At 44.2% G+C, this 72089-nt stretch overlaps 1 protein-coding gene across 2 annotated transcripts; it reads right to left on the bottom strand.

Moving 5' to 3' along the window:
- Positions 1-12742: 12742 nt before the first annotated feature.
- Positions 12743-68563, bottom strand: S1PR2 (sphingosine-1-phosphate receptor 2). Of its 2 annotated transcripts, none has more exons than XM_075272654.1 (2): positions 67946-68563; positions 12743-14265 (listed from the first exon to the last, which is right to left on the bottom strand). In XM_075272654.1, exon 2 carries the CDS (start codon positions 14141-14143, stop codon positions 13100-13102), a length of 1044 nt encoding a protein of 347 aa, XP_075128755.1. In that variant the 5' UTR covers positions 14144-14265; positions 67946-68563; the 3' UTR covers positions 12743-13099. The 2 variants fall into 2 exon arrangements, with proteins under 2 accessions (XP_075128755.1, XP_075128756.1); XM_075272655.1 differs by lacking the exon at positions 67946-68563 and adding an exon at positions 65724-66354.
- Positions 68564-72089: the final 3526 nt, after the last annotated feature.

Genomic DNA, 72089 nt, shown 5'->3' with positions numbered 1-72089 from the left:
TACCCTGAACTGCTAATTTTTTAGGCCCTCCACCCCCCACCCCAGATATTTTTATCCTAAGGATAAACCAGAAATAAAAAAAATCCTCGCCAAGTCCTTTAAGTGTATCCTGATATATTTCTGACTAAATCAATCTTTGCACATGACCACCGCGCCTGCGCACAGGGAAGAAGCACAGTGACAGTGCAGGAGGACATGGCTGTGTAGTATACAAGGCCGTGCCCCGTCCTGGTGACAAATCATTTCTGTAGAAAACAAAAAAATCTTACGTAGAAGATTCCAGGCCTGATGGGGTTGTGATTAAGCATTTCTGGGAATTGTCTATCAGAGCATCAGGTTAGGAAACGGCGTTACTTATTAACTCTGAGAACTGAGAGAATGTGCACTGGACATGGAAACTTGGTTTTTGTTCATGGGCCATGTCGTAGCCATCTTTAAGGCCAGATCACACAGGGTTGACTTGTAGTTTAATATTTGTATCTTGTTCAATTACTTTTATTAGAAAAGATTCCTGACAATGAGACCCCCAGCAAATAGCTGCACCCTGTCTACAAACCTGAAGTGAAGCGCTCAGTTTACTTGCAGCCAGGGAAGCATTACACTGTGCCCAACTCGGTAGGGTGTCTTTATGCCTCATGTGGTATAATGCCTCCTGTACTGATCCCTCCATGGTATTTTACCCCTTTGTTTGTCCCCATTACAGGCCCCCATTCAGTATGCTTTCTCTTTTACAGGTCCCCATACAATAAGTGCCCAATTTTCAGGCTCCCATACAGTAATTGCCCATGTTATAGGCCTCTGTACAGTAAGTGCCCCAATACAGTCCCCCAAACAGTAAGTGTCCATGCTATAGGCTTCCATTTAATCAGTGCCCCCCTTTACAGGCCCCCATACAGTAAGTGCCCCTGTTACAGGCCTCCATACAGTAAGTGCCCCTGTTACAGGCCTCCATACAGTAAGTGCCCCTGTTACAGGTCTCCATACAATAAGTGCCCCTGTTATAGGCTCCCATATAGTAAGTACCCTGTTACAGGTCTCCATACAGTAAGTGCCCCTGTTACAGGCCTCCATACAGTAAGTGCCCCTGTTACAGGCCTCCATACAGTAAGTGCCCGTTACAGGTCTTCATACAGTAAGTGACCCTGTTACAGGCCTCCATACAGTAAGTGCCCCTGTTACAGGCCTCCATACAGTAAGTGCCCCTGTTACAGGTCTTCATACAGTAAGTGACCCTGTTACAGGCCTCCATACAGTAAGTGCCCGTTACAGGTCTTCATACAGTAAGTGCCCCTGTTACAGGTCTCCATACAGTAAGTGCCCCTGTTACAGGTCTCCATACAGTAAGTGCCCCTGTTACAGGCCTCCATACAGTAAGTGCCCCTGTTACAGGCCTCCATACAGTAAGTGCCCGTTACAGGTCTTCATACAGTAAGTGCCCCTGTTACAGGTCTCCATACAGTAAGTGCCCCTGTTACAGGCCTCCATACAGTAAGTGCCCCTGTTACAGGTCTCCATACAATAAGTGCCCCTGTTATAGGCTCCCATATAGTAAGTACCCTGTTACAGGTACTCTAACAGTAAGTGCCCCTGTTACAGGTCTCCATACAGTAAGTGACCCTGTTACAGGCCTCCATACAGTAAGTGCCCCTGTTACAGGCCTCCATACAGTAAGTGCCCGTTACAGGTCTTCATACAGTAAGTGCCCCTGTTACAGGTCTCCATACAGTAAGTGACCCTGTTACAGGCCTCCATACAGTAAGTGCCCCTGTTACAGGTCTTCATACAGTAAGTGCCCCTGTTACAGGTCTCCATACAGTAAGTGCCCCTGTTATAGGCTCCCATATAGTAAGTGCCCTATTACAGGTACTCTAAGGGTACATTCACACTGAGTAAACGCTAGCTTATTCTGAACGTAAAACACGTTCAGAATAAGCGGCGTCTAAAGCAGCTCCATTCATTTCTATGGGAGCGGGGATACGAGCGCTCCCCATAGAAATGAATGGGCTGCTTCTTTCACTCCGTGCAGTCCCATTGAAGTGAATGGGGAGTGCCGGCGTATACGGCAAGCTCTGCTCATGCCGGAGCGTACACGCCGGCACTCCCCATTCACTTCTATGGGACTGCACGGAGTGAAAGAAGCAGCCCATTCATTTCTATGGGGAGCACTCGTATCCCCGCTCCCATAGAAATGAATGGAGCTGCTTTAGACGCCGCTTATTCTGAACGTGTTTTACGTTCAGAATAAGCTAGCGTTTACTCAGTGTGAATGTACCCTAACAGTAAGTGCCCCTGTTACAGGTCCCCATACAATAAGTGCCCAATTTTCAGGCTCCCATACAGTAAGTGCCCATGTTACAGGCCCCCCCAACAGTAAGTTCCCCTGTTACAGGCCTCCATACAGTAAATGCCCATGTTATTATGTAATAGGCTCCCATACAGTAAGTGCCCTATTACAGACCCCAAAACAGTGCCCATGTTACAGGCCTTCCTACAGTAAGGACCCCGTTACAGGCCCTCAAAACAGTAAGTGCACTACTGTGTGTACAGAGGCCTATGGCAGGGTTCCTTGGGCCTTCCAGATAATTTGATTCTTGGGGCCAATTCACCCCCAATCCCTGAGGAAATAGACCCTAGTACCCTTCATATCCATATCTCGGTATCTTCTTCTGTACCATGATTGTTTCAGAGCCTGGGCCCATCGGAGGATCTTTTAGTACTTTGGTGGTCCAGTCCTACATCTTGACAGGTCTTGAGCTGTGTTCCTTGGCAGGTCTTGGGCAGGTCCTTGGGCTGTGAGTGCGCCTTCACATGGAGCCTTGGTGAAAGATCATATTCTTCCTTAGAAGCAAAACTTCCATAGATCCCCACAGAGAAGAACCTACATGAGGTGGGCCTAGGTACAAACCCTATGTGACGTGTCCAGAATCATACTAGCCAACATTTGAATGGAGCGTTGGAGATGGTTGTGTTACCTTTTCTATGAGCCCATGTCCATTTTGGGATGTGACTGACACAGTGTTCATGTCCTACATACAAGAGGGGGAGAGTTGGCAAGTTTGATCCAGACTTGTTCCATGTGCATGAGGCCCAAACATCTAAATAATTCACGTATATATTTTTGGAGGCCCTTGAGAACAATTAGATATGTTTTTCCTTTCTTACCACAAATCTTTGGAACACAATTCCTATAAAAGCCATGATAAGTGAAAAAAAATGTTGTGGACTTTAACTGCTCCAAAACAAAATCTGTAACCTTGGAGATAAATGTGGAACGCAACGTCTCCTCGCTTACAGATATTACTAAGGACAGTCATACAGTCTAAATCCGCATGTCACATGTCATATTAGCTCAAGAACTCGTAACGAGACAAAAAGATTGGAAAAAGAAATACTCTCAAAACCCATTTCCAAATACCATATTAGGGAATGAGGAGTTAAAGGGATTCTACCATTAAAACCTCTTTTTTTGTGGATAAGACATCGGAATAGCCTTGAGAAAGGCTATTCATCTCTTACCTTTAGATGTGATCTCCGCCGCGCCATTCCTTAGAAATACCGTTTTTTACCGATATGCAAATTAGTTCTCTGGCAGCAATGGGGGCGGGCCCCAGCGCTGAAAATGCAATGGGGGCGTCCCCACTGCTGCTCGAGAACACGATCCTGTGACGCCTCCATCTTCGGCTGGCTCCTCCCCTTCTCTGTCGTCTTCCTCTTGCGTCACCTCTGACGCCTGCGCAGAGAGACACCAGCAGAGCCGAGTGCGAATGCCATCCGGTGGCCATTTTTGGGAAGCCGCTCCTGCATTGAACTACAAAAGCAAGAGCGGCCTCCCAAAAATGGCCGCCGGCCAGCATGCGCAGTCCGCTCTACTAGTGTCTCACTGGCAGAGCCAACTGCGCAGGCGTTGGAGGTGACGCAGGAGGAAGACGACAGAGAATGGGAGGATCCAGCCAAAGATAGAGGCGTCGCAGGATCGTGTTCTTGAGCAGCAGTGTGGACGCCCCCATCGCATTTTCAGCGCGCCCCCATCACTGCCAGAGAACTAATTTGCATACCAGTAAAAAACGGTATTTCTAAGGAACGGTGCGGCGGAGATCACATCTAAAGGTAAGAGACGAATAGCCTTTCTAAAGGCTATTCCGACGTCTTATCCACCAAAAAAGAGGTTTTAATGGTAGAATCCCTTTAAAGGGATTGTTCAGGAATTACCGATATCTGGCAGAAGAGTGGAGAAGGTGAAAAATAAAAACAACTCATACTCACCTGTCTACAATGCTCTGGTGTCACTCGCTGATGTTGATCCAGTGGCGCCTGGGGACTTGTTACGGTTGAAGCCCTCGCCACACAGCCAAAAAGACATGGGAGAACACTGGTGACGTATGCAACAGACAAGCCTCTGGGTGCCACTGAACCGGAGAGCAGAAGAGAACAGCGGAGCACCGGGACAGGTGAGTATGTTTTTTTTATTCCTCACCTTCCCTGGCCTCCTGGCAGAAATCTCTAATTCCTGGACAACCCCTTTAATAAATAGGGTCCACTACACAGAAAGAAGTTACTTCTACATTGTCTCTTCTTCTAGAGGACCAACATATCCATGCATTACTCAGACAGCTCAATGATTTAAACAGGAGCAGTGTAATGCCTCATTTCTCCTCTGGGGGCACTGTAGGGAGTTTGAACACAATGTGAAGTTTCCTCATAGACCAAATGTGCTATGCCACTTTTTCAGACATGACCAGCTCATAAAGTGCAGAAGTCACCTGGCAAGTGACTCCTACCCAGAGAGATTTACCAACTCTTCCATGAGGTGACACTTTTTATAGGAGACTCCCGTAGCTTCTAAGAGAGTTGGCAAGTATGGATTACCTTAGGTGTTACCTTGAACAAAAAAATAGAAGGAACATTGACTTTTTTCCACACAGCGTCCATTCAGGTCAATGAGGTTGTAGTACAGGTCGGACAAAGAGTAGGCCAGAGGTGTCACTAGGAGAAAAGCTAAAGAGGTTTCTCGAAACCTAGGCCATGGTGGGGTCCAACAATAAGACACCTGCAAAATAAAATATTTATAGTATATCCTGTTGATATGCCACCAATATAAGTTGTCGGAAAACCACTTGGCCATCCTAAGATAGGGAAAAGTTGAGCGGATACCGAGTAGATTATGGTCACTCATTAACTAAAGCTATGTAGAGGGAGCTCAGTCACTTATAGATAAGGAAAGAGCAGATATAGTGCTCATGAAGGACATGGTGGAGTTTACTCAAGTATGTCATTCCATTCATAGGCAGAATATATTCCAAGATCCTACCACTAAAGTATGATACCATCTCACAAGTGCCAAGTGTTCTCTTGGTTTTTCATAATCCTAAAATAAGTGGTTGTCTGACCCTCACCGATCCCGAGAATGAAGAAGATGGGTTAGTGCTGCATCTTCTATCAAGGATCTCTTGCACGGCAATGTTTTTGGAAAGAGAAGCGAAGAGGAAAGACATTACGATGGATCCTTGATCTTCAGGATCGGTGGAGGACCCAAAATTCGGACCCTCACCGATTAGAAGGTGACATCATATCTTAGTAAGAAAGATAAAACCAGACAATACCGGCCTTGGGACATAACCCAGATGGGTCTCTGTATCACAACTTGACATTGGTTTTTATCAAAAACATCAAACATTTCATACAATGAAACTCTGAAAGATTCTTTTGCAACAATTGACTAAGAAAGAAGATTCGTCTCGAGATGTGTCACTAAGGGTTTACTGAGTAATTCTGCTGAGCCTCAGCCTCATGGTGACCCAAGGTATTTCCAAACATCACAACAAAAGAACAATTGTATTTTCAGAACGTTACTGAATATTTTTGGTATTTCTTAGCCCACAAATATTTTTGTCTTTAGATAACAATAGGACTTTCTAACCCAAGTTGATGCCTTAAGTCTTTCAGTTTCCGTAACCAAAGAGGTTTCCCACTTTGGACAGTTCTTATTTGTTTTGGACGGGTCTTCTTACGCTAAGTGAACCAGAGGTAAGGAAATTGGGGTCTCTGGAGGTACTACTGAGCCACGATGGAGGTAGAAATAAGGTTTTCAAAGAGAGGGACCATTTTGGGACTGGACTAGTCCTTTCTTGAGTGTAATAATACGATAATACGATAATACAATCCGCAGATCAAAGGGTTTCCTGCTACTGGAATCCCCATCGATCGGCTATATACCATGAGAGGAACCAGCAGTATGTGCCACCAAACAAACCATTATGGACTGTGCTTGTAATCCATGGACTTGTTGGGTCCTCCAGTGGGAGAGACACTCTTTTATTGTATATCTTCTTTTTCCAACACCAAACAGAGACGGTTCCATGTCGTATACAATTTTAGGTTGACATATAGGCAACTAGAGTTCGACATGAACTTACATTGACCCATGTTTCTGTGGCTTCGAATTATGATTATGTGATGTGGTTACCTCATGACTTCCTTGCTTTAGATATTTCCACAAAGCATGCAAATGAGTTCTTCTTCAGAATGAAGAAAATTGTCCCCCTCTGGTGCCACCTACATAAGTAGCTACCATGAAAGTCAATGACCCATTAAAGAACCTTGACTACAGATTTAAGAGGACCTTTCACCACCAACCCAAACTCTAATTCGTTGCATCCTTTACCTGGTGTCCCTTCAGCGACTCTATTCCAGTTGAAATGCTTTCTGTAGCCCAGGGGTGGGCAATTAATTTTCCCATGGGGCCACATGAGAAATTGTAACAGTTCTAGAGGGCCATGCGCGCCGCGGCAAATTTAGCTCCACCCACTTCTTCACTGACTCCGCCCTTTCTCAATCATTTTTCCATGTGCCCCACAAAGTAAAATCCTCCTACAGTCACCCTAACATTATACCCCCCCACATTATAACGTTCCCCTCCAAATGTCCCACAGTATTAAGTCCCTCTCCTGGTGCACCAGTATAAACTAGCAGACACTAGAGGGGACATTAAACTGGGGCAGCTGGAGGGGGACATTAAACTGGGGGCAACTAGAGGCAGACATGTCCCCCTCCAGCTACCCACCCTGGTTTAATGTCCTCCTCCAGCTGCCCCAGTTTAATGTCCCCCCTCCAAGTGCATTCAGTGTAACTGCCCCCCTACATCTACCCCTAGTTCCCCCCTCATGCTCACACATGCTGTCTCTTCTCTCTTTATAATCCAGCAGCCCCCATTGCCGGCAGCTTGCAGAAAGCGCACAGTCCCGTGTGGCTCCGCCCACTAACGAGTCATAGCCTATCCTGGTACTAGGCTGTGATGACATCATCACAGGTCTTTGAAAAAACTTCCACTAACTATGCGGGCCGGATAGAAGTAGTCAGAGGGACGGATGTGGCCCACGGGCCGGACATTGCCCAGGTCTGCTCTAGCCCCTACTGTTCCTGAGCAGTCAGTTTTGGTGCTTGATATTCTAACTAGACTCTCTAATGTGAAGTGGGTGGTGTCAGGTAGGATAAGGCAAGGAGGGCAGAATTCAGAAACCTCTGACACTGCCCAACCTGAGGGGAGCAATCTTGTCATGAAATAGTCTAGATGGCATATCAGGCACCAAAACTGACTACACCAATTGCTCAGGAACAGCGGGAGCTAGAGAAAATAATTACAACTATGCCAGAATAATTGGAGATGCGTTGGAATTGGTGGAGGTGGTAGAAGGTCCCATAATCAGTACAGAACAAGTTACTAGTTGGCTTGGTGAGAAGTTGTTGATGAAGTTCTCAAGTCTCCTGGAGGAGAGCTCATTTGCATACCTTGTCCCAATGAGCGTTACCTATTAGACTCCTTACGCCAAGTGTTGTTTCCACAAGGAGAAACAGTACCCCAAAGAGATGTATGAAACATGGTGTAAAAATGATAAAAAAAATACCACAAAAACATTCTTAAAAAAGCACAAAGTTTTAATATACATTCAAAATATTGTAACAAACAGACATCAGCAAAAAAATTGCACCATGGGAAAGATATTACATTTATACAAAAATTTGTAGTGTCTATAAATGGAGAGGGTCGAACACATTTGTAAAGGCAATGTGAACAGTTTCTAAGCTCTGTACATCAGAATGCGTGACACAGCCGTTCAGACAGATGAGCAACGGCGTTACACGTTTCAGCACGTTGCAGCCATACTTCCTTACGTTTCGTGCTGAGATACTTGGTGTACCTGAAAGATGGAAAGATCTAGTACCGTTCATGAAAGAAGCCATGAAATACTGGAAATGTTCGTACCGTTCATAATGCGGACACATAAACTTATATATTAATGTACATATATACAAATACATATAGGCAAAAGCAAAAAAAAAAAGATAAAGCAGACTTAAATAATTGTGCATGGAGTAAACAGTTGAGGGGACAAAATGGAAAGCGGCACTCGCTCTACCGCCGTTTTTTTATATTCTTATGTAACACATCAGGAAAAGCTGAACATATGTTCTATGTTATGTCTAGTGTGAGACCTCATGGGTGGGGCTTGATACAGGAACTTCCTGCTTCATGCTCCGCCCCTGCAGAACTTGCACTACCTATAAAACACTTTAGAGTGTGTTCACGCCTGTTTTGGAAGTCTAATGAACCCAATGATAGTTAGGGGGTTTTGCCTATTGCTGTACGTTATGTGACGGACAAAGCACTACCAACATTTTTATTAAACAAGACAGATGTGAATAGAGGCTTAGCAGTTTTCCTCGTAGTGCTCCGTTAATATGGTTGGAAAGTTTTTACAAAAGTTCTTATAATGCTTCAATGTCGCTCTGGCACTTATGTTGGATAATACCCATAGCTACCTCTAATCCTATATCTGCACTTGTGAGCAGTATGAGACCATGTGCAGATAGAGGAAGGAGCCTGTGTCTACTGGGGTCATGGTCATGTGACAATGCAGTATACATCGCTATATACTACTATAGCTATGGTCATGGGCATTATCAAACAGAATTGTCAGGCGACTGAAACATGGAGGACCTTTTTGAAAAACCGGCCAACCCCTCTCACCATATATGTTTCATGGTCTACTGGCCATGACCAGGTCTACATTTTGGCCTGTCCTTCCACCAACACTCATTACCTTCCAATTTTGAGGGCAAAATGGAGCTCAATGGTCAACGAGGAGACCCAATGGGTCATCGTTTTTGATGAAGCTCTCACATGTTGTCTCTCTTTTTGTTTTCTATGTCAGCAGATGACAGAAGAGATAAAATAATACCGCCTGTCCTCTCTCCTCCCTAGCTGACAACTGGTTGGAGTTGATGAGATACCTTCAAGCATCGTCCATGAATCTGTTTGGACAACTGTGGCGTCTTGTCCGTCGGCCCAGCTGTCAGCTAGGGATTAGGCATTGGGTGGAGGTAGCAATGCCATGAGAATTAGAGGGGGGGGGGTATTTCTTTGGAAAGTACAGTATACAGATGGCACTTTGTATAGCATTCAAAAACACCAGGACATGTCTATAACATAAAACTTTGACCAAACACATGTCCCTGTTAAAGGTGTCTATCAGATTATAGAAAAATGACTATCTTTGTTTTTCCAAAAACAGTTCCCTTCTTGGGTCGTGTCCGGTATCGCAGCTCAGTTTCTTGATCCCATAGCAAATAGTCATGTATGGATCCCAAGCCACTGGATTGCGAATTCTTATATACAGCGTTGTATCTACAGACGATCCAATGCCCGATACGGATGTACCGATGCTTGGCACAGTCTCCGCCTCTGGTATGAATTTTTGATTTACCCTTTGTACCCCATGACTAAATTTATGTCACAGTACATGATAAAAGTGTTTAATAAACCATATACATAGTATATAATTAGCATTTCTATTGCACTGTAGCCTATAGCATAAGAGGCGATTATACATATGACGTGCATAGATCTTCAACTGTAGCCAGAGTTAAAGAATACACACATGTCCAAGTCATCTATGCAACCGCACTGCACCGGCACATCTAAAAGAAAAGGTATTAAGCAACGTAATAGTCCTAAATAGTCCTTATTTGGTGTATACAGCTTCCATGCAAACCGATATGGCTCCATGGCTACAGACTACAAACAAACCCTGTGTAGTCTGACCCTGCAGTCCATTATAGTCTGCAGGTTGGTAAGAAAAGGTGTAAGAGGTGGGAGAGTAAAACATGATTGTAGAGATACGTAGGTCTGTATAGAAGCTGTATACCGCAAACGGGTAACGATTGTACAAAGACCATTTGCAAAGCTGTTGATTTATCGGAGCAATAAAATGTTTTTCATTTAAGATTTAGGTTCTCGTAGCTCAAACACAAAGAAGCTTAGGAAATATACATGACGGGAAAGACTTCTAATACTGTATTCATAGGATGTGGGAGAAAGCGGAAACAGCATAACCTTAACTAGTTACACGTCATGGGCCAAGACTGGGAAGATGCCAAGATCCTATAGACTCGGGGCCAATGGCTATCTAGTTAAACATGCTCGAAAAAGTTGCATGGCGTCCACTATGACCGTCATCCAAGGGTGCACAGATACCTGGAGGCCTAGCTGTTGTTTATACACAACCTAAACTCCCCCCGTTTGACCAGGTATATTTTTTGCGATGGAGATGCCAGTTCTTAAAGTGGCAAGACATGTTCAACAACAAGACTTATCTTCCATATGGGAATTTTTTCCAATTACTCAAGGGTTACATAGAAACTGATGGTCACCAGCTCCCTTGAAACATCTTGCCATAGGGATACATGGAGGTCTTTTTGCTGTAAACGTGTGACCCCTATACTCCAACAGCCACATGCCACTGTGTAGTCCCGGCCTTGACGTTGATGGCGTTTTGAAACCAACGCTGTTCTATAAGGTTGGCCAAACACACTAGATAGATGACCACTTGTTTAGCCAACATCTATCTCTCCCGACCACCCCATACACATTCATTCAGGTAAGCATATTAGGAAAGGGGAGAAAGCCAATGCCAGGTGGCAGAACGAAAGGATGGAGTATGGTGAAATCCAATAGCCCAATTCTTACCTCCCCTGATTCTGAAATTTCCCCAATGTGGGACTATTAAAGGATTATCTTATCTTATATGCTATTGGGTAACGTCTGGAGGCCACTAGATACATCAGATGGTCAACCAGTCCTGTTGACATTGGCAGGACTGGTTATGTGTATGGAGACGTGGCCTCTTATACAGGTTTAAAGGTGCCAAGTCATGTAGACCTAGACATACGGACACTCCCTGGATGAAGACGACTGCAAATTTTTCTGACCTAGTGTGCGTGGCTCAGACTGTATTAGAAGGAATCGTGGTCATAATAATCCTGTTATTTGATGTTTGTTGACATGAGGACTTTTTTTCACTTCCATTTCCTGCTGGGATGAGAACGTTCCCACAGGAAGTCTATGAGTGTGGCTCTGTTTTATGTCCATCCATAACAAACAGAGAATTTTCATTGGTGTGGTTGGACTAAGGATCAACACATGCTGTCGAAAAACAGAAATCGGCTTTTGGTGGCTCCTTTTTATATGATAAGATTACAGAAAAGGGTCTGCTCTTATAAAAAAAAAACAGCACCAATCTTGTCCAGATGCTGTGTCTGGTATATGAAGGGACTAAAGGGACCATTCACCACTTCTCACGCTCTTTTCATCCTTTAAAAGGCACCAATCTACTGATTTCAGCACAGTTGGAATTTTTTCTCTAGCCCCCACCATTCCCGAGTAATCGGTGATGCTGTTAGTTTTGGTATCTGACTCTGTAATGTCAAGTGGGTGGTGTCAGGCAGGAAAGGGGGCGTGACTCTGATCTCTGACACTGTCCACAGCTCGGGAATGGTGGGGGCTAGAGAAAAAATTTCCAACGGTGCTGGAATCACTAAGAACTGGAGTAGGTACAGGAGGTGAAAGGTCCTCTTTAAATAGAGAAGAGCTATTCCAGACGCAACGCACAAACAGCGTGTTGATATTTCTAAGAACAACATAAAGCGCGCTCTATACAGAGCGCAATAAAATGAATTACAATATATCCAATTTACAAAGAAAACCTCAAGCCATTATTCTAATTTCCGATGACATCTTCATAATGATTGCCCGATTCCATCAACAGTAACTTAACCCTAACTATCTCCAGATGATACCATTTGATGAAAGGAGTTGCAATTTCAGATGACTACAATTTTTTTTTATATATGGGCCTCGAAGACGGGCAAAATTTGGATAAAATAGATAAAATAGTTACTGAAGTTTGGCAACTGATATAATTTAATAATGCCTATATCACTCGAGCTAGTGGTTGGTCCGGGGGCCTTCATTCCTATAAATCCGTAACAATACTGTGCTTGACCAAAATAGCGCCAACTAGTGGTTATTTCTGAGAACAATTTTTTTGAAATTTTAGCAGAATTTCTTTAGGCTGGGACTTATTTAGGCCAAACATGCTGACTATTGTTTACAGCGACTTTAAGTGCATTATAAATTAGTATTATTGTGCTAATATATATAAAAGAATGTCCAAAAAGTTGAACATTTTGTTACTAGTATTAAGGAAATTCCTGCTTAAAAGATAAGGGGTCGTGAAGGTTATTTATAGCCATTAGTGTGCAACGGGTTTTTTTTTTTTTTACAAAAAATTGTAATTAAAAAAGTAAAAATTTTTTGCTTCTCGCCATCAGTCTCGGCTCCGAAGCGGTGTCATTCATCACATTCATTGACTAGGACTGACTAGTTTTTTTGCACACTTGATTTTTGGAGTGTAAAATCACTTCCGTTCCATTGCACAGAAAATACCGTAATTGCTATTCTTGCCCAATGTCTACCTCTATAATAGATTTTCACATTCGGTTCTGCGGCAATTTTTTTTTGATACTTCACCTGCAAACATATATCAGAGTGCTAAGTTATCTCAAGAGCTTTTCACTGAAGGACCTGAGGTCAGAAACCTGGTGGATAAAGAGATTCAGGCCCGAAATAGAAGGAAATGCAGCGACACGTCATCGATATACCTCCCCCCGATCTGGTAATACCAAGGTAATCTGGTTCAATTGCAACTAAGAACCACCAATTTTACTTCAAGATATTCTATCCAAAACTCGTAAAGATCCTCGTTCACACGAACGTACTGCCGGACTTTATTCCGGGCGACGTGGGGAAATAGTGTTTTTGGGTGTATCGTTCTAAAGAACTGGAGCTACGTAAATGGAGCATGCATTTATCGGCGTTTCTACTCTTCTGCATGTAGTTCCAACAGCAAAGCACCCTCAGAAATTCCCTCCTCATGTCTTTGCTCCTCAGAGTATAGATGATAGGGTTCAATGCCGAATTCAAGGTGGCCACCCCAAAGAAGTAGTCAGCTTTGTAGAGAATGTGGCAAGACTTCACTTTACAAGCCACATCCATAAGGAGAATCGTGAAAGCTGGAAGCCAGCAGATGATAAAGACTCCAAGGACTATGGTAACTGTTTTTAGCAGGGCAAGAGTCTGTGGCGCGGCTATCTCCGCATGGCTTGACTTTACGATACAGTATATACGGACATATAAAATCACAATGGAGATAAGGATAATAGTGAAGATAGTAACGACGAACAAAATGTACTTTTTGGCGTAGAGAGGAAAAACGGTGGAACATTCGTCCAAGTTTCCAATGCAGTTCCAGCCGATGATGGGTAGACCTCCGATGACCATGGAAATAACCCAACAAGCTCCTATCAGGATGATCATCCTACAGTTCCTGTCTCTGCTGTAGACTTTGACCTTAATGATGGCCACGTGTCTTTCGATGGCTATGGCCAACAGGCTGAAGACGGAAGCGGCTAGGGTTGTGAAAGCCGTACCCTCACGGATAAACCAGGCCACAGGAGTTAGCGTGAAGGTGGCTTTACCAGATAACAAAATATTGGCAATGTAGGCACATCCGGTGAGAAGATCAGAAAATGCCAAATTTCCGATAAAGAAAAACATGGCCGAGTGGAACTTCTTGTTCCTCCAAACTGAAATGAGGACAAGGATGTTCTCCAGGATGATGATACAGCAGATGATGATGAAGATCACGGAGATGACATCTCGAGAAGAGCTGTCTTTTTTAACCCCTTTAGTATAGTTATAATGTTCACAGATTTTGGACACGTTCAGGTAATGCTTGTAGATGTTCATCCTGGCTGTTTTGGTGACCTGAAATTGGTCAATTGTTTTACAGTGGATCAAAGATGAGACAGTGGAAGAGCACGCCTTACTCCATTCTCTGTTCTTCTGATGGATGTCTTCTCTGGTGGGATCTAAGAAGAAATGAAAATACAATAATGAGTATTAAACACATAAGTGGTGTAAAATATAGGGCAATGCCAAAACATATCAGGAGCGCTGAACAGCGAGGAAGATGTAACCTGAGCCTAAGAAAGTTGTTGAAGAAGATGTCCCAAGAGTGAAACTTATTTGTAGACAGTTGGAACCTCCACTGATTTAAGAACTGTGATCCCTTGTCCCCCATTTGAAAGGCTCAGAAGTCAAACACATGGCATCTGTAATTTTTTGGCTGAAAAAAAAAACAATTGTGTGTGCTGCATGCCCAATTTCTTGATGGAAACTGAGACAGAAGTTCAGAGCCCCATATACAGATGTGAACAGAGCCTAAAAGTCTTTTACCGAGTTATATGGAGAAAGAATATATGGAGTAATAGGCAGAGATATAGGGGAGGATATATGGAGTAATAGGAGGAGATATAGGATGATATATGGAGTAATAGGAGGAGATATAGGATGATATATGGAGTAATAGGAGGAGATATAGGGGAGGATATATGGAGTAATAGGAGGAGATATAGGATGATATATGGAGTAATAGGAGGAGATATAGGGGAGGATATATGGAGTAATAGGAGGAGATATAGGGAGAGGATATATGGAGTAATAGGAGGAGATATAGGGGAGGATATATGGAGTAATAGGAGGAGATATAGGGAGAGGATATATGGAGTAATAGGAGGAGATATAGGATGATATATGGAGTAATAGGAGGAGATATAGGGAGAGGATATATGGAGTAATAGGAGGAGATATAGGAGAGGATATATGGAGTAATAGGAGGAGATATAGGGGATGATATATGAGTAATAGGAGGAGATATAGGAGAGGATATATGGAGTAATAGGAGGAGATATAGGGGAGGATATATGGAGTAATAGGAGGAGATATAGGAGGATATATGGAGTAATAGGAGGAGATATAGGAGAGGATATATGGAGTAATAGGAGGAGATATAGGAGAGGATATATGGAGTAATAGGAGGAGATATAGGGGAGGATATCTGGAGTAATAGGAGGAGATATAGGAGGATATATGGAGTAATAGGAGGAGATATAGGAGAGGATATATGGAGTAATAGGAGGAGATATAGGTATAGGATATATGGAGTAATAGGAAGAGATATAGGAGAGGATATATGGAGTAATAGGAGGAGATATAGAAGAGGATATATGGAGTAATAGGAGGAGATATAGGGGATGATATATGGAGTAATAGGAGGAGATACAGAGGAGGATATATGGAGTAATAGGAGGAGGCATAGGAGAGGGTATATGGAGTAATAGGAGGAGATATAGGAGAGGATATATGGAGTAATAGGAGGAGATATAGGTATAGGATATATGGAGTAATAGGAAGAGATATAGGAGAGGATATATGGAGTAATAGGAGGAGATATAGAAGAGGATATATGGAGTAATAGGAGGAGATCTAGGGGATGATATATGAGTAATAGGAGAAGATATAGGAGAGGATATATGGAGTAATAGGAGGAGATATAGGGGATGATATATGAGTAATAGGAGGAGATATAGGGGAGGATATATGGAGTAATAGGAGGAGATATAGGGGATGATATATGAGTAATAGGAGGAGATATAGGGGAGGATATATGGAGTAATAGGAGGAGATATAGGGGAGGATATATGGAGTAATAGGAGGAGATATAGGAGAGGATATATGGAGTAATAGGTGGAAATATAGGAGGATATATGGAGTAATAGGAGGAGATATAGGGGAGGATATATGGAGTAATAGGAGGAGATATAGGGGATGATATATGGAGTAATAGGAGGAGATACAGAGGAGGATATATGGAGTAATAGGAGGAGATATAGGAGAGGATATATGGAGTAATAGGGGGCGATATAGGAGAGGATATATGGAGTAATAGGAGGAGATATAGGAGAGGATATATGGAGTAATAGGTGGAGATATAGGGGAGGATATATGGAGTAATAGGAGGAGATATAGGAGGATATATGGAGTAATAGGAGGAGATATAGGGGATGATATATGAGTAATAGGAGGAGATATAGGAGAGGATATATGGAGTAATAGGAGGAGATATAGGGGAGGATATATGGAGTAATAGGAGGAGATATAGGAGGATATATGGAGTAATAGGAGGAGATATAGGAGAGGATATATGGAGTAATAGGAGGAGATATAGGAGAGGATATATGGAGTAATAGGAGGAGATATAGGGGAGGATATCTGGAGTAATAGGAGGAGATATAGGAGGATATATGGAGTAATAGGAGGAGATATAGGAGAGGATATATGGAGTAATAGGAGGAGATATAGGTATAGGATATATGGAGTAATAGGAAGAGATATAGGAGAGGATATATGGAGTAATAGGAGGAGATATAGAAGAGGATATATGGAGTAATAGGAGGAGATCTAGGGGATGATATATGAGTAATAGGAGAAGATATAGGAGAGGATATATGGAGTAATAGGAGGAGATATAGGGGATGATATATGAGTAATAGGAGGAGATATAGGGGAGGATATATGGAGTAATAGGAGGAGATATAGGGGATGATATATGAGTAATAGGAGGAGATATAGGGGAGGATATATGGAGTAATAGGAGGAGATATAGGGGAGGATATATGGAGTAATAGGAGGAGATATAGGAGAGGATATATGGAGTAATAGGTGGAAATATAGGAGGATATATGGAGTAATAGGAGGAGATATAGGGGAGGATATATGGAGTAATAGGAGGAGATATAGGGGATGATATATGGAGTAATAGGAGGAGATACAGAGGAGGATATATGGAGTAATAGGAGGAGATATAGGAGAGGATATATGGAGTAATAGGGGGCGATATAGGAGAGGATATATGGAGTAATAGGAGGAGATATAGGAGAGGATATATGGAGTAATAGGTGGAGATATAGGGGAGGATATATGGAGTAATAGGAGGAGATATAGGAGGATATATGGAGTAATAGGAGGAGATATAGGGGAGGATATATGGAGTAATAGGAGGAGATATAGGGGAGGATATATGGAGTAATAGGAGGAAATATAGGGGAGGATGTATGAGTAATAGGTGGAGATATAGAGAGAGGATATATGGAATAATAAGAGGAGATCTAGGAGAGGATATATGGAGCAATAGGAGTAGATATAGGGGAGGATATATGGAGTAATAGGAGGAGATATAGGGGAGGATGTATGGAGTAATAGGAGGAGATATAGGAGAGGATATATGGAGTAATAGGAGGAGATAAAGGAGGATATATGGAGTAATAGGAGGAGATATAGGGGAGGATATATGGAGTAATAGGAGGAGATATAGGGGAGGATATATGGAGTAATAGGAGGAGATATAGGGAGAGGATATATGGAGTAATAGGAGGAGATATAGGGGAGGATATATGGAGTAATAGGAGGAGATATAGGGAGAGGATATATTGAGTAATAGGAGCAGATATAGGAGAGGATATATGGAGTAATAGGAGGAGATATAGGGGAGGATATATGGAGTAATAGGAGGAGATATAGGGGAGGATATATGGAGTAATAGGAGGAGATATAGGGGAGGATATATGGAGTAATAGGAGAAGATATAGGGGAGGATATATGGAGTAATAGGAGGAGATATAGGAGAGGATATATGGAGTAATAGGAGGAGATATAGGGGAGAATGTATGAGTAATAGGAGGAGATATAGGGGAGGATATATGGAGTAATAGGAGGAAACATAGGGGAGGATATATGGAGTAATAGGAGGAGATATAGCAGAGGATATATGGAGTAATAGGAGGAGATATAGCAGAGGATATATGGAGTAATAGTAGGAGATATAGGAGAGGATATATGGTGTAATAGGAGGAGGTATAGGGAGAGGATATATGGAATAATAGGAGGAGATATAGGGAGAGGATATATGGAGTAATAGGAGGAAACATAGGGGAGGATATATGGAGTAATAGGAGGAGATATAGCAGAGGATATATGGAGTAATAGGAGGAGATATAGCAGAGGATATATGGAGTAATAGTAGGAGATATAGGAGAGGATATATGGTGTAATAGGAGGAGGTATAGGGAGAGGATATATGGAATAATAGGAGGAGATATAGGGAGAGGATATATGTAGTAATAGGAGGAGATATAGGGGAGGATATATGGAGTAATAATAGGAGTTGTACGGAGCAGTAATAATACAGCAGACATATACAAGTACTAGCAGTCTATATAGTAGTTGTCAGTAAGGTCCTACCTGGCAGCCTCCTAGGTGTACAGTGACAGTATATAGTGTTGGTGTGTGTCTTTGTATATGTGGGTGTACGTACTGTCGGCCCCCGCTACCTGCGTTCTGTGGAAACAGACACTACATCATCAGTCTTCAGACATTTGGGGACTTCCTACGTTTCTGGTGACATTAATCAGGATTCCTCACACTCTCGCTTCTCTTTTCTCGGACAGACACTTTTATACTGTAATTTCTTGCGTAACATTCACATGCACGTGCAGTAAAGCATATATAGCTTCTTCTACGACATCTCTTTATATATCACATTATACTTCGGAGGATGAATAAAGTATGGCGGTATACTCAGTACAAGGCGGAGGGTTTGTGTGGCCTGCTTTTTAACCCTTCGCTTCCTTCCCTGTGGTTTCCTACTTGGTTATATACAGCTCTCTACTAATTCTGCTTTTCCTGTTGGTCACTAAATGAGGACGGTTTTCAAGGTGAACCTCATTGCCATTTGTTCGAGATAAATCTGGTTTTACCTCTATAAAGGGAGTCTATCAACAGAACCCAGCCCCGCAGATAGATAGGTTAGGGTCATCTGCCTCCATTGTTGAGACATCGCTGTTTTTGCCAGATGGCACATGAGTTCTTTGGAGCGATGAAGGCGTTGCTGCTTACCTTTTGGAGCAATGGAACTCCCCTCATCGCTCCACGGAGGCAAAACATTCTGATGTGGAATTTGCAGTGTCCGCCGACCAAAAAAAGTCCTCGCACAATTTTTCATTCACTGATTTCAGTTTAAAAACAATGAACACCCATGGACGTCTGCCAGGCTCCGTATGTATCACCTATTTTAGTGCTTTGCCTGTCCATTGTTCTGGTTCTCTGATGGACCAGAACAACGGACACCCCGACGCGGATTTGAATTTAGCCCCTGAGGATAAGACAAACCAATTTCTTAAGTGTTATCAAACCATATGGAAAAGAATCACATCTGATGTTCTGATGAAAGTGCTCATTGCCGCCATTCAGTAGGCCCCCCTGGAGTTTGGGGCCCTGGGACCTGCTTGGGTTGGCTTGTTGCTTACGCTGGCCCTAGATATGATCATGGAAAGTCACTAAGAATTGGCAACTCCTACTCTGACAGCCGAGGCCCAGTCTTGTATTACACAATCACTTAGTTATTTGCACATTTCTCATTACAACCTCTTTCACACTTGGTTCACACGCCGACAGGACAGACACAGGTTCACACGATGGAATATGGCGAGGAATTTGAGGTTGTCTTACATCACCAACAACAGACAGACAACAGATAGAATTTGGGGCTGATTTTGAGTTGGAAAATCCCTCAAAATCCGCTCCAAATAGCATAGTGTGAACCTAGCCTTAGTGCTTAGCTAAACAGCTTTAATGTATTGATCAGTTAGGTTTTATATACATGAGATTACTGCACAGCGCCAAGTATAAAGACAATGCTCTCCTCAATATACCGTATATACTCGAGTATAAGCCGACCCGAGTATAAGCCGAGGCCCCAAATTTTACCACAAAAAACTGGGAAAACTTATTGACTCGAGTATAAGCCGAGGGAGGGGGGGGGGGAAGGAATGCAGCAGCTACTGGAAAATTTCAAAAATTAAAATGGTGGGAGTTTTTGGGTGCAGTAGTTACTGGGTGCTGGGGAAGGGGAGGGGGTGTTTTGGTTGTCTGTCTGCCCCTTCCCTGAGCTTGAGGACTGTTTTTTTCCCCCACTTGGAATTCAGCCTGGCTGACTATAGGGGATCTGCAGTGCTCCTATTAACCCCTTCCCGATGGAACAGGAGCACTGCAGATCCCCTATATTCAGTAGACTGGGCACTTTCAGACACAGGGATACCTAATGTGTATGTGTATGTGGGGGGGCTTTTTCAGCACAAAAACTGTGCTTAAAAATTCGGCTTATACTCAAGTATATACGGTAAGTTGTCACGCCAAGGTACGGGCAGGAACTGAGCCAGCAAGGCATGCTGGGAGATAAAGCTATGGACACTAAACAGGTTTCCTGCAACTTAGGATAAGATTGAAGATAACTACAAGATTTAAGGCGTTTGATCAATCCGGTACTACAAAAGATACATACTAGTTGGGGGGCATTGTATACACTTTGGGACCCAGGAACTTCATGTTACGCCTCTGACTTTAGGATCCCGCCTCTGACTTTAGGATCCCTTATGGTATCAGTTTCCGTCCATTTTTATTGTACCACTTCGGAGGGAAATCATAAAGGACACTGCGTATATGTGAACACACCCGTAGAAGGAGAAGCTGCAGCTGCATCCCCCTCCTCCCTATTGACAGAGGCTGAAGATGGTTAGACGCCTGGTCAGTCTTATCTAGGACAGGTCATTTCTAGTGTAGGCGAATGATATGCTGTCGGTAGGAGGATACAGACCATTAGGGTAAGTGGCGTTATCAGATATGGCGGTTCTGGCCTAAGAATATGGACAATAGATTTTTTTTTTGCCTGTCATAAATTTTTTGGAAGATTTATTCTTACTATTAGCAGAACATTAGTCACGAGAGGTTGTTTTCTAGAAAGAGGAATGTGCCAGCACGGCCTTGTATCTGGAGGAGTAATATATCATGGTATACAGCATGTGGGAGAACATGAGCATTGCTCATAACTATTGTGTAAGTCTCCACATCTTCGGACCTTCTCATTGCTCAGCAGTTGTCTAGTTTTTCCTCTTTTTTTATGTGTTCACATTAATTTTTAGAATATATTTTCAGAATATTATCTCAAGGTCTGGGGAAGTCTTGAGATTTTAGGAAAAATTCCATCCTTACCCTTAAAGAATGCTCATTTCCATACACTCTGTTAGGCCATTAATATCGGAGGTCCTCATTCAGAATCTTCATCTCTTGGCCAGAGTACGGAGTGGTTACAAAGAGTGTCTCTCACTCTGGAGGACCTGTCCTGTCCTGCTTCCCATTGATCTGAATGGCCACCATGTAATGCTTAATTTGCCCTGCGGTGGTGCTGTAGGAAAAGTGAACATTCACTGCCAGGTTTGTGCTGTCCAGCAGTGAGACACTGTGTGATCTACTTATTGTCATGGGATCCTTTAAACAAGTAGGATCATGTTTGATGGGGGTCTGCCGCTGGGACCCCAAATGATCCTGAAAATGGGGGTTCCATCATCCTGATGAAGCAGCAAGCCAAGCATATGCCCGCCTGCACCATTTATTCTCTACGGGAGCGGTAGAGATAGTCAACAACAGCACTTGGTTATTTCCAGGCCTGCGCCCTGCCGCTCCGTCATGATGGGGAAACCCAACCCCGTTCTCTGGATCGGTGGAGATGTGAGTGGTCGAACCACTGATCCTAGGGGATAACTTCAAAAGTTAATACAAACCCTTAAAGTATAAATCAGTGAGTCATGTGTAATACTGGTAGATGGTATTACTATGTAGTATTACACTGGCACAATGGGGCACAATGGGTCTCTTTTTTGGTGTCAGTATGGACAGTTGCTCGCATTTGTGTTCACAATAGTAGCTAAACCTTATAGGGACTTATGCTTGGTTCTTATGGGGTACCAGTTCTTATGGTGGGCACTGGTGCCAATGGAGGAACCTGTTCTTATGGTGGCACTGGTTTTATGGGGGCACTGATTGTTATGGGACCTCCACTTCTTACAGTAGCTTTAGTTCGTATGTGGGTACTAGTTCTTATGGTGGCACTTATGTGGGCATCGGTTCTTATGGGGTAACCAGTTCTTATGGTGGTACTGGTTCTTATGTGTGGCACCGGTTATTACGGAGGAACTGGTTCTTGTGGTGGCACTGGTTTTCATGTTGGCACCGGTTCAAATGATGGCACTGCTTCTTATGTGGGCATTCTTACAGAACCACTTGTTCTTATGGTGGTGGCACTGGTACTTGTCTTTATGGGGCACCGGTTCTTGTGGGGACTATTCTTTCGTGTATGTTTGGGGTGTTTTTGGGAGGAGGGGGGTTACCTAGGACAAATTATAATTCACACATATGGGTATTCCAGTACCTCTTGTGTATACAGGATAATAAAGCGATATTTACCGCCCTATATTAACAGACGGAGCACAGAGACCGACACAGGGATTACATCTATTACACACATGGGTACATTGTATACATCATAGCTGACATAAGTGCGGCCCCTCTCATCTGCCCGAGGAAACGACATCTACTGAGCCACTTCTGTTTAGTTTTACAGACCGTCTCTGGCGCCCGTCGTGATTTATTGGCAGTCGTTGCCACCTACAGCGCCTCCATATATTGTGACCGTATAGGACAGCCCATGATGTGACATTATGTTGCTCTTCCCCTGTGCCGCGCCGCTCTTCGAGCTGTCACTTTGAGTGGTTAAAATACAATAAAACAATTCAGTGCGGATACAGAGGGCACGAGGGGACATTTCCGCCACCGGCCGGATCCCTTGTTTGAGTCTGTGAATTGTCCGGATGAAGGAAGGGGGTAAAAGAGCAGACACGTCCCCAGTGGGAAGGGTCCCTGCCTGGGAGAGAGAGGCGTTAGGTCACATCTGCTCTTGTGTTCTGAACTTCCGCTTGGGGGGAACAATCTATTTCTGTCCCTCGTCGATATCCTATGTTTTCCAAACCCATTTCCTTGTGGCTTTTCAAGCTGTTTTCCTCCCTGAGAAACGTAAGTGCGCTGCAGATTCCTCCACTACCTGCTGGGTTTGTATTCTGGCCATTCTTCATCTTCTCTTAAAGGGGACCTGTCGTCTTAATAAACGTCTGACATGTCATCGTGTAAGTAACGTCAGGAGTTCTGATTGGTGGGAGGCTCGATACCTGGACCCCTGCTGATCAGTACCGGGATATTTGTTGGAGATATTATTTAAAGGGATAGTAAGGTGCTGGGCTGTGCACCATTGTTTCTGTTCGGGTGGGCTTTATAGCTCATCGTATAGCAGAGCGAGTAGTTTATGGATTCATAGAAAGTCTATAGAGAGCTGAACTGGTGCACTATACAGTCCTATGAAAAAGTTTGGGCACCCCTATTAATCTTAATCATTTTTAGTTCTAAATATTTTGGTATTTGCAACAGCCATTTCAGTTTGATATATCTAATAACTGATGGACACAGTAATATTTCAGGATTGAAATGAGGTTTATTGTACTTACAGAAAATGCGCAATATGCATTAAACCAAAATTTGACCGGTGCAAAAATATGGGCACCTCAACAGAAAAGTGACATTAATATTTAGTACATCCTCCTTTTGCAAAGATAACAGCCTCTAGTCGCTTCCTGTAGCTTTTAATCAGTTCCTGGATCCTGGATGAAGGTATTTTGGACCATTTCTTTCTACAAAACAATTCAAGTTCAGTTAAGTTTGATGGTCGCCGAACATGGACAGCCCGCTCTCAAATGATCTGAAAACAAAGATTGTTCAACATAGTTGTTCAGGGGAAGGATACAAAACGTTGTCTCAGAGATTTAACCTGTCAGTTTCCACTGTGAGGAACATAGTCAGGAAATGGAAGACCACAGGAACAGTTCTTGTTAAGCCCAGAAGTGGCAGGCCAAGAAAAATATCAGAAAGGCAGAGAAGAAGAATGGTGAGAACAGTCAAGGACAATCCACAGACCACCTCCAAAGAGCTGCAGCATCATCTTGCTGCAGATGGTGTCACTGTGCATCGGTCAACTATACAGCGCACTTTGCACAAATAGAAGCTGTATGGGAGAGTGATGAGAAAGAAGCCGTTTCTGCACGTACGCCACAAATAGAGTTGCCTGAGGTATGAAAAAGCACATTTGGACAAGGCAGCTTCATTTTGGAAACAAAAATTGAGTTGTTTGGTTATAAAAAAAAGGCGTTATGCATGGCGTCCAAAAAGAAACAGCATTCCAAGAAAAACACATGCTACCCACTGTAAAATTTGGTGGAGGTTCCATCATGCTTTGGGGCTGTGTGGCCAATGCCGGCATCGGGAATCTTGTTAAAGTTGAGGGTCGCATGGATTCCACTCAGTATCAGCAGATTCTTGAGAATAATGTTCAAGAATCAGTGACGAAGTTGAAGTTACGCCGGGGATGGATATTTCAGCAAGACAATGATCCAAAACACCGCTCCAAATCCTCAGGCATTCATGCAGAGGAACAATTACAATGTTCTGGAATGGCCATCCCAGTCCCCAGACCTGAATATCATTGAACATCTGTGGGATGATTTGAAGCGGGCTGTCCATGCTCGGCGACCATCTAACTTAACTGAACTTGAATTGTTTGTCCAAAATACCTTCATCCAGGATCCAGGAACTGATTAAAAGCTACAGGAAGCGACTAGAGGCTGTTATCTTTGCAAAAGGAGGATGTACTAAATATTAATGTCACTTTTCTGTTGAGGTGCCCATATTTTTGCACCGGTCAAATTTTGGTTTAATGCATATTGCGCATTTTCTGTTAGTACAATAAACCTCATTTCAATCCTGAAATATTACTGTGTCCATCAGTTATTAGATATATCAAACTGAAATGGCTGTTGCAAATACCAAAATATTTAGAACTAAAAATGATTAAGATTAATAGGGGTGCCCAAACTTTTTCATAGGACTGTATATGATGATAGTATATGGAGCGCTGTGGTCGGCCCTAATATAGGAGACTATGTGATTGGTGCTAATATAAGAAGCACTATATACTGTATGATGCTAGAATATAGAGCACTGTATAAGGGGCACAATATATGATGATAGTATATGGAGCACTGTGGCTAGCCCTAATATAGGGGATTGGCGCTAGTATAAGGGTTACTATATATGATGATAGTATATGGAGTACTGTGGTGGGCACTAATATAGGGGACTATGTGAGTAGTACTAATATAAGGGCCACTATATATGATGCTAATATATGGGATATTATGGCTGGCACTAATATAGGGGACTATGTGATTGGTGCTGCTAATATAAGGGGCACTATATATGGCACTAGTATATGCAGCGCTGTGGTTGGCACTAATATAGGGTATGATGTGACTGTCGCTAATTGAAGGGGTAGCATATATGACACTAGTATATGGAGAACTGTGGCTGACACTTATATAGGGGGCGCTATATAACTGGCACTAATTTAGGGGCACAAAAGTTGACCATTTGACTGGCACTAGTATAGGGACACTGTGGCGGCCATTATTATACATTCATATAAGGCAAATTTACTACTGAAAATAAACACCCCCCTGATTAGCTGATTGGAGGAGCCATATCACTTTAGTACTCACTGAGTCCCCTTCCCAGTAGTGGTCATGCATGGTACTGCAGTTCAGCCTCATTCCCTTGACCACTGCAGAAGCATTAACTTGCTGATTGGTTGGTGGGCTAGGGATCGGACCCCATCAATCTGATATTGATAACCTATCCTAACAATAGGTCATCAATATCAAAGTTACAGAAAACTCCTTTAAACAGTGCGGACTCCAACTTGTAAGATGTTAGCACTGATACATTGTAACAAAATATTAGAGACTTATAGATACTTTGTCGCAGGGTCCACCATAAAGCCGAAGATGAAAAGGTCCTGTAGGCACAACTTTTTTGGCCACCGATTTCAGATTACAAAACAACGGACCCATGACAGCACCTATTTGACCCAGTGGTCCTGTCCATAGTGTGTGCTGTTGGCGTAAAAGAGAAAAATTTGCAATTTTTTGTGACCCGGGCTTGCACAAAAAATTGCAACATTTTCATAAGCCACGATAACTTCCAACAAAGTCTATTAGTAAGTTGCAGAACTTTTAATTATACACATGACATATATATCACTATTATAAAGGACACAAGGTAGATGGGGGCTCCATTACAGATTTTGCACTGGGGCCCAGGAGCCTCAAGCTACGCCTCTGCTTTAAAGGGATTCTAATAGAGATGAGCGAGTACTGTTCGGATCAGCCGATCCGAACAGCACGCTCGCATAGAAATGAATGGACGTAGCCGGCACGCAGGGGTTTTAACCGGTATGCAAATGAGCTCTCCGCAGCAATGAGGGCGGGCCCTAGCGCTGAAAGGCCGATGAGCGCATCCCCATTGCTGCCCGAGAGCTCTTTCCTGCACCGCCTCCTTTTTCTGCAGCAACTCCGCCTCTTCTGGCTTCTCTTGCTCTTGTAGTTCTATACACAAGCATAGAGAGGCCACCCCAAAATGTCTGCCGGCCATTTTTGGGTAGCCGCTCTTGCAGTTCAATACAGGAGCTGGCTGGCGGCCATTTTGGGGTGGCCTCTCTATGCTCCTGTATCGAACTACAAGAGCAAGAGAAGCCAGAAGAGGCGGAGTTGCTGCAGAAGAAGGAGGCGGCGCAGGAAAGAGCTCTGGGCAGCAATGGGGACGCGCTCATCGGTGTTTCAGCGCTGGGGCCCGCCCTCATTTCTGCGGAGAGCTCATTTGCATACCGGTTAAAATACGGTATTTCTACGGAACAGCGCGGCGGAGACCACGTCTAAAAGTAGGAGACGAATAGCCTTTCTTAAGGCTATTCCGACGTGTTCATTAGAAAAAAAGGTAGTTTAATGGTAGAATCCCTTTAAATCATACTTGCCATCTCTCCCAAGACGTCTGGGAGTCTCCTGCAAAAAGGGGTGACCACCAGGGGGTGTATCTCCCATTCCTGCATCTGCCAAGTCCTGTTATACATGACTTTAGGTGCCAATGACGTCACCAAAAAATGGGGTGTAACGGGCACATTTTGTGTCTATGTCGCAAAAGTGGAAGGTTTTACAGGTGGGGAGGGGCGTAATGGCACATGTCTCCATTAGACTGGCCTCCAAAACTTTGCAAGCATGCACATAATAATTCTGGCACATTTTGGGAAGTCCAGTGCACCAAAATTGAAATTTAGACCAATTGGGAACCGATCCATATACCAAGTATAATGCTTTTCGGGGTAGGTCATGGTAACTCTATTGGGCCGAGGTGTCCTAATCTGTCCACTTTTTTTCAAAACTAACATGGGCCTCAAAAACAGAGAACGTAATGCCCTTTTTGGGGGGCGAAGCATGCTGACTGTGATAAGTTGTGACCACTTTGCATGTAATATTATGTTGGTCCGGATATCTGCAGGGTTAGTTTTTGTGGTTTCTTGTTATGGTTTCAGCATCGCTATTTCTTCCGGTAATGATAAGATGTGTGATATATATACATACACCATGTTGCAGAACCTACACGTGCCATTTACACCCGAGTGGGTAGTTTCCCTGTCGTCATGATGTCTATACAAGGCAGCCACGATCTCCTGACTCACTCGCAGGTGGGTTTCTCTTAGACGGGCTGTGATTCGGCGCTGCTGTCAGCTTTTGATGCCGGGGTTTGTTTCCTATGTTATCTTCAAAGCTGAGGTTATAGAACAGGAAGGAGTCGTGCTGAAGATCTTCTGGTATATGTTGTATTCAGCACATTGTGCAAACAAAGGCCGCGTTCACACTTTGAACCACAGACCATAGAAACCTCATTTGATGTTTTGTCCTTAGTAACTAGGAACACACACAGAAGACAGGGGGCCTCATGGTAGGGAACAGACTGCCCCTTCCTGCCCGTTATGATGCTTTTAAAAAGCAAAGGGCTCAATATTATGAATTACTGTCCCATAGCCACCCAGTTACCCGGACTCCTTACAGCAGAACAGGGACTCCTACAGACATGAGATATCAGTCTCCAGCTATCTGACTTTTATTCTGCCTTTTTTCCATTACCTCTGTCCTGGGGCTCGAACCCAGGACCTTCTGTATGGATTGGGAGGATTTTCTCGGCCTAAAAACCTATATAGTATAATGTACTGTTATATAGAGGTATTGTTATGGTATTGGGGATCTTGAGTAGAGATGAGCGAGTAATATTCGATCGAGTAGGTATTTGATCGAATACTACGGTATTCGAAATACTTGTACTCGATCGAGTACCACTCACTATTCGAATGTAAAAGTTCGATGCAGAACCAGCATTGATTGGCCGAATGCTATACAGTCGGCCAATCAACGCTGGTTCTTCTCCTACCTTTAGAAGTCTTCTCCGTGCAGCTTCCCCGCAACGTCTTCCAGCTCTTCATTCACTCTGCCAGGCATCGGGTCTGGGCAGAGTGAATTCAGAGCCGGAAGACGCCGCGGGGACCCTGCACGGAGAAGACTTCTCGGAGGATCCAGCCCAACCCTCACTCGTGGACTTGGTAAGTGTAATTTGATCGAATGTTGCCTACCCCTGAAACGAGCATTTTCCCCCCATAGACTATAATGGGGTTCGATATTCGATTCGAGTAGTCGAATACTGAGGGGCTACCCGAAACGAATATCGAACCGCGAACATTTTACTGTTCGCTCATCTCTACTCCTACAGAGATGAGATATCAGTCTCCAACTATCTGACTTTTATTCTGCCTTTTTTCCATTACTTCTGTCCTGGGGCTTCGAACCCAGGACCTTCAGTATGGATTGGGAGGATTTTCTCAGCCTAAAAACCTAGATAGGATAATGTGCTGTCATATAGAGGTATTGTTATGGTATTGGGGATCTTGATACTGCGCTTGGTATTCTGGTGTCTTGTCTACTCCTTAGGGCCTAGTTTTCATTAGGGCCTAGTACTTTTTGGGCCTTGTCAAGCCAATTCTATGATTCTTATGCCGAGCCCCTCACTCCTTTGTTTGGCATCATTATAGACCTCAGGGATCTCAACACCCAATGGTAAAGTAGATGTGACTAAATTTGGGCAGCTACCCTCTCCACGGGACTGTAGCAACCATATGGGCCACATATCCTTAGGGCTGAAGACCTTTATCTTAGCTAATCTTCTCAAGTTGGCAAGATTTCTCCAGACTTCTAGAGTTAGCTATATACTATAGATCGTTGTCGATCAAGTGCTTGTTTGGCCGACTTCTCTCGACCCTTTCTATTCTCATGCATGCTTGGTCCGACTGAGAGTGCATGTCTTCTCAGAGAGGTGGAGCCATTGCCGGACACCAGAGCAAAAGTATTCAGAAGTGAAAATCAACATGTCCAATTCTTCTTTCCCAAGACATCTGCCAACATGGAGAGTTGAGATGCCAGCATACTCAATAGATGGTCAGCCAAGCCTGCAGAAATTGGTAGGATCGGCCAATATTCATCTAATAAGCCAGGTCATGTTGAGGCAGTATTCACCAGAATGCAGGTAGATTTCAGCTCTGAAGTCTTCAGAATTGTGAACGCAGCTCTGAAGTATGATTCATATAGTTTTCTAAAGACCACCTCTTGGGAAGACCATCGCCTTATCCAGACAGATTTTCAGTTCTACCATATATCATGGATAGGGCCCATCTTCTTTGAGAAAACACCCCCCATGCCCAGAAGACCACTGTTCAATGCAATTTGGGTAACTGTCCCTCTTTTTACTCTCATGCCCACATACGAAGAAATAGATTTGATGACTACAACAAAACCATTTACTGCTGGCTCGTGTTTGTCTTCTCGATACCACAGGAATCTTCTCGAGATCTTGTGATAACAGAAGCATTTTTCTGGGTTTTTTGTATTTTGAGCTTTTCAGTCCATCCTCTATATTAGGCAGACGGGTGTGACGTGTCTAATGGTATTTGTTCTCACAGAGATGCCTTATGGTATGTTTTATTACTATGGGGGCCTATGATGGAAATAGAACCTTAGGCGGTATGTCACTCCTAAATGTTTGCTGATGTCTGGATGTTGATGATGGTGAAGGAGATGGTGACATCACAGAGTCATATAGGCATGGAAGGTGATGTCACAGTGGTAGTACAATACAGTCACGGAGGGTGATGTCACACAGTGAAATAAAAACTGTCATGCTGTTCAGGTCGATGATGTCACAGATACTGCATAGTACAGTTTCACGACCCTAGGTGGTGATGCCACAGAGGGAGCACAGTACAGTTACACGACCCTAGATGGTGATGTCACAGAGGGAGCACAGTACAGTCACACAATCCTGGATGGTGGTGTCACAGATGGAGCACAGTACAGTCACACAATCGTGGATGGTGGTGTCACAGATGGAGCACAGTACAGTCACACAATCCTGGATGGTGATGTCACAGATGGAGCACAGTGCAGTCACACAATCCTGGATGGTGATGTCACAGATGGAGCACAGTACAGTCACACAATCCTGGATGGTGATGTCACAGAGGGAGCACAGTACAGTCACACAATCCTGGATGGTGATGTCACAGAGGGAGCACAATACAGTCGCACACTCGTGGATGGTGATGTCATAGATGGAGCACAGTGCAATCACACAATCCTGGATGGTGATGTCACAGATGGAGCACAGTGCAGTCACACAATCCTGGATGGTGATGTCACAGATGGAGCACAGTACAGTCACACAATCCTGGATGGTGATGTCACAGAGGGAGCACAGTACAGTCACACAATCCTGGATGGTGATGTCACAGAGGGAGCACAATACAGTCACACACTCGTGGATGGTGATGTCATAGATGGAGCACAGTGCAATCACACAATCCTGGATGGTGATGTCACAGATGGAGCACAGTGCAGTCACACAATCCTGGATGGTGATGTCACAGATGGAGCACAGTACAGTCACACAATCCTGGATGGTGATATCACAGAGGGAGCACAGTACAGTCACACAATGCTGGATGGTGATGTTACAGAGGGAGCACAGTACAGTCACACAATGCTGGATGGTGATGTTACAGAGGGAGCACAGTACAGTCACACAATGCTGGATGGTGATATCACAGAGGGAGCACAGTACAGTCACACAATGCTGGATGGTGATGTTACAGAGGGAGCACAGTACAGTCACACAATGCTGGATGGTGATATCACAGAGGGAGCACAGTACAGTCACACAATGCTGGATGGTGATGTTACAGAGGGAGCACAGTACAGTCACACAATCCTGGGTGCCACAGAAAGAGCGATGTAAAGATAATTCTAAAATGTGATGTCACAAAGGCTGAACAGTCACACAGTCATGTGATGTCACAAGGGAGTGTAGTGCAGTAACACAGTCTGGGATGGAGATTAGGGTTGAGTGATCGGTAAAGATCGGATCCCGATCGGCGATCAAGCAAATGTCACGATCGTGATCGGCTGGAAAATGATCAAAAATCAGATTTTAAATACGATCATGAAATCTCAAGATCAGATCAACCCTAACGGAGATGTCATACAGCTCGGGTGAGTTACTCTCTGTGTACATATAAGGGCTACCTATTAAGACCCTTGACAAGAGTTTCATTTCTCCTAATCCACCTGCTACTTACAACCTGCTTTCACTTGTTATGTAAAATACCGTTTTTATAACTTCATCTTATTGCATCAGTGACCTCATGTGCACAATGCTCAGATGCAGGGACCACAAGGTGATGTAACCCTGAACTCCTGTTAGTGACTTGCTGGGCTATTTTTGTCGGTTGCTTTAGACCAGGTGGAGCGTCCTCACAATGGTTTATGTGCTGATGGATATGTGCATGAATATTGTGGGTATTGGGGGGGACACCTGATTTTGGAATGAGACACCCCCGGAGCCATCGGCAAAGGGGGACATGACTTTGGGATGGGGGAACCAATAACTCCTGCAGTTTCTTCTTTGTGCAGTAGTTGTGTAGATTTATACAGAATGGTTCAGCTTTAACGGTATATCTGTGTATATTCAGCTTTAGGAGTATGTAGTGCTTAGTGTGTTACTGTAGGGAGGGAGGAGTTTAGGAATAGATGTAACTTCCTGTCTCATCCACCTTCATCCTCTTTCTCATCACAAGACCTGGATGAAGCATGTCTGCTGTATCAGGGAGTATACATGAGTCCCCCTTTGACAACAATAACAAAGGATTAAGTCCCGCCCTTCCTATTTCCGGTCGAAGATCTCTTTCCGGTTTTGAGAGTTTGCCATGTCTAGCAGGGGTATAGGCATACTGTTTCGTGGTTACGACGAGCCTGCTGCAGAACCTCATTTGCTAAATGCTATACAGTATATATATTTATTTGCCGAATGCTATATATATGTATAGCATTCGGCAAATGAACACTGATTCTGCAGCAGGCACGTCCTTGCCACGGGCAGGCAAGAGTTTTTCTCATTGGAATGAATAGTCCAATGTTAGACTCCGCCTCCTCAGACGAGCCTCTGGCAGAACCAGCGTTGATTGGCCAAATCACTGGCAACTGGCCAATCAACGCTGGTCTATTCATTTCAATGAGAAAAAGTCAACTGGTAACAGCATACTTACCTGCTCGTAGCAAGGACGAGCCTGCTACACAATCAGCCTTCATTTGCCGAATGCTATACACTGTATAGCATTCAGAAAATGAGGTTCTGCAGCAGGCTCGTCGTAACCCGAGGACCATACCCTGAAGTACATACCCAGCCCTGGTTAATTCACTAAGGAACAGGAAGTCTTCTTGCCGCCCTTCCATTGCGCATGTGCCAACCGGAAGTTCGCAGGGGGACTCATGTATAAGACTGGGGTTTATCACCTCACACAGGACTGGTGTCACCACATTCACATTACACAGCACTAGTGTAGTATCACCAACTATACTGTATATGAGGCAGTATTACCACAAGATGTCTGCAGTTATGTCCTCTCATGGATTTACCCTACATACTGCAGACATGGCTGAGTCTCCTCATGTATTTACCACAGACACTGCAGACGTGGCTGATGTATCATATATACTGCAGTATTACCTCAAGATATGTACAGTCACAGAGTCCCCTCATGTATTTACCTCACACTGTAGACATGGCAGATATATCATATATACTGCAGTATTACCTCAGGTTATATATAGTCACAGTGTCCCCTCATGTCACACACTGCTGATATATAATGTATACTTCAGTATTACCTCAAGATATATACAGTCAATTAATGCAGATTGTACATAAGTCCAGGGGACTGAGGGGCTCTCTATGGTGGAGCTGAGAGGTCACTGTGGTGAGAGAGGGACAGCCTGGTACAGTGTGGTGAGGGTAATGGAGGCTGCACTGTAATCCCTGTACTGTATATCCTCCATTTCTGTGCTAATACTTATCATGCTGGGGATAAGTTAAAGTTAATCATTTTTATGTAATTTCTCAGGGCTGTATACAGGTCATACTGTGTATACAGGCTATACCGTTGGTGAGGGGTTCTTGGAGTTGTTTGAAATTGTAAGCGGTGGGGAAACATGGTGGTTGGTTTCCCCTGGGATTATTTCTCTTGGTCTGACTGGTCTTTGGGCTCCTGCTGGGTGGTGTCCCGGGGAGTGGGTTATTATATATGGAAAACTGCCATTCTGTGTGTTATGGTGCCCCTGAGCCAGTGCTTGCGGCTGGGGGTAAATTGGTGGTGGAACAAATTGGCGGCCAGAACTTTGTAGCTCCAAGAACCTCCCCCTCATGAGAAGGGGTTTGTCTTCAGAGAAGTTTAGTGCTTGTGTTACTATTAACCCTTCCTATAGAAGGTACTGTATAAAGGTTAATTTTAATTGAGGGGGTCCTTGGAGTTGGTTGAAATTTTCGGAGGTGGGGAAACATGGTGGTTAGTTTCCCCTAATATTAATTTACCTTGGTCTAGCTGGTCTATGGGCTCCTGCTGGGTGGTGTCCAGGGGAGTGGGTTATTATATGTGGTATCTGCCATTCTGGGTGTTATGGTGCTCCTGGGCCAGTGCTTGCGGCTGGGGGTAATTTGGTGTGGTGGAACAGATTGGCAGCCAGACTTTTGTAGCTCCAAGAACCTCCCCCTCAACAGGAAGGGGTTTGTATCCGGAATAGTTAAGTGCTTGTGTTATTATTTCCTCCTCCTTATATGGCATCTAATGCTCTATTTATGACCTCCGTATTAGGGCCCAACACATTTAGACAATGGATATCAGACAAATAATGCATCGGATTATTGTATTTCTTAGTCTTCCCGTGTAGCCCTTCATTTAGGAGCAATTTCAGTCTGTATCCAAATAAGTATATAGATTACCATTATTATATGTTACATCATATAATGCAGCCGGTCCCATGTCGTATACTATGTGATGGGTTATTTCTCAGTGGTGTCCTATAACAGTATAATGTACCCACTGACAGCTGCTAAGTTTTTCCGTATTACCTACATGGGTCAGAATTATTCTGGAGCTGGTATTACTTAATATTATTGCTTAAACAGTGGGGTGAGACTTAAGTTATTCTTTCTTTTAAGTTAAGTTCTTATAAGTTATATTTCTTTTAGAGCCTTTAATTTCATGGTGCTGTATGAATATATATGTAAAGGGATTTGCATGCATAGTCCCAACATAAGTACAATACTGTACATACATGTCTAACTAGCTGAGTGATCTAGTACAGGTAGAAGAGAGGACCTTGTGTGTCTGGGGCTCCAATTTTTAGACCGGTGTTTTACTTTGTTACTATCACTGGCCTTGCCTTATTATGTAACCCTAAAGGGCCTGGTGGCTTAGGACTGAGACACACACAAGTGCTTCCAAGCCACTGTGTAACAGGTTGTTTGCGATACACTAACAAGCTTGATCACGCGTGTTTAACAGAATGTAATATAGTTATTTATTAATTTATTTTCTTAAATATAATCCTAAACTATAGCTATTGTTGTGCAATATAATTTGCACCATTGACATTAAATATGTTTTTTTTTTTTTTTTTTTTTTTACTGGGTCCTTGAAGTTACTTATAATTTGGCCAATAATGGGCAACCACCTCGGGTGTAGCCCAGTGCAGGGATGACCATTAGAGGTATGGCCCCCTGGTGTGGAGAGGTGACCATCGGAGATATGGCCCCCTGGTGTGGAGGGGTAACCATCGGAGGTATGGCCCCCTGGGTGTGGAGGGGTAACCATCGGAGGTATGGCCCCCTGGGTGTGGAGGGGTAACCATCGGAGGTATGGCCCCCTGGGTGTGGAGGGGTAGTCATCGGAAGTATGGCCCCCTGGTGTGGAGGGGTAACCATCAAAGGTATGGACCCCTGGTTATGGCAAACCAATTAATTTTAAGAAGACCCTGTTAGGGTACGTCCCTAGGGTCATGGCTATCAGTTTTCACATGCCTGTGCACTAAATTGAGCCCTCCGAGCTGGTGCTGGTTGCGGCTGGAGAGTGAGAGAAAAATATTTATTAAAAAAAAAAAAAAAAAAAGGGGGCATGTTTTTGATAACAATCTATAGCTTCAAGGACCCTTTCTGTTGATTTGTACTTATCTTAGTGAAGGTATTTGACCGCTTATATTGACCAACTTATATTCTCTTAAGGTTGCCAACAGTTTGATACCGCCGTTGTTGCAGTAGAGTGTCTATCGCAGCCAGTTAGCGAATGGAACCCAGCACTGCTTACTATGATGACCACATGCTCTGCGAGCAGGAGCTATATAGGCCTGCAACCCCCCCCCCCCCTCCTTGCGGAACGGGCAGCATCAGGATGGTGCTGGCTCATGTCCAGCAAAGAAGAGAATTTCAGCCTCGAATTTCGGTTTGGGTGCCCTTGGGTCGGTGCATGCGGCTAAGGGTAAAGGTCATCAAGTACTCTGACAATGAATGAGAGATGACGGGAAAGGGTCTCACGCTGCCTTCACAGACTTCTGTATCTCGAGCTGATCATGGGCTTATTCTCATCGTGCTAAGCATCATTTAATGGCTTGTTTTATTGTTGATGTGCTTGGCACCCATCAAACAACGATGGTGAGTTATTTCAATACAGTAAGTCCCCTGGAGTTGCTGTAGTATCTGGTGAAGCTGACGCACAGCAAGTAATTTTCTCTACCCTTCTTTATACTCTCTATGTCTTTCCCGGCAGTGTATAGGGTTGCCAATGGAGCTAAATCGACAGTTCTAGTTTTAGTGGCAGTTCCTTGCAGAGGTGTTATTTCGTACGTGGTATATACATCTATATCATATGTATATAGTTGCCACCATAAGTGGGACCTCACACCTCATAAGGGGGAAGTATATACTTATGTGCAGAAATGGTTGGCAATTACATTTTTGTGGTATGGCGGTATTCCCCGTGTATACTGGTTTATGGGAATTTCAGTATTGTAGTCCTATTTCTTTTTAGTAGTTTCTAACTGCATTTTTTAGCCACATTCATAGCTTGTATTGTACTGTAGGGAAGATGGTATGGAGACTTGTGGTATATAAGGTTTCTAGAGGCTAGAGCATTCCTAATCAGTTTGGTGGCGGTCGAGTCCATTTAAGGTGTCAAATGGCCTCTTCCGTGGCGGTTGAGGAGTCAGGTGGAAGTTGCAGGCAAGTTATTGTGGACTTATTTTAACTAATAGAGGAGGTTAAACCTCATGGTGGTGAACAGGCTGAGCTTTGGAAATGGCCAGCCTGAAGGATGTCGGAATAGGAACGTCATCCAGGGGCGGGCACAGTGGTTAAGCACAGGGTCGTTGGTGCCCTTAAAGTGTACTGGCTCTGCTAGAATTGCAAGCCGGAGCGTGCCGCCCCCTTTATTTATTTATTGCTGTCTGGCCGGGTGCTGTATGTCAGACAGCTGGGGATCTCACAGTATTCGTGAATCCCAATGGTCTAGCACTTCACCTGACTCCTTCTGTCATTATTTTACTTCTGTGAGTTTAATAAAGCTGTGGCCATTTTGACACCCAAAATAAAGTGTTTTGTGCATTTATTCCAAAGTCAATACTTACTGTAGTTTGGGTGGTTTTAGGAAGGAGTGAGGGACATCCCATATCCAAAACTCAAGACACCCCCGGAGCCATCGGCAAAGGGGGACATGACTTTGGGATGGGGGAACCAATAACTCCTGCAGTTTCTTCTTTGTGCAGTAGTTGTGTAGATTTATACAGAATGGTTCAGCTTTAACGGTATATCTGTGTATATTCAGCTTTAGGAGTATGTAGTGCTTAGTGTGTCACTGTAGGGAGGGAGGAGTTTAGGAATAGATGTAACTTCCTGTCTCATCCACCTTCATCCTCTTTCTCATCACAAGACCTGGATGAAGCATTTCCCTCCCGCCCGCCCTCTATTAATCACTATTTTACAATTGTTTTTTTTTTTTTTTTTTTTTTTTTTTTTTTTACATTTTCCTGTATAATGTATTATTGTATCATTTCTTTGTTACTGTCATTGTGTATCTGGATCTATATATACAATTCTGAGATGAGTTTCGCAAATTGTTGTTGGCATTATCCTTCTAAGCCCAAGGGAAGGGCAGTCCTCCAGCCATGGTTCCCTAGAGGTTTCCTCCACAGGGGGTTTTTCCTCTCCTGAGTGCTGTAGGATGACTCTTCGTGAGTCGGGGGTTTGTCGTGTTTGGTCCATATTTTGTCATTTGCCTGAACGTTTAGTTTTGGAGTTAATTGTTCATGGCATTGGCAATGAGTGTGGAAGTAAATTAATTCAATAAGTATTAAAAAAAAAAAAAATAATAATAATAATAAAAAAAAAAAAAATGAAATAAAGATAGTCAAGTAGAATGTGATAAAGTGTTACTTGTCACATGGACTACTGGTAAACTGTCACAGCTTTACTTTTGCGGTTGAGGAGTCAGGTGGAAGTTGCAGGCAAGTTATTGTGGACTTATTTTAACTAATAGAGGAGGTTAAACCTCATGGTGGTGAACAGGCTGAGCTTTGGAAATGGCCAGCCTGAAGGATGTCGGAATAGGAACGTCATCCAGGGGCGGGCACAGTGGTTAAGCACAGGGTCGTTGGTGCCCTTAAAGTGTACTGGCTCTGCTAGAATTGCAAGCCGGAGCGTGCCGCCCCCTTTATTTATTTATTGCTGTCTGGCCGGGTGCTGTATGTCAGACAGCTGGGGATCTCACAGTATTCGTGAATCCCAATGGTCTAGCACTTCACCTGACTCCTTCTGTCATTATTTTACTTCTGTGAGTTTAATAAAGCTGTGGCCATTTTGACACCCAAAATAAAGTGTTTTGTGCATTTATTCCAAAGTCAATACTTACTGTAGTTTGGGTGGTTTTAGGAAGGAGTGAGGGACATCCCATATCCAAAAGTCATGATTTTTACATTGATGTATCTAAGCACATGGACCTGCCATTGTGTCATGAACACCACCTGACATGGCGGTGTTGTCTGGTATTGATATAGGAGCCTCATAAGTGATTGTTGCTCCTTGCACTGAAGTATTCAGTTCCTTAGTAGCGCCATCACAGGCAAAACGAAGATTTACATTGGTTCCATGGACTGTCTATGTAATGCAAAAACATCTTGGGTCCTCCAGAGCACTTTGTAGCCTCTCTTCTAGGTAGATGAGGAGCATTGACTATGTTATTTTAGTAATCCAACCATGGGGTTCCTGTATGACTTTTGGCTGTCTTATTCCTTTGGCTTGTTTGGTATTTTTTACTATATGTCAATGCCCATAGGGCATACAGGAAAAATGTGATCTAAATCAGCGAAGGTCTTCTCAAAGTGGTGGTCCTTCATAACAAATACTAGATTTATATAGTGGTCTAGCTTTGGCTTGTATGGGGTAAGGGGCATCCAACTTATTCTGGATCAACATGTTAGAATACTAAGTTGGAAAAGATGGACTTGTGTCTATCCAACCTTATCAGCCATGTTACTATGTTGCACCCAAGGGAGAAGCTATAGGAAGTGCAGTTGTAGCAGGCGCTACTAGGCCCCAAAAGGTAAAATGGTACCTCCGTTCCATAAAATAAATCACTATTTCCCAATGGCACAAGTCAGGTATGGACCCTATTACAGATTTTGCATTGAGGCTCAGGAGATTCAAGTTTTGCCTTTGGTTATACCATTGCTCTACTTTGGTCTTCAATAGAGATGAGCAAACACTAAAATGTCCGAGGTTCGAAATCCGATTCGAACAGCCGCACACTGTTCGACTGTTAGAACGGATTACGAACCCCATTATAGTCTATGGGGGAAATGCTCGTTTCAGGGGTACGCAAAATTCAATAAAATTATACTTACCAAGTCCACGAGTGACGGTCGGGCTGGATTCTCCTTGAAGTCTTCTCCCGGCGCAGTGTCCCCGCGTCTTCTTCTGGCTGGAATTCACTAGGCCCCGATGCCTAGGCAGAGCCGACTGCGCATGCGCGGTCATGTGCGGACATGCGCAGTCGGCTCTGCCCGGCCCGACGCCTGAGCAGAGCCGACTGTGCTTGCGAGGGCATGCCCGCGCATGCGCAGTCGGCTCTGCATAGACCGGATGCCTAGGCAGAGTGAATTTCAGCCGGAAGACGCCGCGGGGACGCTGCACGGAGAAGACTTCTAAAGGTAAGAGAAGAACCAGCGTTGATTGGCAATGTATAGCATTCTGCCAATCAACGCTGGTTCTGCATCGAACCTTAACTTCAAACAGCTAGTAGTGTTCGATCGAGTACGAGTATTTCGAATACTGTAGTATTCGATCGAACACCTACTCGAACGAACACTACTCGCTCATCTCTAGTCTTCAATGATTTGTGGCCTCTTGAAGTCGATTTTGGCACTGCTTGAGTACATATTTCTTCTAAAAGAGGGTTTTCCACCATAGCAGATCATTGGGTGTCCAGCTACTGGGATCTCAACTTTGGTCATCCCTACACCACTCATTTCTTTGGGACTGTGACGATAAATAAAATTCAGAGCTTGGGTATCTCAATTGCAATGAATGGAGCAGGGGTATAACTTTAAGACCCCACTCCCTTCAGTTTGGGGAGAAAGATATCCCCTTCTTTATGATTAGTAGAGGTTCCAGTGGTTGGACATCCACCGACCTGCCTAGAAGTATAACTTTGAGGGTGTAGAAGTTGCTACCAGGCCATGGGCCAAGAGGGGGCTCCAAAGGTCCCTCTACCATATCAAATATGTAATTATTCTAAATGGCACAAGGTAGGTAGGGGCCCCATTATTGATTCTTTATTGGGCTCAGAAGCTTCAAGTTACGGCGCTGAAGTTGGCATGCCCCATCATTTTTGCAATCTTCTCCTTTGTCCTCACATAAGATAAGAGGGTAAGTCTTAGGGTAAGTTCACACAGAGTTTTTTTTGGATCGGAACCTGAGGTAGAGGCCACCTCAGGATCCGATCCAAAAGCCGAGTAGCCGCGACTGAAAGCCGATGCACTATAATGGCATCCAGTCTAGTCCGGAGGAGGGAGTGTCTTCAGGTCGAATCAGGCCTGAAGAAGGAGCACCTCGCTTCTTTTTCCGGAAGCCGGAACGTGTCGGCTCCTGGAAAAAGCTTCTGAGCGGCTCCCATTGATTTCAATGGGAGCCGTCTTTTTGGTCAGGATTTTGAGGCGAATACGGCCTCAAAATCCTGACCAAAAATCTCCACGTGAACTTGCCCTAACGCCTCTCTCCCCATTCAGGAAACATGGCCACTCGAGCAAGTCAATTATGCCTGTGTATGGGTGGCGGTCCAGAGTTCAGCCATCAGCTATTAATAAATGTATGGCCAGGTTTATTCTCAAGTAGTCCCTTTGATTACGTTGTAAGATCCCTCGAGTCTCGGAGAAGGATAATCTGGGTGGTTGGTGTTACAGCAGTCTGGGTGGTCCTAAATAACCATTCCGACCAACCCTTAGGGAGGTTAAAGGTATACCACTTGACTGCCATTCCTTTAACATGAGGTTGACAGGGGGTTTAGGAAATCTTTAAAAAGATCTGCCCAAATTGAAAAAGAGAAGAGCAGGGGGTGTAAGGGGGGTGGACGGGAGCTATAAAGGACGTCATTAAACGGAAAACAAAGCTTGACATTGTCCTACATCCCCCTTCTGAGACAATAGGGGTTTCGGCCCTCTTGGCCTCTGTCTCCAGTATGTGAAAACACAGCGGACCTGTTTCCTGAGACCACAACTTCGGTGATATTCTGATACATAAGGAAGTGGAAGAAATCCCACAATGTGTGGGCGTGCTCAGCCAGCTGAGGAGAACTCGGAGGGAGTGAAGAATGCCTTCCAGGCAAAGACAGCCGAATCTGTTAACACTAATCCCCGGCTCGTCCGCCTTTGTTCTATCCTCCACTATAATTATGGCTTCACAGATAGTTGACACAGTTTTGCAAATTCATTGTGGAAACGAGTTTAAAATCGACACCGAACAAGCAGGGATTGATATGGCAGACGCGTCCTGGTCTAGACCTGTCATACGAAACAGATATAATGTCCCATCTGTGTTTCATCGGCGGAGACAAGCCCGGGATTTTCAGATTTGTCACTGGAAAATTTCCTGAACTCCTTTCCGTTCTGGATTTACAAGTGCTGGCAGAAGTGACTTAAAGGGGCTTTCCGGGACTTATTCATTGATGATCTGTCCTAAGAATAAGTCAACAATTGCAGATCAGCCACGGGGCCGACACCCAGGACTCCCGCTGATCAGCTGTTTGAAGCGGAAGCGGCTCTGTGTGGGTCCATGTGGTGCCACGTTCATTGGCCGCATACCCTAATCGGGGGTCAAGTGAATGGGCAACTGAAATGGATACCCAGTGCCCCATGCAATGGCAGGAATTGGAGCAAGCTCTATTTTACTCAAAATAACACCGCAAGAAATTGACAACAAAAACTGACAACAAACTTAATCTTTGCCAAAAGTAAAAATCTCTCAACTAATACTACAAAATCCGACTACACACAGGGGTCGTCAGTAATCTTCATGACGCATCGGTCTGCGTAGGAGCTGTGTACCAAGATATTTCTAATCAAGAATGCTTACAAAGTCGTATCATTTGGGATCCAAGGCCTAAACCAAACAAAATCCCAACTCGGATATTACACTGCAAAATCCGAGCACAAACAGTTTGTAGTCTGTAACCAGGGTGACACATTAGTCTGCATAGGAGCTGCGTACTAAGATATCAAGAATGTTTACAAAGTCGTATCATTTGTGCATTTAAGATCCAAGGCCTAAACTAAAGAAAATCCCAAGCCCGAAACTACACTGTAAACTCCGACTACATACAGTTTGTCTGTAGTCTGTAAGCATGGTGACACATTGGTCCGCATAGGAGTTGTGTACCGTAATATTTATAATCAAGAATGTTTACAAAGTCGTTTCATTTATACATTTAAGATCCAAGGCCTAAACTAAAGAAAATCCCAAGCCCGAAACTACACTGTAAACTCCGACTACACACACTTTGTCTATAGTCTGTAAGCATGGTGACACATTGGTCCGCATAGGAGCTGTGTACCATAATATTTATAATCCAGAAATAAGTCTTTGTTTCACTTGTGCATTTAGGATCCCTAGAAAGTAGTTGCAACAGTACTCATCCCCTTTATGGACATCAAGCATGAACTTTGATCCAGAGCCTCTCGCATTCATTTAGTGAAAACTCAGGGGCGTATATTGTGTCCTATATTTTTCCTTCTTGTTGGCTTCCTTTAATCCCATTTCTCCCCCTTAACTTTTCTGCATGATCTCACTCTCAGTCATTTCAAAGCATTTATATTACAATGCCTCCGGCCTCCCGCCTCCCCCTCCTCGCTCGCCTTTGATATAACCCAGCCGTCGTTTCACCTGGGAGATCGAAGGAGGAAGAAATGATGAAGAAACGGGGAAGTCAGAGCCAAGTGACAGTTATTTGTAACAGTTCAGGATGAGTTGGCTAACAGACCGACATTACCAGTAAGGCGATGAGGAGATTCAGTAACAGTCAAAAAGTTTTATAAAAAAAAGTACACAAAAACTACGAAAAGAAATTCTCCTATAGGCTACCGATATTGTTCTCTCCATGACATATGGCACAAGAGATAGCGCTGGAGTGTGCACGAGGCGCCAGTATATGGTGCAAGTTCCTGAGCTCTGTACTACTCAGCATTGTTCGGCTCTGCATCAACAAACACAGCGGTGGATGAGAAGGGTTTGGTCTCCTGTTGAGAACTGACCCTAATAGCTATTGTTGTCTGACCATGAAGAACGGTTCAGACAGAGCGTATAAATAGAGATTTGTCTACTGCTGGGGGCGACAAAAAAATATCAGGAGCAGCGAAATCTACAGATCGACACAGTCGTGTAAGTGGCCACCGAATACTATATAGTGGTGTCGGTACTAACGTGGCTGGTTTTTGTGGATCCTCATCGTTGGCCTTCAGAAACATGGGAATTTTATCTAAAGTTTTGCATGGGTTGGATATACCAAATTCTGAACCAAAATAATCCAAATAGGAAATCTAGAATTTGGCAAATTTTGGTTCGAGGCACTTTTGTCATGAGATTTTTCTCTCCCTCTTGCCCCGAGAACCACAGTCCTTTGCCACTGCGGACCTAAACGTTACCGATGAAACAGTAAGGGGAGCCAAGCTGACAGAGGGGATACAGGGGGTCTTTGAGTCCCTTCCCTGGACACCTTGGCATTAGAATGGAGAGATGGGAACGTTTTGAGCTATAAAACCGAAATGCGGTCTTGTGCCGAAGGACGGAAAGGCTAAAAGTTGTTCGGACTTTATGGCCATAGTGTGCCTCCATAAGGAGACTACCTTTTCAGTCCACCTTTCAGTGTTCAGTCTTACAGGTCATATATACTCTGCTAAGAATTCTGGCGAAAGAATATGGAAAAAAAGTTCTCCCTGGTGGAAAGAGGAACCTGCTCTAGCTCCTCCAACTTTTTAAAGGTAGATCCCTATAACTCACCATCTGGTTTTCTACTAACTTAGTAAGGCAAACCAGAATATCTCCTCCAAAAGGAAGAAAGATTATCCCCGGACAGCTATTTGGGGGGTTATTGCTCCTCAACAATATGAAGCAGGGTACTGGTTGAATAAGTGAGAGGTAATAGACCTGTGTCCCCTTAAGGAGCCCCTTACTCAGTGAACCAGAAGCAGTTCCCAGAGGGGCAATAACCCCAAGACAATTGAGGATGGGTCATTTTTCTTTTAGGAGGTTTGGCCTAAATCCAAGATCATGTCAGTAGGTTACTAGAAAAAAAGGCACTGATCTAAAAGGAGATACCTTCCACAAAGGTGGTGTTAGGGCAAGTTTTTCTGAGTACTATACATATGTAAGTTCTAGGCTGTGGCCTACACTACTACTATGGCCTTTCAAATATGGATATGGCTGTAAGGGTATTGTAGGCCTCAAATTGTTCAGAATTACCTGTCACCCTAACTAGTACTCTGGTATGGGACTGTTTTGGTTTCAGGTCCAATTATTGGGATAAGTAGACCAACAGGAATTTTACTGTACACAGTAACTATAGCCACACCATAGGTCGGCCCTGACACTAGTAGAGCCACATTCCTAATGTAGACAAACACACATTGACCTATTAATGGAGAGGTACAGTCAAGGTTTATCTGACCCCATTTGGTCAAGTACAGTACAATAATATATTCTACTAGAGTCGAATTAATCGGAGATGACCACACTAACTCTCAACCATTGCATGAACCATAATTCAGCGCCGACCCTAAAGACAAGGCTTCTTTTTGTGGCCAGCTGCCCCTTGGTCATGAGTCTCCCGTGCCCAGTCTGGAGCTTAACATCTTTTGTTCACACAGTAGATAAACCACCACCATATGGCGGATTTTGGGTCCGTGCTCCAGAAGCACCATAGAGAAGTATAATACGACCCATGGGACTAGTATAAAGCTTTGTTTTTCTTTCAATACAGGCACAGATGATGTCTATATATATTAAACCTCTAGTCCATTAGGACCTGTCTGTGGTTTAGTGTCCCATACCGGCCTGATCGGTACCCTTACCAAGCACAGCGCCATACATTGTATAGAAGGTCTGAGCTGTAGTATGGCTATGTCACCAATGGACGTCATGAGAAGAGGAAGGGGAGCTCAATTTCATAGACTTGCACGACCCCTTTAAGTCAGAGCCACATGAACCATTTAGACAACCAGATACTATCTGCTATTATGACTATGTGAACTAGAGCATCTTCTGCAGTTGTATGCGTTCTACTGATAGAGGCGCCACCATCACATCTCACTCTTGTTCTGATACAATGGCTGTCTTTCTGCCCCTGCATCTTTCTTTAGATCATATCCACGCCATTGCCTTCTCATGCTATGAATGATATGCATGTATTTGGCGAGCCGACAGTAGGACACCGTAAATATGTTCTCTACTGCCAAGACATAGGGGAGCGAGATTGTAATCTAATGGTAATGGTATGGTTGTATTGTAATGGTCCCTACCACTTAGGTATGGTAAAGTAGTGGTGAAATATTCCCTACTGCCTTGGTAGCAATGCAATGAACATATGTACTCTACCATCTGAACAAAACCTCACATTACATGTTCTTGACCTGGTATGTGATGTAATAGACAGTGCCTATAGATTACAGTGAATAAAAGGTAATAATGGAAAAACGAGCCGGTTAACTGAAGATGGCGCACTTCATAATATTTTTGACCTCACTCATGGCATACTGGACACGAGCCTTTCTTTTACGTGAACAATGATATTTTACAACAAAAAGTCACGCTAATCAAATAATTTGGCGCGTCCATTGTAAGATTCTTGGTCTTGCCCAATTGCTGAAACTTTTTTATAGTCCCTACAGATAAGTTGTATAAAAAAGTTGAAAATCGCATTGGTCTTCTATATAGCGAGAATTGAGGACTGTTTCCAGCTTATATTACGCCACCTTTCGTACCCTACCTGTATAAAAGTGTGCCGTACATTAGGCACTGCTTTCCAAACCGTGTCCAACAAGTGTTGAACAGGTCAAGGTCACAAGTCATAGTACAAGAGGATCTTCAGGAGAACCCAGGCTCTAACATAAATGGTGAAGACACCCAAGCTCATACCATACCATGGTCTATTTTCTAGGGTGGGCCCAATAATCATTTTATCTGCTGGCCCCAGCGTTGAACACAATAATGGTCCAGCAGAAGACACCCAACTTTGAAGGGTACTATGGTATATTTCCTATGGGTTATTGGACGGTGGGCCTCCATATTATCTGGTGGGCCCAAGGAACCTCAGTCCAACACTGTTCAACCACAATATACCATCACCGAATTGGTATATCCACCATTGTGTGCCACCACCTTCCATAAATATAGACTGTAAGTTCATCCCAAAACCTTCTTTGTCAACGTAAAACATGCCAAAGTGTAAGCCATGCCTGCATGTTACGTGAGTGTAAGCAGGCCCATCATCACACATACATATCCCGCATGTATGCTACATCCCCTTTGCCCCTATCTGTTATGTTTTTCTCTGTATTACTTCCTGTCACGCAGAGGTCTTATCAGCGGAGGGCTGTCTGCACTTTGGTAACCCTTTCAGCTCAAGTAACTTGTTAAAACCAAAAACTGTGAGTTGTAAAATTAGTTAAGGAGATAAAGCACTTCCATGGCAAAAATCTTTACATTGTTTACTATAATGCCCAAGAGAAGGCAACGAGGTTGAGCTGTAACTTTAAATCCCAACTTCCCCCAACGTTTGTCCAACAATCTAAGAGCTGGCAAGGAAAGGGAATGGTACTGGAGCCGAAGAATATCACCACCTTGATGTCTTGTCAAAAAAGTGTCCTCCTACTGTATGTCTAAATGTGACCACTTACTGATATAGGGAACACTTTTGGAAACTACGGAATTGTCTGTGCAGAACCCCTTAATCTGGACCTGGTTAAATGTGATGTAAGGTCCTCAGATGGAGAACTTTACTCGAGACCCTCATAATGTTTCTGGTGGACCACCGCTGATCCAACATCCTTGCGACTATAAGGATCTTCCTCAGTGTCTATCCAGGACAAAACTATGCCCTTGATGTGTTGGATTTTTTTATTTCTCCAAAGATACGTAACCACTAGTTGGCTTGGAGGTGGTCTTGGTTGGCTTGGAGGTGGTCATCTCCCCAGACTTCCACCGCTTTATAATTTTTGGCTTCAGCTCTAGCCATTCTGAGTTTTAGTTTTTAGTTTCTTTTTGGTATTAGCTAGAGATGAGCGAACAGTGTTCTATCGAACTCATGTTCGATCGGATATTAGGCTGTTCGGCATGTTCGAATCGAATCGAACACCGCGTGGTAAAGTGCGCCATTACTCGATTCCCCTCCCACCTTCCCTGGCGCCTTTTTTGCTCCAATAACAGCGCAGGGTAGGTGGGACAGGAACTACGACACCGGTGACGTTGAAAAAAGTAGGCAAAACCCATTGGCTGCCGAAAACATGTGACCTCTAATTTAAAAGAACAGCGACGCCCAGCTTCGCGTCATTCTGAGCTTGCAATTCACCGAGGACGGAGGTTTCCGTCCAGCTAGCTAGGGCTTAGATTCTGGGTAGGCAGGGACAGGCTAGGATAGGAAGGAGAAGACAACCAACAGCTCTTGTAAGAGCTAAATTCCAGGGAGAAGCTTGTCAGTGTAACGTGGCACTGACGGGCTCAATCGCCGCAACCCAGCTTTCCCAGGATCCTGAATGGAATACACTGTCAGTGTATTCCCGTATACCCGATATATACCCCGATACCCGTTCCAACGGTGTGCCCCCCCACCTTCACCCCAGAAATACCCTGCAAGTCCCCTAGCAATAGAATTGGGGCTATATACACCCACAATTTTTACTACTGGTATACAGTGCCATTGTCTGACTGGGAATTCAAAGAATATATTGGGAATACAAATACCCTCATTTCTTGCTACTGCCATATAGTGCCAGTTTCTGACTGGTAATTCAAAGAATATATTGGGGTTACGTGCACCCACAATTTTTACTACTGGTATACAGTGCCATTGTCTGACTGGGAATTCAAAGAATATATTGGGAATACAAATACCCTCATTTCTTGCTACTGCCATATAGTGCCAGTGTCTGACTGGGAATTCAAAGAATATATTGGGGTTACGTGCACCCACAATTTTTACTACTGGTATACAGTGCCATTGTCTGACTGGGAATTCAAAGAGTATATTGGGAATACAAATACCCTCATTTCTTGCTACTGCCATATAGTGCCAGTTTCTGACTGGGAATTCAAAGAATATATTGGGGTTACGTGCACCCACAATTTTTACTACTGGTATACAGTGCCATTGTCTGACTGGGAATTCAAAGAATATATTGGGGTTATAAATACCCTCATTTCTTGCTACTGCCATATAGTGCCAGTTTCTGACTGGTAATTCAAAGAATATATTGGGGTTACGTGCACCCACAATTTTTACTACTGGTATACAGTGCCATTGTCTGACTGGGAATTCAAAGAGTATATTGGGAATACAAATACCCTCATTTCTTGCTACTGCCATATAGTGCCAGTTTCTGACTGGGAATTCAAAGAATATATTGGGGTTACGTGCACCCACAATTTTTACTACTGGTATACAGTGCCATTGTCTGACTGGGAATTCAAAGAGTATATTGGGAATACAAATACCCTCATTTCTTGCTACTGCCATATAGTGCCAGTTTCTGACTGGGAATTCAAAGAATATATTGGGGTTACGTGCACCCACAATTTTTACTACTGGTATACAGTGCCATTGTCTGACTGGGAATTCAAAGAGTATATTGGGAATACAAATACCCTCATTTCTTGCTACTGCCATATAGTGCCAGTTTCTGACTGGTAATTCAAAGAATATATTGGGGTTACGTGCACCCACAATTTTTACTACTGGTATACAGTGCCATTGTCTGACTGGGAATTCAAAGAGTATATTGGGAATACAAATACCCTCATTTCTTGCTACTGCCATATAGTGCCAGTTTCTGACTGGGAATTCAAAGAATATATTGGGGTTACGTGCACCCACAATTTTTACTACTGGTATACAGTGCCATTGTCTGACTGGGAATTCAAAGAGTATATTGGGAATACAAATACCCTCATTTCTTGCTACTGCCATATAGTGCCAGTTTCTGACTGGGAATTCAAAGAATATATTGGGGTTACGTGCACCCACAATTTTTACTACTGGTATACAGTGCCATTGTCTGACTGGGAATTCAAAGAGTATATTGGGAATACAAATACCCTCATTTCTTGCTACTGCCATATAGTGCCAGTTTCTGACTGGTAATTCAAAGAATATATTGGGGTTACGTGCACCCACAATTTTTACTACTGGTATACAGTGCCATTGTCTGACTGGGAATTCAAAGAGTATATTGGGAATACAAATACCCTCATTTCTTGCTACTGCCATATAGTGCCAGTTTCTGACTGGGAATTCAAAGAATATATTGGGGTTACGTGCACCCACAATTTTTACTACTGGTATACAGTGCCATTGTCTGACTGGGAATTCAAAGAGTATATTGGGAATACAAATACCCTCATTTCTTGCTACTGCCATATAGTGCCAGTTTCTGACTGGGAATTCAAAGAATATATTGGGGTTACGTGCACCCACAATTTTTACTACTGGTATACAGTGCCATTGTCTGACTGGGAATTCAAAGAGTATATTGGGAATACAAATACCCTCATTTCTTGCTACTGCCATATAGTGCCAGTTTCTGACTGGGAATTCAAAGAATATATTGGGGTTACGTGCACCCACAATTTTTACTACTGGTATACAGTGCCATTGTCTGACTGGGAATTCAAAGAGTATATTGGGAATACAAATACCCTCATTTCTTGCTACTGCCATATAGTGCCAGTTTCTGACTGGGAATTCAAAGAATATATTGGGGTTACGTGCACCCACAATTTTTACTACTGGTATACAGTGCCATTGTCTGACTGGGAATTCAAAGAGTATATTGGGAATACAAATACCCTCATTTCTTGCTACTGCCATATAGTGCCAGTTTCTGACTGGGAATTCAAAGAATATATTGGGGTTACGTGCACCCACAATTTTTACTACTGGTATACAGTGCCAATTTCTAACTAGGAATTCAAAATGCGCAAGGCTCCCGGAAAGGGACGTGGACGAGGCCGTGGGCGAGGTCGGGGGAATGGTTCTGGGGAGCAAGGTAGCAGTGAAGCCACAGGGCGTCCCGTGCCTACTCCTGTGGGGCAGCAAGCATTGCGCCACTCCACAGTGCCAGGGTTGCTTGCCACATTAACTAAACTGCAGGGTACAAACCTTAGTAGGCCCGAGAACCAGGAACAGGTCTTGCAATGGCTGTCAGAGAACGCTTACAGCACATTGTCCAGCAGCCAGTCAGACTCTGCCTCCTCTCCTCCTATTACCCAACAGTCTTGTCTTCCTTCCTCCCAAAATTCCGAAGCTTTACAGAACAATAACCCAAACTGTCCCTGCTCCCCAGAGCTGTTCTCCGCTCCTTTCATTGTCCCTCAACCTGCCTCTCCACGTCACGATTCCACGAACCTAACAGAGGAGCATCTGTGTCCAGATGCTCAAACACTAGAGTCTCCTCCATCTCCGTTCGATTTGGTGGTGGATGACCAGCAACCCACCCTCATCGACGATGATGTGACGCAGTTGCCGTCAGGGCATCCAGTTGACCGGCGCATTGTGCGGGAGGAGGAGATGAGACAGGAGTTGGAAGAGGAAGTGGTGGATGATGAGGACACTGACCCGACCTGGACAGGGGGGATGTCAAGCGGGGAAAGTAGTGTGGATGTTGAGGCAGGTGCAGCACCAAAAAGGGTAGCTAGAGGCAGAGGCAGAGGTCAGCAGCTTAGGCGAAGCCAGGCCACACCCGGAATCTCCCAAGATGTTCCAGTTCGTACCCAGCCCCGAAAAACTCCCACCTCGAGGGCACGTTTCTCGAAGGTGTGGAGTTTTTTCAAGGAATGCGCCGAGGACAGATATAGTGTTGTCTGCACAATTTGCCTCTCGAAATTGATTAGGGGCTCTGAGAAGAGCAACCTGTCCACCACTTCAATGCGCCGTCATTTGGAATCCAAGCACTGGAATCAGTGGCAGGCAGCAACGGCAGGACAAAGGCCGCCTGCCGTTCACGCCACTGCCACTGCCTCTGCCTCTGCCACTGCCACTGCTGACTGTGCTGGCGATGCACTCCAGAGGACGAGCCAGGACACCACTTCATCTGCCTCCGCCACTTTGTTGACTTCTACCTCATCCTCCCCTGGTCCTGTCTTATCTCCTTCTCCTGCACCATCAAAGGCACCATCAGGCGTTTCTTTACAACAACCCACCATCTCTCAGACATTGGAGCGGCGGCAGAAATACACTGCTAACCACCCACACGCGCAAGCCTTGAACGCCAACATCGCTAAACTGCTGGCCCAGGAGATGTTGGCGTTCCGGCTTGTTGAAACTCCCGCCTTCCTGGACCTGATGGCAACTGCGGCACCTCGCTATGCCGTCCCTAGCCGTCACTACTTCTCCCGGTGTGCCGTCCCCGCCTTGCACCAGCACGTGTCACTCAACATCAGGCGGGCCCTTAGTTCCGCGCTTTGCACAAAGGTCCACTTGACCACCGACGCGTGGACAAGTGCATGCGGACAGGGACGCTACATTTCACTGACGGCACACTGGGTGAATGTAGTTGAGGCTGGGACTGCTTCCCAAACTGGCCCGGTGTACCTCGTCTCCCCGCCTAACATTCCTGGCAGGGACACGAGAAGAACACCCCCCTCCTCCTCCTCCTCTACCGCCTCCTCCTCCGCCACCGCCTCCTCCTCCGCCACCGCCTCCTCCTCCGCTGTTAGATTGACCCCAGCTACGAGTTGGAAACGTTGCAGCACTGGCGTTGGTAGACGTCAGCAGGCTGTGCTGAAGCTGATCAGCTTGGGGGACAGACAGCACACTGCCTCCGAGGTGAGGGATGCCCTCCTCGATGAGACGGCAATATGGTTTGAGCCGCTGCACCTGGGCCCAGGCATGGTCGTTTGTGATAACGGCCGGAACCTGGTAGCAGCTCTGGAGCTTGCCGGACTCCAACATGTTCCATGCCTGGCCCACGTCTTCAACCTAGTGGTGCAACGTTTCCTAAAGAGCTACCCCAATGTTCCAGAGCTACTGGTGAAAGTGCGGCGCATGTGCGCCCACTTTCGCAAGTCGACAGTAGCCGCTGCTAGCTTAAAATCTCTCCAGCAACGCCTGCATGTGCCACAACACCGGCTTTTGTGCGACGTCCCCACACGCTGGAACTCAACGTTTCAGATGTTGAATAGAGTGGTTGAGCAGCAGAGACCTTTGATGGAATACCAGCTACAAAACCCTAGGGTGCCACAAAGTCAGCTGCCTCAGTTTCACATCCATGAGTGGCCATGGATGAGAGACCTTTGTGACATCCTACGGGTCTTTGAGGAGTCCACAAGGAGGGTGAGCTCTGAGGATGCGATGGTGAGCCTTACAATCCCGCTCTTGTGTGTTCTGAGAGAATCCCTGATTGACATCAGGGATAACTCAGATCACACAGAGGAGTTAGGGATAGCATCCGATCCGTCACAGCTGGAGAGTAGGTCCACACATCTGTCCGCTTCACTGCGTTTAATGGAGGAGGAGGAGGAGGAGGAGGAGGAAGAAGAGTTGTCCGATGATGTGATGGTGATACAGGAGGCTTCCGGGCAACTTCGAATCGTCCCATTGTTGCAGCGCGGATGGGTAGACATGGAGGATGAGGAGGAAATGGAGATTGAACTTTCCGGTGGGGCCAGAGGAGTCATGCCAACTAACACTGTGGCAGACATGGCTGAGTTCATGTTGGGGTGCTTTACAACCGACAAGCGTATTGTCAAAATCATGGAGGACAACCAGTACTGGATCTTTGCTATCCTTGACCCCCGGTATAAAAACAACATCTCGTCTTTTATTCCGGTAGAGGGGAGGGCCAATCGCATCAATGCTTGCCACAGGCAATTGGTGCAGAATATGATGGAGATGTTTCCAGCATGTGACGTTGGCGGCAGGGAGGGCAGTTCCTCCAGTAGGCAACCAAGTTCTCACCGGTCCACACAAACGAGGGGCACACTGTCTAAGGTCTGGGACACCTTGATGGCACCCCCTCGCCAAAGTGCCGCCACGGAGGGTCCTAGTGTCACCAGGCGTGAGAAGTATAGGCGCATGTTGCGGGAATACCTTTCCGACCACAGCCCTGTCCTCTCCGACCCCTCTGCGCCCTACACGTATTGGGTGTCGAAGTTGGACCTGTGGCTTGAACTTGCCCTATATGCCTTGGAGGTGCTGTCCTGTCCTGCCGCCAGCGTCCTATCTGAGAGGGTGTTCAGTGCAGCCGGTGGCATCATCACTGACAAGCGCACCTGTCTGTCAGCTGAGAGTGCCGACCGGCTCACTTTGATAAAAATGAACCACCACTGGATAGAGCCTTCATTTTTGTGCCCACCTGTGTAAAGCACCCCAACATGAAACTCCATGTCTGTACTCAACCTCTCCAATTCCTCCGCATCCTCATACTCATCCACCATAAGCGTTGCACAATTCTGCTAATACTAGGCTCCCTCCAACATGATTTCCCCCAACTCTGCTGGTTAGAGGCTCCCTCCACCCTGATTTCCACCAACTCTGCTGGTTAGAGGCTCCCTCCACCCTGCTTTCCCACAACTCTGCTGGTTAGAGGCTCCTTCCACCATGAATTTGCCCAAACTGGGCTGTTTAGAGGCTCCCTCCACCATGAATTGGTCCAAACTGGGTTTTTTAGAGGCTCCCTCCACCATGAATTGGTCCAAACTGGGCTGGTTAGAGGCTCCCTCCACCATGAATTGGTCCAAACTGGGCTGGTTAGAGGCTCCCTCCACCATGAATTTGCCCAAACTGGGCTGGTTAGAGGCTCCCTCCACAATTAATTGGTCCAAACTGGGCTAATTAGAGGCTCCCTCCACCATGAATTGGTCCAAACTGGGTTTTTTAGAGGCTCCCTCCACCATGAATTTGCCCAAACTGGGCTGTTTAGAGGCTCCCTCCACCATGAATTGGTCCAAACTGGGCTGGTTAGAGGCTCCCTCCACCATGAATTTCCCAAAACTTGGCTGTTTAGAGGCTCCCTCCACCATTAATTGGTCCAAACTGGGCTGGTTAGAGGCTCCCTCCACCATGAATTTGCCCAAACTGGGGTGGTTAGAGGCTCCCTCCACCATGAATTGGTCCAAACGGGTTTTTAGAGGCTCCCTTCACCATGAATTGGTCCAAACTTGGCTGTTTAGAGGCTCCCTCCACCATGAATTTGCCCAAACTGGGCTGTTTAGAGGCTCCCTCCACCATGAATTGGTCCAAACTGGGCTGGTTAGAGGCTCCCTCCACCATGAATTTCCCAAAACTTGGCTGTTTAGAGGCTCCCTCCACCATTAATTGGTCCAAACTGGGCTGGTTAGAGGCTCCCTCCACCATGAATTTGCCCAAACTGGGCTGTTTAGAGGCTCCCTCCACCATGAATTTGCCCAAACTGGGCTGGTTAGAGGCTCCCTCCACCATGAATTGGTCCAAACTGGGCTGGTTAGAGGCTCCCTCCACCATGAATTTGCCCAAACTGGGCTGTTTAGAGGCTCCCTCCACCATGAATTTGCCCAAACTGGGCTGGTTAGAGGCTCCCTCCACCATTAATTGGTCCAAACTGGGCTGGTTAGAGGCTCCCTCCACCATGAATTTGCCCAAACTGGGCTGGTTAGAGGCTCCCTCCACCATGAATTTGCCCAAACTGGGCTGGTTAGAGGCTCCCTCCACCATGAATTGGTCCAAACTGGGCTGGTTAGAGGCTCCCTCCACCATGAATTTGCCCAAACTGGGCTGTTTAGAGGCTCCCTCCACCATGAATTTGCCCAAACTGGGCTGGTTAGAGGCTCCCTCCACCATGAATTGGTCCAAACGGGTTTTTAGAGGCTCCCTTCACCATGAATTGGTCCAAACTTGGCTGGTTAGAGGCTCCCTCCACCATGAATTTGCCCAAACTGGGCTGTTTAGAGGCTCCCTCCACCATGAATTGGTCCAAACTGGGCTGGTTAGAGGCTCCCTCCACCATGAATTTCCCAAAACTTGGCTGTTTAGAGGCTCCCTCCACCATTAATTGGTCCAAACTGGGCTGGTTAGAGGCTCCCTCCACCATGAATTTGCCCAAACTGGGGTGGTTAGAGGCTCCCTCCACCATTAATTGGTCCAAACTGGGCTGGTTAGAGGCTCCCTCCACAATTAATTGGTCCAAACTGGGCTAATTAGAGGCTCCCTCCACCATGAATTGGTCCAAACTGGGTTTTTTAGAGGCTCCCTCCACCATGAATTTGCCCAAACTGGGCTGTTTAGAGGCTCCCTCCACCATGAATTGGTCCAAACTGGGCTGGTTAGAGGCTCCCTCCACCATGAATTGGTCCAAACTGGGCTGGTTAGAGGCTCCCTCCACCATGAATTTCCCAAAACTTGGCTGTTTAGAGGCTCCCTCCACCATTAATTGGTCCAAACTGGGCTGGTTAGAGGCTCCCTCCACCATGAATTTGCCCAAACTGGGCTGTTTAGAGGCTCCCTCCACCATGAATTTGCCCAAACTGGGCTGGTTAGAGGCTCCCTCCACCATGAATTGGTCCAAACTGGGCTGGTTAGAGGCTCCCTCCACCATGAATTTGCCCAAACTGGGCTGTTTAGAGGCTCCCTCCACCATGAATTTGCCCAAACTGGGCTGGTTAGAGGCTCCCTCCACCATGAATTGGTCCAAACTGGGCTGGTTAGAGGCTCCCTCCACCATGAATTTGCCCAAACTGGGCTGTTTAGAGGCTCCCTCCACCATGAATTTGCCCAAACTGGGCTGGTTAGAGGCTCCCTCCACCATGAATTGGTCCAAACGGGTTTTTAGAGGCTCCCTTCACCATGAATTGGTCCAAACTTGGCTGTTTAGAGGCTCCCTCCACCATGAATTGGTCCAAACTGGGGTGGTTAGAGGCTCCCTCCACCATGAATTTGCCCAAACTGGGCTGTTTAGAGGCTCCCTCCACCATGAATTGGTCCAAACTGGGTTTTTTAGAGGCTCCCTCCACCATGAATTGGTCCAAACTGGGCTGGTTAGAGGCTCCCTCCACCATGAATTGGTCCAAACTGGGGTGGTTAGAGGCTCCCTCCACCATTAATTGGTCCAAACTGGGCTGGTTAGAGGCTCCCTCCACCATGAATTTGCCCAAACTGGGCTGGTTAGAGGCTCCCTCCACCATGAATTGGTCCAAACTGGGGTTTTTAGAGTCTCCCTCCACCATGAATTGGTCCAAACTGGGGTTTTTAGAGGCTCCCTCCACCATGAATTTGCCCAAACTCTGCTGGTTAGAGGCTCAATCCACCCTGATTTTCAAAACAAATGTTGGTGCCAACCTCAACTTACTACAAGGGCCAAATTCACTGCTGGTGACAAGCTCTCCTCACTGCAAGTGCCAAATACACATGTTTCAAGGTGTTTTCCTACTGTCAGAGAGGTGGTATTGAGTGTGTAAAGTGTGTAGTTGTTAGGCTGTGATGTTGGGGTAATAGAGGGTCTTTGGTGTGTTAGATGCCCCCAGACATGCTTCCCCTGCTGTCCCAGTGTGATTCCAGAGGTGTTGGCATCATTTGCTGGGGTGTCATAGTGGACTTGGTGACCCTCCAGACACGGATTTGGGTTTCCCCCTTAACGAGTATATGTTCCCCATAGACTATAATGGGGTTCGAAACCCGTTCGAACACACGAACATTGAGCGGCTGTTCGAATCGAATTTCGAACCTCGAACATTTTAGTGTTCGCTCATCTCTAGTATTAGCCCATTTTACTGAACTGAAAGGTATCTGAGTGTTTGGTCTTCTATATGGACTTCCAGTTACCCAACGTTGAGTTTCCTTGGATCTAATGGACCAGATATTTGGGTCTACAATCTTAGACTTTTTGATTCGAGACATTCCACGGGCATTCCTTTTTTCTCCACTCTTCATCTTACATAATAAGCATTTTCTGCCAAGGCAAGTTGCCTCTGTCAGCTTCGTAACCACAAAACATATATGTAAATATAGGCCATTGACAAAAAGGAAATACCAATTCCCCTTTCTAGGGTAAAAAAAAGCAAAACACTATGCAACCTGACACGTGCATTGCACACGGTGCTAAAGATCTACTCTGTCTTAAATGGGCTGTCTACTCAGGATAACCCCTGCCTATATGAACCCCTAACTTCAATGGCCTCTGTGTAATGTTACATTTCCTCTACCGAAATGGGAGGTTACAAATGTTGGACTTCCCCGATCATTGGATCGGCTGTATATAGAAACACTCGACACATCACAAGTCACCCATACATATTAGAAAGTTATTGGCCCGGCATCTATTGTCCCGAGCCCGTCCACTCACCAATAGAAATTAGATCACTACCAGATCCCCCCAACTATATCTTGTCTTCCAAATGTGAACGGAAGACTAATGTTTGTCAGGTTGGACGTGTAATGAAGGACCCGCTAGGTCTCTGGGCCTACGCAGGTTAATGACTTTATGGCCCATCCTGTGATCTTTAGCCCCTGAGACCTGCCCATTCATCAGAATGTAATCACTAGAATGTCAATAAAATCCCATAGACAAATATTAGCCTGTTTTGCTATCGGTCTCCTATAGACTAGCCTGCAGAGTGATATTAGCTATCTAATATATAAACTATGGCCAGAGTCTACATGAAAAACGGAGACCCGTCGTAAATGGACATACATGACAGTTTGTATTATATTCCAGAGCTGCATTCACAAATTTCTAGGCTTCAGAGCTGGAATTCCCCAGCATACTTCTGGTGATTTGCATTGTGGGAGTGCATTCTCTATACTAGGGGATCTCTGATCCTAACTGCGATGGCTCCTTTCAGACGTCACTGGTTAGTTGGGCTTTACCATGGTTGTCAGCCTTTTATGAAGAAGTCAGGGTTCGAGTCGGGTGTGGAAAAATTGAGGAGTTGATGGTTTGGTCCACCAATTCCAGCCCCGATTGTTGTCATGGTGTGGCATTGCTACTTAGGCACTATACAGGTCTCAGGAGCCTATAAACCATACCGTCCAACTCTCCCAAAATGTCCAAGAAGCTCCCACAAAAAATGATGACTTCTTGGCATCCAGAAAGAGTGGGCGAATCTTCCAGACTTTGCAGAATTCTCCTGCACCCACTAGTATCAAGGTCATAAGATATATGACACGGGCACTTTATATACTGGCTACGTCCCAAAAAAGTAGCATGGACTGTACATTTCATGTCCAAGTCACAAAAGGGGACATGGCAATCCTTATAGGGATCAGCCTTAAGAATAAAGAGTGTTGCCGCATGAACAATTTGACCTCTTCAACATCTCCCTCTAAAAGCTGACATGTATGGTGTATACACATCATGTTCATTTTCCACAAAAAAATGGCCGCGGGCATGTGCAAGGCCCGACGGCAGAGCCGACTGCGCATGCGTAGAAGTTTGAAGGCAAGGCTGGAAGAAGACGTATGAAGAAGCCGTTCCAGACGAAGATGGAGGCGGCACTGGAGATTTCTCTTGCAGCATTGGGGACGCCCCCAGTGCTGTTTGATCACTGGGGCCCGCCCCCAGTGCTGCGAGAGAACATCTTTGCATACCAAAGAAAACCGGGATTTCTACTGAATGGTGGCGCGGAGAAGACATCTAAAGTTAGGAGAAGAGTAGCCTTTCTTAAGGCTATTCCTACGTGTTAGGGACAAAAAATAGCATTTGAATGAGAGAATCCCTTTAATATTCTAGTATCTATAGTCTCCATTACCTTGGGTAGAAGATATATATCCAATATTATAAATAAAAAAAAACAGCACACACTTAACAATAAACAATATAAGTTTCTATGAAAGCGAAGACTGAGACCAAGAAGTATTATTTACCCACTGAATGGGCCCATTGGGCGACGAGTATGTGTGTAGTACAGAATGGCCGCTGTGTAAATATTTAGGTTGGAGATAATCATTTCAGCTACGCTATAAGACGAGTATTTTGCAAACACCATATGGAAGTAATCGTAAGATTCTGGTGGCGCAGATCCATCATGTGAGTGTAATAATTGCCTCCGTACGGTTATATACTGCCGACATACAGAGCTTTATTCATGAAGACAATACCCGCTCTGTGACTTCATCCTAACCTCAATGTCCTCCAGCAATGGGACTACCCTTTATCTAAGTACAATTTTAAATAAATGGATCTGGCTCAACAAACAGCACATTTTTTCATAGGTAATTTATGGTTTAGGGGTTTTCCAGCCGGAATTTATTTACATATATATATATATATATATATATATATATATATATATATAATGTATATATAGCTTAGGAAGGGTCAAAGAATAAGAGAAGCCATGTTTTCCTCACTGATCCCCTGCCACTCCCATTCCGAGGCTGACCTGGCCCCCTGCTGGTCTCTACTTCCTGATTCCTGTTGACGCACAGGAAATGCCCCTCAGCCAATCACTGACTGATGCAGGTCACTGCTGTTAGAGATTGGCTGAGTGGTCATTCTCTGTGTATATAAAGGGGCCAAAAAGTGGAGACCAGTAGGAACCCAGGCAACATCAGAATGGAAGTGACGGGGATCAGTGAGGAGAATATTGCTTCTTCTATTTTTTAACTTTTTTAACCTAAATAGATAGATAGATAGATAATCGGTTACCACCTCTCCAACTTAATAGATCCCGTTCCACTGATTCTGGCACAGCTGGAATTTTTTCTCTAGCCCCCACCGTCCCTGAGATATCAGTGCTGTTATTTTCAGTCATATTAGGCTCTCTATTGTCAGGTGGGCGATCCTGGGGAGAAGCAGAGAGCTGAAGGACCGCCCACCTGACAGTAGAGAGCTTAATCAGCATAAAAGGTGCTAAAACTAAAAGCACTGATATCTCAGGAATGCTGGGGGCTAGAGAAAAAATTCCAACTGCGGCAGAATCAGTGGAATGGGGACTAGTAAAGGAGGCAAAGAGTTGGTGGAGTTGATGAAATGTCCTCTTTAAGCAGTAAGTGACTCAGGTATTACCCGTAAGGAATATGATCTTTGTTAATCTGGCTCCTTATATTAAAAGTTGTACCTAGATAAACGGTGATCAATGAGTATACAAAAAATTTGTCTCTACTATAAAACCCCTGTAATGGGGTTATACAAGATTATTGATAGGGTACAAAGAAGCAGCTCCACTTTGGTCCCTGCAGATATAATACATATGAGCCCTGCAGCCCCCAATACCCTATAACTGAGAGCCTAGGGGGGTTAGACCGCCACCGACCATAAAATGACAACACGTCCAAGCAATACGCCACGATTTTACAAGACTGGAAATCCCTTTAAATAAAAATGTCCCATAAAAGCTGAAAACAGCCCCACTGTAGCAATTTGTAGTGACGCCAGTCCGCCACATCCCCCCCCCCCCCCCGACCCCCTTAGATTTACGAGTTCCCCTTGTAAATTAAAATTTGCAATAGGATCTTTTCCAGACAAAGCAATTCTCAAGTAAAATGCGACACCAACGGCAGCGAAATCCCAAATCACTCAGCGGATCTGCATGGCCTGCGGAAAGGGTTAAAGCCTTGCAAATGCTGGTGTGTGAGAAAGACCCGAAAAACCTTTGTACCGTCCCCATGTGATGGAGAACATCTGTTCTGTAATGTTACGCAGGCACAGGAGAAGAAACATGTGGGCCGAGATGTCACATCTTATGTTAACTCTTACTCATGAAACCTTCAGACACTTTCGGGGCTGGGAGAAGACACAAGGAAAGGGTGGAAGGCCGAGCAGCCTGAATCCCAGGGTTGGAGGGTAAACAGACTGTCAAGGGGCGAGAGGGCGAATAGTCTGAAGAGTAGAAGTGCTCGAGATACTGAAGGAATGTGAATACAGTGACATAATGGAGGAAAAAATCACAAAAACTGGAACAAAACGCTAAAATTTGGAACAAACGCTCAGTCGGATTGGGACAGATCTCATTCGACTATAATGGGGTCCCTTAGGGTTTCCATGGGGGTTCCAGAATATTTGAGATCAAGGATTGGGCACGAATTAATCCATTTCTGCCACCAGATATACTGAGAGGTGACAATACACATTAGGGTAACCTGCAGATTTTTGTGGGATCGGCCTATCTAACGTGTGTAATGCCTAGGGCACGAATGGATTGGGCCTGGTGACTTTGAACATGCTCCAGTCTTTGTTGGAGACAAGCCACCTCCAGACACGGCTTTTCCTCATTGAGAACACATGCACACTCAGCCGATCTGTGTGTGCATGTATATGAGGAAGTCAGGAGGAATTACTGTCATTGAAAGTTTATGGGAATCTTAAGCCTTTGGCTACACTATGGTGTTTTGTTTACTCATATCTGTTCAGCCATTCCAAAGATATAAGCCCCTTTAGTGTAGATTTAGGTCTATTAGCCAAGTGGGTGGTAACACTGTTTCTCTGGGGTGGGGTCTCTGTGTGCTGCAGGTCCCATAGTGTTACTGCCCACTTGACTAGTAGACCCTAATCTGCATCAACATTAAAGGGGCTTATATCTTCAGAATGGCAGAACAGAGATGAATAAACAAAACTCGAAAACGCTCAGGGTGACGGCGCCGATCGGATTGGGATTTTCAGACCTGGTGACAGCTCCTCTTTAAAGGAGCTTTCCATTTTGGTCAATCCCTCTTGGATATAAGGTTGCTAGAAAACTGGATTGAATAATAGCCGAAATCTACACAAAAATATTGCCAAGATTCATAAACAAGGTATAACAATTATGGTTCCCGTCTCTTCCCAAGTATACATACAATACAGAAATACATAGAAATTCTATATATAAAGGAATCAGAATAATATGGCAAAAAGTTGCCTTGACTATGACAGATCTTACATGTCCGCTGTCCATGCCATCAGTTTGGTGTCATTGCCGCGTTGCGCTCAGACAGAATATGACACAGACGTATTGTTGTGGTCTAGATATGAGACTAAATAAGCAGTCTCTCAGGTAGTTTACCTTCTCGCCGTCCGCCCCACCTCGTACTGTGTTACAAACCTGATTTTTCTCTAAACATAAATTCAGGTGGAGAACTTCCATATTCCTGAAATTCTCTGTCCTCTAGAAGACAACCTACCTCATAAATACCTTTAGCGTGACATATCGGCCTGTATGTTATCAATACATTCATTTTACCCCGTCCCTATCTCAGGCGTCGCTGCTTCTAAGCTAAACCTTCTGTGACAGATGATCTATCCAAGAAGTGAGACAAAAATACACGAGCAAGCCGAGCCGCATTCTCATATCTATCAGTGGCCGCACCTATACAGAACAAGCACTGCATATATACAGGGGGTATAGGGAAATGTCACCAGAACTGTACCTATATATACAGCCTTCATATACCTGACACCATGACAACTGCATACAACAAATCCTATTACTCCATATATCCTCTCCCTATATCTCCTCCTATTACTCCATATATCCTCCCCTATATCTCCTCCTATTACTCCATATATCCTCCCCTATATCTCCTCTTATTACTTCATATATCCTCCCCTATATCTCCTCCTATTATTCCATATATCCTCCCCTATATCTCCTCTTATTACTCCATATATCCTCCCCTATATCTCCTCTTATTACTTCATATCTCCTCTCCCTATATCTCCTTCTATTACTCCATATATCCTCTCCATTATCTCCTCCTATTACTCCATATATCCCCCCCTATATCTCCTCCTATTACTCCATATATCCCCCCCTATATCTCCTCTTATTACTCCATATATCCTCCCCTATATCTCCTCCTATTACTCCATATATCCTCCCCTATATCTCCTCTTATTACTTCATATATCCTCCCCTATATCTCCTCCTATTATTCCATATATCCTCTCCTATATCTCCTCCTATTACTCCATGTATACTCTCCTATATCTCCTCCTATTACTCCATGTATCCTCCCCTATATCTCCTCCTATTACTCCATATATCCCCCCCTATATCTCCTCCTATTACTCCATATATCCTCCCCTATATCTCCTCTTATTACTCCATATATCCTCCCCTATATCTCCTCCTATTACTCCATATATCCTCCCCTATATCTCCTCTTATTACTTCATATATCCTCCCCTATATCTCCTCCTATTATTCCATATATCCTCTCCTATATCTCCTCCTATTACTCCATGTATACTCTCCTATATCTCCTCCTATTACTCCATGTATCCTCCCCTATATCTCCTCCTATTACTCCATATATCCTCTCCTATATCTCCTCCTATTACTCCATATATCCTCCCCTATATCTCCTCCTATTACTCCATATCTCCTCTCCCTATATCTCCTTCTATTACTCCATATATCCTCTCCATTATCTCCTCCTATTACTCCATATATCCCCCCCTATATCTCCTCCTATTACTCCATATATCCTCCCCTATATCTCCTCTTATTACTCCATATATCCTCCCCTATATCTCCTCCTATTACTCCATATATCCTCCCCTATATCTCCTCTTATTACTTCATATATCCTCCCCTATATCTCCTCCTATTATTCCATATATCCTCTCCTATATCTCCTCCTATTACTCCATGTATACTCTCCTATATCTCCTCCTATTACTCCATGTATCCTCTCCTATATCTCCTCCTATTACTCCATATATCCTCTCCTATATCTCCTCCTATTACTCCATATATCCTCCCCTATATCTCCTCCTATTACTCCATATATCCTCCCCTATATCTCCTCCTATCACTCCATATATCCTCCCCTATATCTCCTCCTATCACTCCATATATCCTCTCCTATATCTCCTCCTATTACTCCATATATCCTCTCCTATATCTCCTCCTATTACTCCATATATCCTCCCCTATATCTCCTCCTATTACTCCATATATCCTCCCCTATATCTCCTCCTATTACTCCATATATCCTCCCCTATATCTCCTCCTATTACTCCATGTATACTCTCCTATATCTCCTCCTATTACTCCATGTATCCTCTCCTATATCTCCTCCTATTACTCCATATATCCTCTCCTATATCTCCTCCTATTACTCCATATATCCTCCCCTATATCTTCTCCTATTACTCCGTATATCTCCCCTATATCTCCTCCTATTACTCCATATATACGCTCCTATATCTCCTTATTACTCTGTATATCCTCCCCTATATCTCCTCCTATTACTCCATATATCCTTTCCTATATCTCCTCCTATTACTCTATATATCCCCCCTATATCTCCTCCTATTACTCCATATATCCTCTCCTATATCTCCTCCTATTACTCCATATATACTCTCCTATATCTCCTCCTATTACTCCATATCTCCTCTCCCTATATCTCCTCCTATTACTCCATATATCCTCTCCCTATATCTCCTCCTATTACTCCATATATCCTCTCCCTATATCTCCTCCTATTACTCCATATATCCTCTCCCTATATCTCCCCCTATTACTCCATATATCCTCCCCTATATCTCCTCCTATCACTCCATATATCCTCTCCTATATCTCCTCCTATTACTCCATATATCCTCCCCTATATCTCCTCCTATCACTCCATATATCCTCTCCTATATCTCCTCCTATTACTCCATATATCCTCCCCTATATCTCCTCCTATTACTCCATATATCCTCCCCTATATCTCCTCTTATTACTTCATATATCCTCCCCTATATCTCCTCCTATTACTCCATATATCCTCTCCTATATCTCCTCCTATTACTCCATATATCCTCCCCTATATCTCCTCCTATTACTCCATATATCCTCTCCCTATATCTCCTCCTATTACTCCATATATACTCTCCTATATCTCCTCCTATTACTCCATATATCCTCTCCCTATATCTCCTCCTATTACTCCATATATCCTCCCCTATATCTCCTCCTATTACTCCATATATCCTCTCCATTATCTCCTCCTATTACTCTGTATATCCTCCCCTATATCTCCTCCTATCACTCCATATATCCTCTCCTATATCTCCTCCTATTACACCATATATACGCTCCTATATCTCCTTATTACTCTGTATATCCTCCCCTATATCTCCTCCTATTACTCCATATATCCTTCCCTATATCTCCTCCTATTACTCTATATATCCCCCTATATCTCCTACTATTACTCCATATATCCTCCCCTATATCTCCTCCTATCACTCCATATATCCTCCCCTATATCTTCTCCTATTACTCCGTATATCTCCCCTGTATCTCCTCCTATCACTCCATATATCCTCTCTCTATATCTCCTTCCTATAATTTCTATAACTTTCTATAGTTACTCCTTCAGTACTATACACCCCACATTGTCACCCCCTTACCATATAATGCAGCTTCAGACAAACAAGTCTGTAGCCTCCCCTATAAGTCCACTGACCCTATAATACTAGCACGATATACTATTATATATGACATTTTATACTAGCTGTATACAATCCGTCTATACGGCACTTACTTGAGGCTCCTCAGTGCACTTCTCAGCCTTATCCTAGATTTCCTTGCACCGTGTACAGCCATGTTCGCTCTGTCATACACTTCATCTCTGCTCTTTGTTACTCTCCTTTGATCTCATCTCCCCCGTACTTCTTAGCAGACATGAAATCCTCTCATTCATCTCTGAATTCCTGCGTCTTCTATTCCAGGGCATAACATAGAAATCTTATAATGATCTGGCCTCCTGGATCTCTCCCATAGGCAGAGCTGTGTCTGTCTTCCAAATTCAGTAGTCCTGTGTAGGTAGATTTGTCCCCACCTCTCACCTAGTGTGTACACACACCTACATGCCTGCCTTGCATGGTTACTACCTCGCTCATGAGAGTCCTTTAACCCCCGGGAGCTACGTTCCTGTCATCTCAAGTGTCCCATTCCCACTGTTGAAGTGTCCTGAATTAGAGACCTTCGTCCCGTAGACTTTACAGCTGTCTGTGGGAACAAGGGATGGCTGTAGACACTCGAATCTGAGGACGTTCTGTTCACGTCTGGTCACACTCGTCCTTACGGCTGTTTTTGAGGCAGTTTTTTGAGCCAAAGCCAAGAGGTGATTCAGAGGGTACGAAAAATATAAAAAGAGGACTTAGGCTCCATTCACTTTGTGGTGTACATAGGCTGGTTGTGGCTTTCCACCCGGCAGGGGCAAAACAATGTCCTTTTGCCCTCTTTTGGGCCAGTGTACCTTCTAAAAGTTTTTGGTTTTTTTACCATGGGAGTCTATCAAGTGCCTATGGCCATACGGTGCTATGTTTCGGAGGTGTACATACTGTACGTAGAGATATCCTCCAGACATTTACTTGCAAACATGCAAAACATAGTGTAAATGTCTTGTAGCCTTACACTTCTCCTTCCTGCTGGATCCACTGCTGACCTAGACTCAAAAAAACTACACCCGTACCGCATGTGAAAGCCTACAGGACAAGTAAGAGGTCCTCCAGCGATAACGGCCATAGGAGGTCCTCAGTACTAATTTTCCCAGGAGAAAATGAAGTATATTTCCCAAAATCAATGAGTTATCGGAGTCACCCATGGTCAAACAGAAGCCATCAGAAGACCGAATGGAAAAATATGGGGTCCACCAATGATGGTGATAATAGGAGATCCTCAGTAAAATTCAGGTGGACAAACAGATCGAAAGACTCTTTTTGTCCAGAATGGACAAAGATGGGGTCCTCCAATGATGAGGTTGTCCTATGTAAAGTCCCTAGAAAATCAAGTTTGACTGAACACCACTGAATCAACCGTATAACAATCCAAAGTTAGAGCTCGTCTAAGTTCTGGATGGACAATCTCGACCTATCCCTCTTTAAATATAGACACCATGACTTTCATTACTGATGCCTCCAGTGAAACCTCTTTGAGACAACCACTCAAAATTATATTAAAAAGTAGTCTTCTAGGGGGGGTGGTCTTCTCAAAGAAGGTGGGTAAAATGGAAAACTGAAAAACCATCACAGAATAAGGGGGTGGACTTCTCAAAGAGCAAGTCTTTTGGAGAACTTTCACTATATATCATATATGATGAACTTCTTATCATCCAACCAATTATCGGGGCAGGACCTTGGACATATAGTCTGTATACGTCTGTCCTATCATATCTTGATCCTTCAGAACCAAGATGGTACTGATGGTCCTACAACCGAAAGTCGGGATGAATCCTTGGTGCAGCGTGTCTGTGTTTGCTCTAATAAAACTTGACCCTGCAGTATTTAGCTAGTCCTGATCGTTCAACCACCACCAATCTTTCATCATTGGTACCTCCACAGTATATCATATGTGGTAAACTTCTGATCATCCTACCCATTACTGGGAAAAGTCCACGGCTCCATCAACAATTACTCTGTACATTTGTGTTGGTCCTTGTATAGCTTGATTCTGCAGTATCTAGGTTGTCCTCATCATCAAACCACCAAAAATGGTTGGTTCTGTGGACCAAATACCCTGGCTATCCTAGAATATCTTGACCTTACAGTACCTAAGTTATGTCCTTGGTCCTATTGACTGAATATTTTTAGCATCTGCCTGTCGTAACATATCTTGACCCTGCAGTCACTGGGTTGTCCTGGTCATTCTACCACCAAAATGTTTTGGTCAAGTCCTTGGTTCTGTTGACTCTGTAGTCGTGCAGTAGTAATACAGCATTATAGTAGGAGTATACAGTATTTCCACCTGTCGAAGACTCCTTACCTTTTTTAGGTTTCCTTCCTTCAGCAGTTGGTCATTTCCGACATATAGACCCACAAACAAAAAAAAATCTTCCGAATTTGTTATATCCAAAGTGCCTCCAAAGAAGGGGTCTCAGCCCGAGCACATGATCCAGAATAGACCTGTATCTGCTGTGTATCTGAACAGGTCTACAGATCTCCTGGGCTGTATACGGTATCCTTGTCTGCTCCAATTCAGCATCTTAGAAACTTGTCAACTTTCCCTCTCCCACTTGCAACTCGCCAAAGTGGGGGGGTTTTTGGGGTGTGCTTACTACACCCATGATCCTGTCTTGTACTCTCTCTCTCTCCTTTTCGCTTTCTCACTCCTTCCCCCTCTTCTCCTTGAAAAACAAAATCCAGATGTTTTCCTCTGCTTTGGCTCTGGGACTTTCTGAGAACGAGAAGGAGGGGGGGTAAAGCGAGGGTTAGGGGGGCAGAGCTTAATAAAGGAGGGAGTGGGAAAATAGGCAAAGAAACAGTATAGCGATGCAATATAGCAAAATGTGTCTTTTTTGGTCAGCAGCCTGGAGATAGAAGAGGGCGAAGAGAATTCAGTCGTACTACTCCCCCTTTGTGTCTCCTCCCTCGCTCTCATTCATGGCTCGCCCCCTCCTCTCGCTCAGGCTTTGTAGGCACACACTGACTAGTAGTCTTTACTATCTAACTAATTATGGAAACTGCAATTTCAACAAGGCAGCTGCTATATGGGGGAGGGTCCGCCTCAATTCTTTTTGTCCTGGGATAAGCAAAATTTTTTTTTTTTTGTACTTTTGAGGAAGGAAAATTTGGAGCTGCATGAAGTCGTGTAAGAGTGAGGTTACACCAAAGCAGTAGGTAACCTGCTGACAGTCACTAGATCACGCGGTCACTTCTGGTTAGGAGCCAGTTCTTACTGCCGCAGTACTGCGCCCACCATGCATAGTCTGTACAGAGGCCACTGAAGCGTCACGTGTCATTATTAATAGGATTATGTGATGGTACTTATAGAGTCCCCTCTAGTAGCGGCACACGAGTGCTGCTGAAACTTAGCAATAAGATAAGTATAGTCCCCACACTGGAAGCTATCTCTCCTAATACCTCCATACACATGCATACTTGGCTTAGTACTGAATGGGGAGAAAGAACCAAAGGATTGGGCATGTTGAAAGCCAACAGCAGGATTCTTCTCGTCCAGAGCTGCACTCACTATTCTGCTGGTGCAGTCACTGTGTACATACATTACATTACTTATCCTGTACTGATCCTGAGTTACATGCAGTATTATACTCCAGAGCTGCACTCACTATTCTGCTGGTACAGTCACTGTGTACATACATTACATTACTTATCCTGTATTATACTCCAGAGCTGCGCTCACTATTCTGCTGGTGCCGTCACTGTGTACATACATTACATTACTTATCCTGTACTGATCCTGAGTTATATCCTGTATTATACTCCAGAGCTGCGCTCACTATTCTGCTGGTGCAGTCACTGTGTACATACATTACATTACTTATCCTGTACTGATCCTGAGTTAAATCCTGTATTATACTCCAGAGCTGCGCTCACTATTCTGCTGGTGCAGTCACTGTGTACATACATTACATTACTTATCCTGTATTATACTCCAGAGCTGCGCTCACTATTCTGCTGGTGCCGTCACTGTGTACATACATTAGATTACTTATCCTGTACTGATCCTGAGTTATATCCTGTATTATACTCCAGAGCTGCGCTCACTATTATGCTGGAGCAGTCACTGTGTACATACATTACATTACTGATCCTGAGTTACATCCTGTATTATGCTCCAGAGCTGCACTCACTATTCTGCTGGTACAGTCACTGTGTACATACATTACATTACTTATCCTGTACTGATCCTGAGTTACATCCTGTATTATACTCCAGAGCTGCGCTCAATATTCTGCTGGAGCAGTCACTGTGTACATACATTACATTACTTATCCTGTATTATACTCCAGAGCTGCGCTCACTATTCTGCTGGTACAGTCACTGTGTACATACATTACATTACTTGTCCTGTACTGATCCTAAGTTACATCCTGTATTATACTCCAGAGCTGCGCTCAATATTCTGCTGGTGCAGTCACTGTGTACATACATTATATTACTTATCCTGTATTATACTCCAGAGCTGCGCTCACTATTCTGCTGGTGCAGTCACTGTGTACATACATTATATTACTTATCCTGTATTATACTCCAGAGCTGCGCTCACTATTCTGCTGGTACAGTCACTGTGTACATACATTACATTACTTATCCTGTATTATACTCCAGAGCTGTGCTCACTATTCTGCTGGTGAAGTCACTGTGTACATACATTACATTACTTATCTTAAACTAATTTTGAGCTGAATTCACAATTCTGCAGGCTTCCTAGATAAAATATTACAGCATTCTCTGATGGAGTGTGCCATTTTTACGCAGGATATTACTGGTTTGGACAGGGAGAGTCTGTAAGATATACAAATATATTATTCCATTTTGATAAATTTAGATGCTTAAAACCTCATGGTCACTTTGACTGTCATGTGATATTAGTTATACTGTATTCACTTATCGTTTCCATAGGGGTCACCCAATTTTTTTTTACCATTGTATGACAGTTTTACCATGCCCCACCAGTGTGAAGGTTCACATACTTTTACCCAGAGACATCACTGACATACTTACCAAATATGTAAGTACCTACAATTGCTGCAAAACAAAGACAAAGCCACTTTTAACGCAAAATTTCTCTACTAAACTAGAACTATGTTTGGTGATCAACTTGCTGACTGTTTGCAATGGTTTTCCTCAGAATTGTGAATGCTGCTCTGAAGTATAAGGTCAGGTTCACACTATCTTTTTGCTATATTGAGGTGAGATGACGTGTGTGCTTTCTAAGATCAGATGCTATTTCATATTCCATTCTGCAGATTGTGACGTGAACCTACATAGTAACGCCGGTGTTGTCTGTGCTTGTATTGTTACCACTTGTCTGCAAAATTTGCAGAGACGACAGAAGAGATGTCTCGGAAGTCCTGGTGACTTCTAAGGCTCTCGGTGAGGAGGTTGGCTATCACATGAGTAGTTGTGGTCCCCTAGTCATACATTAGACCGCCCCAGGCACAGAACACTCTCATGTGGTTATCTGTACTTTGTTGTTTTAGTTACGTTTTCATTTAGCTTGTAAGAAAGACAGATGTCCGTGAGGTACACCCTCTACTAGATCCTGCAGAACTGGAGGGATAACACCAAAGCAGATACAGATAGGCAAATCTGGTAGAAACCTAATCCAAATATGTACACAGTCTAAAGAGTATAACAAGCGACACTTTGCACATAGATAACATTTATATAAAAAGTTGAGTCACTTTGTAAATACATGACATAACTTATCTTGTACCGATCCTCCGGAGTTACATCCTTTATCTCACATCATGAAAATATAAAACATAACAATACAAGAATATAAACAACCTATATGGCAATAAAAGCAATATATAAACCAATGTACAGTCATAAAAATACCACACCTCAAAAATACCACAGACAACCATTCACACCATACGATTATAAAACTATTAGAAAACCTATTAAAAATAGTATTTTTTTTTCATACATTGGTAAATGCCAAGTAAAGTCCGATCTCCATCATCATCGTCCTCTGTCAATGTCGAGTGAACCAAGCTTGTCAGTCCAAAATAACCAAAGAGCCCCCCTCCACCTTGTCTCACAACATCCTAGCTGCCGATATCTAATATATGCGATATATACCACACATTCTCCAACGTATATAACATATCGAGCTACAAAAAGTCACCCACCAAACTGCAAGGCCCAAGTTCAGTCAACCACCAAGGTATAGGAGACGACTGGGCTAAGGCATGCTGAAAGAGAACCCCCTACAAAGAGCGCGCTCCGCATACCCATCCTCTTGTGGAGTGCACCTTCACCAGGTCTCCGAGTACGTTTCTAACCACCTCATCCACTAGGAGGTTTTTCTATGTGTAATACCTAACCACTAGGCTAACGAAGAATAAAATTCTCTAGTCCCGACCACCCAGGTGTCCTAATTCTCCATAGGCCTACTCCACATAAGGTCTATTCCACTTATGGGCCAACTGGAGGAA

Source organism: Leptodactylus fuscus, chromosome 5 (genome assembly GCF_031893055.1).
Source record: "Leptodactylus fuscus isolate aLepFus1 chromosome 5, aLepFus1.hap2, whole genome shotgun sequence".
NCBI lineage: Eukaryota > Metazoa > Chordata > Amphibia > Anura > Leptodactylidae > Leptodactylus > Leptodactylus fuscus.
Note: the sequence above shows the minus strand (reverse complement) of the source record. Positions and strands in the feature narration are given on the sequence as shown.

Coding starts and splice junctions, on each gene's coding strand:
- S1PR2 (XM_075272654.1), bottom strand. CDS start 14,143: ATGAACATCTACAAGCATTACCTGAACGTGTCCAAAATCTGTGAACAT.